The sequence below is a fragment of the Geospiza fortis genome, unplaced genomic scaffold, assembly GCF_000277835.1.
Source record: "Geospiza fortis unplaced genomic scaffold, GeoFor_1.0 scaffold16, whole genome shotgun sequence".
Taxonomy (NCBI): Eukaryota; Metazoa; Chordata; class Aves; order Passeriformes; family Thraupidae; genus Geospiza; species Geospiza fortis.
Genome location: NW_005054302.1, coordinates 4,185,527 through 4,244,858, shown reverse-complemented (window position 1 = coordinate 4,244,858; position 59,332 = coordinate 4,185,527). Strand labels below are relative to the sequence as shown.

General features: G+C 42.5%; 1 protein-coding gene across 2 annotated transcripts; it reads right to left on the bottom strand.

Moving 5' to 3' along the window:
- Positions 1 to 1,594: 1,594 nt before the first annotated feature.
- Positions 1,595 to 49,611, bottom strand: ARHGAP20 (Rho GTPase activating protein 20). Of its 2 annotated transcripts, XM_005431706.3 has the most exons (14): positions 49,519 to 49,605; positions 32,099 to 32,269; positions 26,873 to 27,022; positions 25,066 to 25,107; positions 24,095 to 24,179; positions 21,362 to 21,439; positions 17,813 to 17,879; positions 15,703 to 15,885; positions 11,310 to 11,488; positions 8,220 to 8,381; positions 7,113 to 7,222; positions 6,683 to 6,872; positions 6,129 to 6,240; positions 1,595 to 4,550 (listed from the first exon to the last, which is right to left on the bottom strand). In XM_005431706.3, exons 1-14 carry the CDS (start codon positions 49,599 to 49,601, stop codon positions 3,454 to 3,456), a joined length of 2,709 nt encoding a protein of 902 aa, XP_005431763.2. In that variant the 5' UTR covers positions 49,602 to 49,605; the 3' UTR covers positions 1,595 to 3,453. The 2 variants fall into 2 exon arrangements, with proteins under 2 accessions (XP_005431763.2, XP_030921949.1); XM_031066089.1 differs by lacking the exon at positions 26,873 to 27,022 and having other exon boundaries at positions 32,163 to 32,269; positions 49,519 to 49,611.
- Between the last annotated feature and the right edge of the window lie 9,721 nt (positions 49,612 to 59,332).

Here is a 59,332-nt window from a genome sequence, read left to right as displayed (position 1 = left end):
GGGAATGCTTCCAGAAACTTCCCTGTCTCCAACAGAGCCAAAGCCAGCCCACCCCAAGATGGTCCCACTGCTGGTCATGGCTGAGCCCAGCAGCTGGGATAACAGGGTAAAAGAAAGGCAAAAAAAATGCACAATGGCAGTTGGAGAGAGGAGTGAGAATATGTGAAAGGGATGGCTCTGCAGACACCCAGCTCAGTGCAGAGGAGGGGCAGGAGGTGCTCCAGGTACCAGAGCTGCAATTCCCCTGCAGCCCTTGGAGCAGACCATGGGGAGGCAGCTGTGCCCCTGTAGCCCATGGAGATCCATGGGGATGCACAGATCCCCCTGCAGCCCTTGGAGCAGGCCATGGGGATGCACAGATCCCCCTGCAGTCCTTGGAGCAGACCATGGGGAGGCAGCTGTACTCCTGCAGCCCACGGAGATCCATAGGGATGCACAGATCTCCCTGTAGCCCATGGAGGAGACCCACAGCAGAGCCAGGGGGATGCTTACTGCAGTGCTCAGAGCTGCATCTGACACTCTAAAAAGGTTCAGTATGATCCATTTTGGGTCTGAGCAGCATTTAATTCCTTCACTGTGTGCTCACATCCCAGAGGTGTTGCAGACAGTGATTTTCCCCATTAGTGCTTTTTGTGATTGTCACAGAACATGGCTCGTGCAGCAGCAGGGTGTATGTCTTGTAAGACAGAAGTGCATTTCAAATTGTGCTGGGTCTACATCCAGCTTGTCTGCCATACATTTAAAGCTGAAATCACTCCAGCATTAGCTACAGCTCAAAAGGAGACACATAACTCACTTTACATGGAAGCATACTTTGATATACTCTTTCTTCAGACAGCAGGGATAAATGACTTGTAGGAAGACACCATTTGCAGGACAGAAAATTTATGTTGCAGAGACTAGAGATTTTCTAAAGCTTTATTATTGATACAACGAATCAGTATTTGCTACTCGATGTAATCTTGGCAGCACAACAATATGGTTTTTACTGTTTTGAAAAGAAATGGAAATGCAAAGTAGCTGTTTTATTTCAAAATAGCATCACATCAATCAGTCTTTGTTTGTTTTGAAGGAGGTGTATGTGTAGGGCTGTTAGATGACAGGTCTCAAAATGCAAAATGCAAAATACTTGGTAAAGTATTTTACCTTTGTAAAGTGACTGTTATAGATCAGATTCCGCATACCACTGTTTTCATTAAAACAGCTGAATATGAAAAGAAGAACCCGCTAATATTAAAGAATAAATCTTGCTCTCATTCATTGGTTTACTCACCTCCTTTTCTTGCTCCCAATCCCAATAGGTATTATCTCATGAGATCTCTCTTCACCTCTATATTGTTGACTGGGTCCCATTAGCTGAAAACATCCTCCTAGATGTTTTCAGAAAAAGAGTAGGAATTCTTGCTTGAGAATTACTAGAATTTACAAAAATCAACAGGATGATGACATGCAGTAGGAATGATGCCACCCAAAGCGGAAGAAAAATGCTTCAGTCCTTTCTCACACAAGATTTGCAGTGCTATCATTGGGAATTCTGCTTCAGCAATAGCTTGTAGAACTGACATTAAAAAAATTCCACAGAATATAAACGGAATTTATGACATAACAAATAATATTTAATATATAGCATTGAATGCATACACATCAATACCAGTGCCGTAACAACAAAACAGAACTTGTAAAATTAGCAGCAGTTTTTTGCAAGTACAAAAATACACATTTTTTTCAGAACATATATAATAGCAAAATTTAACAGGATATATTATACAAACTCAAAGCATTTAGATAATGCATTACTCCAATATATTATATGATGTAGGACACAGACAGTGAGATTGAGTGCACCCTCAGCAGGTTGGTAGGTGACAGGATGCCGAGAGGTGCAGCTGACACAACAGAAGGACGAGATGCCACCCAGAGGGACCTGGACAAACTTGAGAAGTGGGCCCATGAGAACTTCAGGAGGTTCAACAAGTCTAAGTGCAAGGTGCTGCACCTTGCCCTGGGTCAGGGCAAGCCCAGATACAGCTACAGACTGGGAGAGGAACTCACTGAGAGCAGCCCTGCTGAGAAGGACTTCGGAATGCTGGAGGATGAGAGGCTGGCCATGAGCTGTCAGTGTGCTCCCACAGCCCAGAGAGCCAAACGTGTCCTGGGCTGCATCCCATGGCGGGCAGCAGGGCCAGGGAGGGGATTCTGCCCCTCTGCTCTGCTCAGAGCCCACCTGCAGGGCTGCATCAGCTCTGGGGCCCCAGCACAGGGAGGACAGGGACCTGCTGGAGTTGGTACAGAGAAGGACCATAAAGAACATTAGAGGAATGGAAAATCTCCTCTGTGAGGAAATGTTGAGAGTTGGGATTGTTAAGCCTGGAGAAGAGGAGGCTTCAGGAAGATCCCACTTAGGCCTTCCATTACCTTAAGGGGGCTTATAAAAAGAAGGGAGGTGGCTTTTTATACAGGCAGATAGCAGCAGGACAAGGGGCAAAGTTTTAAACTAAAAGAGAGCAGGATTAGATTAGGAAGAAATTCTACTCAGAGAGTGGTGAAGCACTAGAACAGGTTGCCCCAAAAAGTTATGGATGCCCCATCCCTGGAAGTATTCAAGGCTAGGTTGAATGCGGTTCTGAGCAACCCGGTCTAGTGGGAGGTATCCCTGTCTCTATGGCAGGAGGTTGGAACTGGATGATCTTTAAGGTCCTTTCCAACCCAATCCATTCTGTGGTTTTATGTTTTAGATGTTGCATAATAAAATTACCTGTGTTCTGCTTGCAATAATACATAATGCCATTTACAGCAATGTTAAGAAACTATTCACAACTTAAACATGAACAGAACAACCAACAAAGCACAGTAAATGAAACGTAGAGTTGCAAGGTGTTAGTTACAAGATTCAGCATTTCCCTTTACATATTTTTGGGCTTACTTTTTTCTTTCTTTTGCAGCATGAAAGAAATAACTACACCTATTGAACATACTGTATAAACATACAGAAAACAACACACTTACTCCTTGGAGGACAATGAAGGTAATATTTATCAGTTACAGAACAGTAGTATAGTACCACAGTTATGGAAGCTATGCTGACTTTGCACGCTACATCAAAAGCACAAAGGACTGGGACTCACATCTGCAAGGCTCAACACTCGAGTGCTCAAGGACAGAGGCCCAGCAGGCAGCCTGCTGCCCTCGCAGGGTCAGGGAACAGGACACTGGCCTTAGTTACCTCCTGGGTCCCTTCCAGATTTTCAGGAGATTTCTGTTTGCTTGCTTTTCAGCAATTTTTATTATTCCTGCAATGTTCCTGCAAAGCTTCATATTGGAACATTACTCAGTTTCCTAAAAAAAGAAAACCTGTGAGTCTGGGGACTGCTCAATTAAATTTGAACAATCTGGATGTTAAACTTAAAATGAACACACATCAACACCAAAGGCATTTTCTTTATGGTGTTTATTTTAAGCATTAAAATTCCTCTGCAAAAAGCTTTGGTCAGTCTCTTCAAACTTTGGATTGCTGTAATGCTTTTCTAGACCTCCTCTTTGCTCATGAAGTCCGTCTCTCCCAGTGACTTTCAGAGGCAATGGCTGAAGGTCAGGCTTAATGCAACAGCCATCGACTCCATCAGTAGGTTTCAGGGGTGCTGACCTGCGGCTGGGCCCCACCAAGCCCCTCTCAGCCCCAGTGTCAGTAGGTTGTGGAGATGGTGGCACTGTGGTGGGTGGAAGGAAACAGTCATCAGCCACAGCAGCAGCAGCAGTGTCCTCGTGTTTCTTTAGCAACTGGAAAGTGCCATCAAAAGGGGAGGAGGTTTCACTGAAGGTAAACAGAGCCTGGTCTGAGAACTGGGAGAAAGCACTGTCCAGGGAGCAAAGTGACGACACAGATGGAGATGTCCCAGAAGAAGACTGGCTAAAAGAGCTAAATCCTGAGCAAGTATTTAATCCCTCTGGCGTTGGAGGCAGGAGACTATGAGACAGGTCTTTCCTTTCAACATTTTTGTTTGTGTTGTCACTTCTACCAACACCAATCCCTACAAGCAAGCTCTGATTGCTGAGCTTTTGCCTCTCCACCTGCAGCGACCGGCGCTGGCAGAGACATTCCTCATCTTGGTGAGGCAGGACCACGTCACAGCTGGCTTTGCGTGTGGCCTTCTCGCGTGGCCCGGCATCCTCGGCACGGCCGGAACCGCAGCCCTGTAGGCCAACCGCGGGCTCGGAGGAGCGCCGGTGCCTCCGCACAGCCTTGGGAGCACCCGAGGCAGCTGCTGATGTGACACCACTGGAGTAGGGAGACTTGCTTGAGTTTTCTTGCAAGGAAAACTTCGGGTGCGCGTTGTCAGAAATTTCCAACTGCTTCAGTTTGGTTTGGCTTTGGATTTCGTCCACTTCTGTCTGCTCCGAATCGCCATCGCTCAGAGTGAAGACAGACTCCCTGCTTCTGTAATCCTGATCACATGTTTTAATCCAGTCACTGGAGGAAGAGTCAGCTTCATCATTCGCCTCATTTTCCAGGCTGTCATAGGAAGAGTCGTTCTGATGGAGAGAAGCAACATCTGCAAGGACAAACCAAGCATTAACACATCAGTGACTGAACCGCCCTCTTGACAAGCAGCTTCTTTTTATTGTTGTGGGTTTTTTTTTCTGGCAAGTGTCCTTTACTTTCAGGAGCATTTGCCTTTTAAAGATTCTTCAAGCAAAAGTACTAATAATTTCATAAAAAATTACTCAGTGAATTTTGAACTGGAGAAGCTAAAGTGAGTACTAAGCTACTGGTCAGTCAAGAAATACAGGATAATGGCACAAATAAGGGTTGGGGGGATTTTGTTGTGATTTTGCTTTGGTTTGTTTTTTTAAGTGGATAGTAGCTCATCCAGCTGTAAACGATAATTTACATACATACATACATATATGGCAATTTATTTATTTTTTCTTTTCATTATTGGACATTGAAAGCAACATTTAACCTTTCTTTCATTCTTTTAGACAAATGAAGAGAACAGGGTATACTTCTTACCTCTATTTCTTCCAGAAAATACAATATTTTTAAGAGCAACACTGTGAAGTTTTAGGCTCAGCTTAAACAGCCACCTCATTTGCACTGAGCAGTGCACCTGGACCCTATCCTGCACCTGCAATAATTGGAATTACATTAAATTTCTTTTGCTCTGGGTTAGGCTAAGCTGTCTTATCTCACATTTGCAGCAGACACAGTTCATGCACGGGCAGTCACCATGCCTCAGTGCCTGCCTGAAAGCTCATTCAGTTGCTGTGACCCTGCTGTCATGGGTCTGAGCTCTCACTGCCAGCACATCCCAGCACAGCAGATCCCACGTGCTTCACTCCTGGGGAGGGGACATGCCAAATTTCACCCAATCTCTCTGGAGGCAGAGCATTAGGAGTTTGAAACAGCCACACACGGTCAGTCAGACATGCTGACACAAGTGTCATTACCACTTTCAGGACAGGCCACCTGTGACAAAATCCATTTTACAAAAATGCTGCTTTAGAAATACTTTAGGGAGAGACACAAAACTCCAGTCAAAATCAGAGGGTTGGAGAGAAAAAAAGCATTAATGATAATCTGGAAAGCTCTGTCAACTAGTCTGCCAAACACCTTCAGTCACCAGTTCCATGATTCTTCTGTGCTAGCAACAAAATCTGGATGTCCCATTGAAACTCTGGAGATATCTCTCTTTTGATAGTTAACAGACACTCTCAACCCTAATATAATGGTGTGACAGCTGTATTATGACCATTGTTGATTACTGACCTCCTGATATTTTGGGAAGACACAGGCTGAGGCAAAAATTATAGATTTGAGAGGAAACCTTCACTAATTTTTTTCTTTTTTTTATTTTCTTTGTTTCCCCTCCCTCCTTTTTTAACCGGAGAGGTTCAGATGACCGGTGTAAGAGCAAGTCTTTGTGAAAGCATTTTGTGATATGATCCAGGTCTATGGTAAATTGAATCAGTAATTATGACCAATTCTTTGGGGAATTGAATGGAAAGAGAACAGCAGTATCTGGGAACACCCCATGAAGAAGGAACGGCATTTTCCCATGGAATATACCAATCTTTTGCCTGGCTGAGTTTATCTGTCTTAATGGGATCAAAACATCAATCTGCATTACCTGAGCTGTTCTCTCTCTTGCACGTCATCAGTATTTCTCCAAAGAGGGAAGTAACTTCATCTCCAAAAATCCTGCAACAATTCTCAATGAGGAACTGTACCAGACTAGAAATCTGCAACAAAGCAATGGGAGAGAGATGTCAGATCTTCTATTACTCAACTCAGGACAAGCTCACCATATATATGAGGAACAGGAGCAAACTGTCATCCATGAAGGCAGCCAGGAGCTACTCTCTCGGTCTCCTGGGCTGAATAAACTGTCCTGGTACACATCCTTGTAAACATCTTTTCCATTCTACTCTGTCCTGTTCCGAGGTCACCACAACCAGAGATCTTCTTGATGAGGGAAGCATTTTGCTGGGCATTGCTTTATGACCTCTCTCCCCTTCTACCAGGAAGGTTATGAGAATGGATTGATGAATGTTTCTGGAGCCCTGATAAGAGGACAAGTCCTGATTTGAAGAGGTACTGAGCGTTCTCATGTTTGCAACCAACAGCGTGGTTGAATGGGATGAAGGTTGGTTGGGTTTTCTGCTACACCAAAGTGTTTCCCACCTTTTTAATAAATTCACTTTCTATATCAGGAGTGGAGGATACAGGAGGCCAGAGTAGGCTAGGTGCAATGCAGACTGCTAGATTAAAGGCATTCATCTGGTTCTCTTCAGATCGCACTTCTATCCCATGCAGCACTCCAAAGATGTAACGCAGGAGAACAACATTAGCTCTGGGGAGATGCTCTAGTAACCTGAAAACATATAAAAACAGAATTCTTCACATTAATGACCACTTTCCATAGAGATACACAAGTCAAGATAATGGAAATGCAGAAACAGGGTAACATGGTCCACTAATTAAACCAGGGAGGGCGTCAAAGAGACGTTTTTGTTCCTGTTTTAAAAAAAATAACTGCAAGTTGAATATTTGTGATTCTGCATTCTGGGATATACATTTGTAGGAAAAGAATGTAGAGAATATAAATAACTACCTTTGGATGCTTTTTATCTTCTCTTCATTATTTCCTTGATCCAGCACAGAGACCCACTTATCACATAGCTGGGATGATAAAATACTGCCTGGGATGTTGCGAAGAAAATCCTTATCAAGGGAAAAGAAGAACAAAACACGTGAGCAGCTGTTCTGGGGCATGTGAGGGAGTAGGAATAAGATACACAGATAAAAGAGGATGTATCAATAGGACAGCACTTGCTGGTAAGTATATTGTTACACACAACTACCAAAACCACAAGAAAATCATCTGAGATAGAGGCATTTTAGATTAGGCTTAAAGTGATTATTTTCCAGCCTTTCTCTACCTTTTCCTGTCAAAATACAGGTATTTGAATGCTTCATCAGATATTGCTGAACTAAAAAATCTGCAGTGAGACCAGTTATTCTGATGTTTAATAATATCTGTCTTTACTTATCACTTCACTTCATCTGTAGTCCCTGTTTCTTCTCCTCAGCTGACAAGCTCAAATACCTCCTGACCATAAGCACTCCAAGGCATCACTACCTTCCTTCCCCTAATCAGTGGAGTACTTAAACTAATCATTGATTGTCCTGCTATTCCTCTTTCCTAACACTTCAACCGTGAGCATGGAAATTGTTGCAGTTTAGGAAGAAGGCCAAATCCTAACTTCCCAAAATAGATAGGGTGAGGGAAGCTATGATGCTTTTTTTGCACAGGGAACGTTTGTTTTGACATACAAGACTGTACAATGCATGGAGAAAATAATCAAAATACTTATGGCAACACTATAAACTCACTAGGATTTGCAGTGTAGGGTAGTACTGATGTGTAAGGAGACAGGTCTGCAAACATGCCTTTTAGAATTTCATATGCAGAGGGTAACAGGACCAGGCCATAGCACAGACCTCAGGAAAGCTGTCAGCAAAACAAGCTGGCTACTCCTCTTCCTCATCCTAATTCAGTGGTAGCCTCCTGTGGAGATCCTCACAAGGTTAATGCGCCACCCATTCTTGTTAATTCATTCCTCTTTGGGCCTGTCCCTGGAGAAAAGCCCTCCCTGGTTGAGCACAGGATCTGTGCTGCTCTCACCCAAAAAGAGAGACAGGAACAGTCTTCACATACCTTAAACAAAGATGCTGTCACAAATATGGATTCACGGGCCAGGTCCACTTCAGTGCCTGAATCAAGCTTCTCCTTTAGCTCTTTGAATGTTTTTGCACTTCCAGAGCGTCTGAAAATACCCTTGGTGGAAGGCCCCTCTTGGTAAAGGAGGGAAAGCATGTCCTAAAAAAATTAAAAAGGCAAAGAGGATTTCCCATAAATATGTTTTATTGTCCAGCGCCACTAAAATGTAGTTTTGCCATTTTGGCCACAGCTGAAAACCTTTTTGTCCTAAAAAATATCAGAAATCAAACACAATCTAAGCTCAAATCTTGCCAAACAGCACAGCAAAGCTGTGATTTGGGGCTCTCATTTTGGAAAACATCCCCTCAGAAATACTGTGCTGCCACTGCTGAGCACTAACTTTTTTCATGACCTTCCAGGACCTGTGCAAGTTTCAGCCAAGTCATTTAAACATATAAATGCTGTGGTGTGGGAAAAGGAGAATGGTCTATCTAACTCAAAGCTTGCATTTGACAGTGGCCTCAGCCATACATTGCTTTGCAGAAAGATATCAGACCCTCACTGCTCATCACTGTAGTTAATATTATCACCAGCCACAGATAGAATTCTGTTTCACTGTTGATATCTGAAAAAAAGAGATTTTTATCTAAACTAGAAAGTGCTTTGTTTGCTAATATATATCTGCACTTCTACACCAGATCAGAGTCAGGTTTTTACCCCTTTGCTGCTTCTGAGCAGTATCAGACTCTGCAAGCAGCTCAGGGCTGTCAGCAGAACCAGCTCTGAGGCAAGGTGCTCCTGCTTGGGAGGTCACTCCAAGGGGGATAAAGCTCAGCTTGTGGCTTCCCTGAAGCCAGTGAGGCTGCAGAGGATTAAACAAGTAGACAGCTTATTACAGAGAAGGGAAAACAAGCAGATTCCTGCCTAGTTTTTAAAATAACAGAAGGGACTGATATTTTCTGTTAAATAATAAGAGGAAAACAAGGAGAAAAAGAAATGCAGAAACTTCTCCTGAGATACTGTGCTCAGGATGTTTGCCAGATGCTTAGTTTGATGCTTAGTTCTCTGCAGTCTCCTGAGGGCCATCTCTCAGACATGCAGGTGAACTCTTGCAGGCCTGCTCCTTGCCATGGAGAATCTGTCATGGTTATCCCTTTGAAAGGGGAAACATGTGCAGACAGTCTCTGGGATTATCTGTGTGCATGCAGTGGCCTGAGAACCAAGTTATCAAAAATGACGGCAAGAAAAGAGACAAGGAGGAGGGGTCCTGGGATACTGCTCCATCATCATTAAACTGAATTAGTGAACAGTAATGGATAAGGAATGGAGTCTGGGGACTTTCCTAGTCTGAGCTGTAAGGTAGGTCCTCCTGCCAGACAGCACAGCAATTAGGTCTAATGGAAGCTAGTACTTTTGATTTTATTCTTTCATGTTTCTTTCTCACTCTTGCAGAAGTCCAAGATCAAGAATTAATGGAAGTGCAGATGCTTTGGAGGAGTACCTTCATGGCAGCAGGACTCATGTCAGCATTTTCATTCTCTTTGCAGGAATTTAGAGCTCTCCCATTAAAACAGGCCGAGCCCCACAGCACAGGAAGTTAGCACATAAACAAACCCTTTCAAAATACATTTTGAACAAAATATTCACAAGATAAAAACGGGAAGCCCCTATTAAACTAACAAACCTAGATGAAATTGCATGAAGGAAGCTATGGTGCAAGACAATTCAGTGTGGCAATGGCTAAAAGAGAGTCCTTCAGCTATGAAAGCAAGTTGCAAGCTCTGAAGCAGTTATCCAGCATGCCTGCAGCATTCATCCCTGCTATTTTTTCTCTTGCAAGTAAATCCCATTCAGTTCCCCAGTATTCTATTTTCCAGAGATGATGCATGAATTCAGAAGTTCTATTTTGTGGTATAAACACAATGTTTAAAATTCAAAGCATGAAGTCTACCAAGCTGTGATTCTATGCTTAGCAATTTTGGGGATTTTTTCAAAATAAAAATTTACTATTATTTATGTGTTGGAGAAATTTCTGAAGTGCAGCATTGGCTCATCTCTTAAACAGAGAGAAGGAGAGATCAGGTGATCATAGCCACACAGAATCCATCTCTGGAGAGCTTATTTAAATAACCTAAATAATAAAAATGCACACTTCTCCTTCAAAAGAAAACACTATTAAAAGACCTGGAACATCCTGGTATGATTCACTATTCAGGCAGCAATAAAGCAGCACACCAAGCACCAGCTTAGGAGACAGAACACCTCCTCTTGTAAACTGGTGTGACCCCGCTGATTTCAGCGGGGTTCTGGCAATTTCTTCCAGCCAGAAGTCAGGATGAAGGGCCCAATCCTGCAGGGCTCATTCCCACTTTGTAAATACTTCATCTGCTGTACTGACAACAGGGCCTTCTAACGACCAAAATTGTCACATACACGCCTTAATTATGACTAGGAATGGGCTCTAGGACAACCTTTTTCATGCTCCTAGTTGGTTTTGAGAGCGCCCATAGCACCACAGCTCCCTCAAGACAGGATGAAAAGATGCTACTGTAGTCTCTACACTGCCACCTATTTTTTGCAGTGCTGCTGTCAGACCAAAAATGAGGACTCAGGATGCTTGCCTGCCCTGGAATGACTTCAAGGCTCTGAAATTGCCTGGTTATGGGCAGGTGGCATTTTATGCATGCGTGGGCTGCCTATATGGGACAGTGGATGAGACATTTATGGATGTGGGGATTTTACAGAGATCTTGGGAGTAGTTTAAAAAATATGTGTGAATGTGGCATTTATTTACACTGTGTGAGCGAGGATTAGAGAACCAGCCTTATAGCATGGGCTATAAAGGAGAAATAGCCCAGAGCAGCAGACTGATCACATGCATTTCTCAAGCTGTTATTAACTGGGCCTGACCACAGAATATGCTCAAAACCAAAGTTCTTGCTGGGAATCACAAATGAGGTTTCCCTATGGAAACCTTTCTGGCTTCTTTGCTTGGGTAATTTCAATGTCCCATTTACAAACATATCCTCATTTACCCCACGGAGAAATTCCACCACTGTAAGACCCAACCCTGAGCCTGGGACTCACCAAGAGGGGTTTGGGCAGGTTGTCATCCTCACAGATGGTTGTTAGTAAGAGGCCAAAGAGCTTCCCAGGAACAGCAGATGTTGAGGAGAGGGGTGCATTGTCCAAGTGAGTGCCTGGGCCACGCCAAAAAGCCCAATTTATGATAGATCTTTTCCTTTTAAACGATTTTTGGCTTAAGTCTGGGGAAAGAGAAGGGTGTTTATTACGAGAAATGCATTTCAATTCTAGTTCCAGTATTTGGGTTTTGGTGGTTGCTATGGTTTCAAAGGAAAAAATGTCATGAACTCAACCAACTCCTTGCATCCAGCTAAGCCTAATCCACCATGCACATAGCTCTGTGGGTGTGAGTGTGAGTGTGTGTGTGTGTGTGTGTGTGTGTGTGTAGAATGTGTTGCCTCACTCATGCCCTGAAGGGGATCACCAGGATCTGTCCTGCACTGCTGGAGCAATGTCAGCACTCTCCACCAAGTGCAGGATGGCAAACCTCAGCCTGCTGACTTCACACAGCTGCACTCTGCTAAATAACTCATTTTCCACCCATGGCGGCAAATCCACTGCCCTCACCTCAGCAGGTTGTCCAGGGTGATCCTAGCTCTCCTGACAATGTGGGAGACTCTCCCCACAAATACCACCAGAGAATCAACTAATGGGATGGGGCATTTTCAGACCAGGAAAGGCCACTGCCTTGGCTCTCTTCTCCACAAAGCAGGAGTATCATCAGTGTCCTCACTCCAGGCATTTGCTGACTGTGGCCCAGGGATGGTGCCTGCCCTTTAATCACTGCCTTCCAGATGGCATTGCAGCACGCTGCCAGCACACTGATGGGCTCTGCTTGTCCCCACTGTAACACACCTCATCAGACATCAACTAACTGAAACTCCTGTCTGGAGGGTGGAGAGAAGGAAGTACTGGTATTGGGACACAAAAATGGGGTTTTTATATGACTTTTCTCAACATCAGCCACGGTCTTCTTAACAGCATGGGTTACTGCTAAAGGGAAAAGGAGGGCAGACTGTTTATGACAGAAGCACTGACTGGGAAAAACTTAATCTGATATATTTTTCCTTTCTGAGATGTTTTCAAAGCCAATCAGCATTGATTTAGTTGCTTGCCTACCCCATACACATTTTAATTAGCTGGTTCTCCCAAACATTTTACTTTCTGCTGTTGTGGAGGCCAGAACCAAGTCTTGAAGAATTAAGGATTGTGGTACAATACCAGATTTTTCTCTCCAATACTTTATTCTCTCCTATACTTTATTAGAATTTGGTTTTTAGCTCAAAGAGTGATTTTCATTATAGATCATTCCATTCCAGATCATGCTCCCTTTGGGAATGGGTGGAAGTCTTTTCATTAGATGCTAACAGGATGAAAAGTTACAGTTTAACTAAAAATGTGAACATATGAATGTGAAAGCCTGAAGAAAAATGCTTTTCATAAAAAATAATGAGGATATACATTTTAAGCAGTCCAAAGCTTCAAGAAATGTAAGTCTGGCAGGATCTAACATTATGTTTTGGGAGACCATAACTGATCTGTAACTTTCAAAACGATAATTTCTCCTTCAGATGAGCAAGATATTGACACCTGATAGATACTGACACCCGAATAAGGCTTGTTTCACAAACCAAGGTTTGCCAGCATTCTAGTGACACAACAGCAAATGCATACTGGTGTTTTTTCTGTAAACCCTGTAGATCTCAGTGGAAGCAAAAATTAAGATGTTATTTTGGAGAACAAGGAATAGCAGAAGTGAAGAAAAAAAAGAGTTTTAAAATTAGGAACTCTTCTCAGTCTCTTACTGATTGTTCCCCCCCTAACAGCCATGTCTCAAACTGAGAATGTGAAGAAGGGGTCATTGCAACAAACTGCAGCTGTCCCCTGGGACAGGAAGGAAATCTTAGCCAGTTCTTCAGCACACCAGGGCAGAAACCAACAACTGATGTGTGGCAATGAAATGCCCTGTCCCTTAAAAACTAACATTCACTGAAAACCGGGAAAACTCATCCTTTTCATACCCCCTTTTTTAAGGGTATTCACAAGTCTTAAGCTGAAGAGGAGATGAAAAGGGGTGAGTGTTCACTTTCTTTCCTTGAACCTGCGCGAAGTTATAATACTAGGACAAAGCCAGACTCCTCTCAGCCAAGACAGCTGCCAATTATTGCTCTGCAGAAGTACTTCCACACAAAGACCTCATGGCCTCGCTCTGGTGGATTATTCTAAGCCAGAATCAGAAAAAAGTAATACCAGTTTGTTGGAAAATATTGGTCAGAGCTCACAGCAGCCACCTCTTCTTGCTCATATTTTACATGAAGGGAATATCTAGTCATAGTTAATGCCCTAGCCATGGAAATGGCATTTCCTCTCCTTGGAACTAATCAGAAACTTCTAAATAGATCTTCAGCTCTATTTAACAATGTGCTCACGAGCATAATTTAATGGCTATGTTTAACTGGCAGGTGACCATTCCTGTTACATGCTGAAAGGCTACAGCAGAGGCAACAGAAACACCCCATTTCTTCCACACAGAAAACTCTCCTGTACTGCTTTAACCATCCTGCCAGGACAGTTGATGCAATTACACCACCACTTTTGGTGTCCACACAGCCACTTACATGATGTGAGGGCCAGCTGTCAGTCACACCTGCCTGTCAGCACCTGCACTTCTGTCCCACCCTGGTGCACACTGCTGGAGCTGGCAGCTGCTCCTTGCTGCCTCCAGCAGGGACAGCATGTCCTGCACTTGGTGTCCCACTGCAGGGAAGTGATGGCAGGGAGGACAGCACAGCATGTGGCAGTGGAGTGTGGGGTTACAGATACTGCGTTGACTCTGTAAATTCACCCTGTATGTGGCCGTGTGCCCAGTGGGTACCCAACACAGTTGGCTTGCTGATTTGAAGCTCAAAAGCCAGATCATAGCCTTGGCTTGCATGCAGGTAATTTTTGCCATTTTCCAAACCCACAACAGTCAGGAAAAGCACAAGGAACAGCACTGTAGGGTGAGATAACCTGCTTTGCAAGCAGTTACACCTATACATCACTTTAACAGGTTTTGTCTGATGAAAGAAGGAAAGGTAAATGTGCTAAAAGCCTCTTTCTCCCATTTAGCACAGTCCCTGTGCATGACCTGCAGATTGCCCCAGGCTTCTGCTGCCCCAAGCCAGGCTCACTCCACTCCTGCAGCTTGCACAGCACTGATGATAACACATCTGCATTAGAACTCTACAGGCCTGATTTGCATTTCTATTTTCTTTTGCCAGTCAACATCAGCTGCCAAAGCAGGGCCTGTAAACCTAATTACACCCCTTTGCTAGACTGCCTCATTCTTAAAATATGCCATGAAGTAATATATGATACAAATTACTGGGAGGGGGATGGATGAATGCATGTGGAAAGGAAATTAATTTATATAAAATATAATCAATTTCCAGAATAATTTGTAATGGACTCTGGTATAGCTTCACTGTATTTAATTTCTAAAACCATTACAAATGGATTCTATTAATATTCATATATTGTGGGAGATCTTAAGTATTGGGGAGTGCCCAAGATAACAGTGTGGATGTTATTTTTTCTATGATACGGTTATTAATGGTGAAGTAGGGCAGAGTTCCTAGTTGAGCTGAGAATGCTAGTGTGTTAAGAACAACAAAAACACACTATGGGATGTATCCTTGCCCTAAGTCTAACCTCCCAATCCTGTCACTATCTCCTTATTTGTTTTATCATGAGCAGAGCGCAGTCATTGTGTCATTGACAATAGAGTGCAAAACGGAGTGCAGATGCTCTTATTTTTGCAGCATCAAGGCCAAAGGCAGAAGAAAATATTATCTTCTTTATTTTACTCAAAGAGCACTGAAATAAAGTCCTATTCACTCAGTTCTATTCGCTCTACCTCATCTAGGTACCCAGGTAGCTGCCTAGACTTTGCCACTTGAGGGTCCCAGTGAGGCAGTGCTGTCCTAAGTACTTTATGAGATGAAGGACCTCCCAAATGTCGCATGGGAATTCTGTGCCAAAGCCTTGACTCTTGAACTGTGAAACCACCCTGTCTAGTTACAGAGCACAGCAAGGGCTGCAGAGAGAAGCTCAGCTAACAAGACTCACAAAAATTGCAGGGGAGAGAGAGATTCTGCCTTTCTTTTGCTGACTTTAGAACAATCACTTGACAGGCAGCTTGTCAAAATGTAACTTCCAAAGATGACGCATATACAACGGCACACTCAGATCAGTGAAAGCTACACTGCAGAACCCCCCAAGCAGCTGGAAGATACACCTGCACACTCCTCTGCGCTTCCCACTGCGCCCCCAGCCCGGCACATGTGCCTTCTGCAGCAGAGCCAGGTGGCCAGGCTGTGTGTGGGGACAGATCTGGGCTGAGGGGACAACGTACCGTTCAGCTGCTGGCACACGGCCACCTGGCTGGGCTTCAGCACAAACTGGCACTGCAGCTCCTGGGGCAGCTGCTCCGGCAAGAAAGGGCCCTGGAGCTGCCTGGGGCAGGCACAGGGCTTTGATCCGTGGGGCATGGCGTCACGAATGTGGCTCATTGTAATTCCAAAGGGATACTCGTGGCCTGTTCAAAGAGAAATCGAAATAATCTCTGTTGGATTGACTGGAGACTTGCAAAACTCCATCTGCCCTGGAGGAAAAGCAGATTTTGCTTGCTGGCCTGCAGCACTGTCTCAGTAATCTAAGAATTGTTGCTTTTCTCCATATTTGCACGGGCATAAATCATACACTGGCAGATAGGGAGTTACCATGTCTGGTGTAGTTAAACAGATGTAAAAGTAGAATCGGATCTATTACAGCTGTATCACATAAAAGCCCCTCAGAAAAACATAAAAGTGACTATTTCTGAAATCAGGGTTTACTCTTTCTCCCGCTTTTATTGTGGCACTGAAAGTTTAGGTACTGCTTGCTCACATAATTCTGGAGAGAAATGAGATTATGGGATCAGAGACGTCAAATTTCTGCTGAGCATGCAAAACCAAAAAAATTCCAGTATGGAAGTGATCTTCCCTCCCTTAGCATGTTAAGTCCAACAGCCATCAACTCAGTCAAATGAGACACAATTATGGTTCCTGTCTGAGGCTGAAACAGGAAGGAAACATCAATCGCAGGGCTGATGCAAATGAGCTATGCTTGGCTTTAACCAGCATCCTTGGGGACTACACAGAGGCAATTCATTTCTGGAGGAGCTTTCACAAATGCCACCGGAAAGATGCTTTTCCGACTTGTCTAAAGACCTGGTGGATTAAATATATGAAAAGTGGATGCAATGCTAAGATGTTTTAGTTAGCTTGCAGTTAGACTTGAACACTCAGAGAATGGAAGAGGTGTCATTTGTGATTATAGTATGAAGCTATGGCACAGGCAAACTCTCTGCTTCTGACGTGCACCTGTAAAAAAAGTTTGCCTTATCTAATAAACCTCTGCATAAGCATCAAGAACAGCATCACTTTCATGTCAGATTCTTCTTTTCCAAGGATTGCAACTTGAATTTGCAGTGAGAGTCAGTCAATTAGAAAGCCCTTCCCTATTTCTGAATTCTCTGGTTCTATGTTTAAAGCCATGGATGTGATTTGATCTGAGGAAAATACACAGTAATGGTCAGAAACCCAAAGTCTGGTATGTTTCAAAGGCAAAACAGTTCGCACTCTCTATAAGGTGCACAAGTTAGACATTTTATAAATATTAATGTTGTCTGACTCCAGTGAAGCATTTCTAGCTAAGGTTACTTTGAGAAGGAATGCTAAGATTTACCAGGATTAGATTTGCAGGAGAAAAAACCAGAAAATATACAAGTTTTTCTTGTTCTAATCATCTGCAAACTCATGCAGCACAAGTAATGCTGGGCTTCTACAGGGAAATGTTCTTACTAATGGAAAGGGATTTGTTCTTAGTGAATCATGGGCCAAAGTCAAATCACTCCATCCAATCACTTCTGAGATTTGTTGATTCCTGGTCCTGAAATGTTTTGAAAATCATTTTAGAAATTAATAAGCACTAATTTGCTCCTAATCAGAGGGGAGCTGTCAGCTAGAATGAGAAATATAGGATTGGAAAGGATTGAATCAGTTAACTTGAGTTGTGGAAGGAAAAATCATTTCTCAAAATTCTGCTGAGTTTTGCTGAGGAGGGGACAATGCTGTGGAGGTGTAGGAAGAAATATGGGAAAGCTGGACAACCTCCAGAAGAGGAGGTGACTGGAGAGGCCAACTCTGCAGAAACTCTGGGGCTCATGCAGCAAAACTGGGGCAGAAATAAATGAACTTCTTCAACCTCTTAGTGACACAAGCAGACAATTGCTCTTCAAAACAAAGGATCATCATTTCCCTAACTCTGCAGAGAGGCATACTCATGTGATAGGGAAGTAAGAGAAAAAATAGGAAAAACAAAACAAAAGAGGAAACTGAGCTTCAGTCTTCTCTCTATTTCTTGCGTCTACAGCAGTAGTAACTGAGTGAATATTGAAAAACAAAACAATGTCAACAACTTACCAATAAGAGGGTAAGGAGCATGTTCTCTTCCTGAAATCACCCATAGCTTGTAGTCTTTTTCAGAGCCCTTTAAAACCAAAATTAAGAATCAGTTTGTCAGCCATTAAGGACAGGTTCTCACATAAGTTTCTCACAATATAAGGATAATCTGCACCTTGCCAGCAGGGTCAAAGGAATCCCCTTTAGTTTTGTAGTGCCCAAGTCTGCCACCAGCAAAATTCCTGCGTGTCTGCCATGTGCAATGTGGTTTATGTGACCTGGGCTCAGCTCTGAGCAGTGAGAGGTGCTGGAGCCCATCATTTCTGAAGAAAAAGGGGGAGATTTGCCCCCAGTTTTTTCCCTCAGACTGGAGTGCCTCCTGGCAGCAGAGGGATGGATGTCAGAGCCCACTTCACTACTCTGCTCCACCCTCTCCACAGCTTCCCTACATCTCTAAGCAGGAGGAGCTCAGGCTGGTGAGCCAACAGCATCCTGTGACTGACACTGGAGCACAGGGCAGGAGCACCTCCACCTGAGCCCACCCTAATGATGTCAAGGCAAGGATGACAGCCCCAGGCTCCTGGCACTCAGTGCTGCCCCAAAATCTTGTTGCAGGGCTGCTGTCAGCCTTTTTGTGCAGCCCTTATGTGTGGAAGGGCTTGGGACTGCTGGATGGTGTTTTAAGACTACTGAGCCCTCTTTTAAAGTGTACAGCAGAGAGGATAAATTTACATCAAAAGAGACGATTTTCAAAAGACTGGGGAATGTGATCATTTTTGGGAAAAGCTGTGAAAACCTCTGATTTAAATAAAATAAAATTAAAGCGAATTCTAAATACTGCCTTTAGCATAAATGTACAAGAGAAAAAGTGGATAAATACACTGCATTAAAAGTGATCTATTTTACCTTAAATCCCTTTTTGGTGACACTATTAAATCAGGATAGTTTAAAATCTAAAAGTTTTCTGGCTATAAAAAGCAATAAATACCTCATGACAGCATTTACTTAGATCCAAAGTTAATTCCTACCTCCTTTTAAACAGACTTGCCCACTATTCTGCATTTTCTGGACCTTCACCCAGTGTTCCTAAGGCTTTTGAGACTCTTCCTACTTGCTGCATGCACCTGATGTAATGCTGATACACCCAACAAAGCCTCTGCAGCTTGCTCTCTGACTGACAGAGCTTTCTGGCCCATATTAGCACTGCTGTTAAGTCAGCTAGCAGGGGGCAGAAGGAAAATAAATAGGCTTTGGAAACATCTCTGATGCCTTGGGGCAAGCAGCCAGGAGCAAATAAATACAGCTGAAGAGCACAAGAAAGGGTATTTGCTTTTCCTTTCACAGACATATATGAAAGGGCTCGTTGCTGTGAAGGGGAAGCAGGGAAGGGAAGGGCCAGTTAAGCGTGGTTGCAGAAGGCAGACTGCTCATCTCTGACTGCAAATGCTGTCCTTTATGGCTTTATGAGGCCATTTGTCAGGATAAATGTGACTGTCCCAGAAAAGTCAGCAAGTGTACTTACAAAGCTGAGAAACCCAAGGCCCTTTCTTCTGCCCCACTTGATAATTTGGAACAGATGATCAATGCCATTTTGCACAAGCTAGCTGTCATTTTACCAGAGAAACCACAGAGGAACAAACCCTGATGCGTTAAACCAGAGTGAACTCAACCAAAGTAATAGCCCCATTAATCACACAATATGTGAAATGTAGTTTTTATAAGTGCCATTGAAAAGTCATGGAGCTCTTTTCAAGTGGTTCTCTGTGGACAGAAATAAAAAACCTTGATACAGCACGTAAGGCAGAGCTTCCTTACAGCCAGAACAATCCTACCAGGGGGCTGGGTGTTTGATTGATATGCAGGCTACAGCTTAATTTATTTAGCTTGTTTGATTTTATTGCTAATCTTATGATACGCCTCTAATGAAAAAAAAAAGCTTTCTGCTATAAAGAAGCAGTAAAAAATGTAGTATCTTAGCTGGGCAAATAATTCTGCAGGCAAGGTTTTACATCTTTCATATGACTTTCATTCTTTTTCTACTTGAAATAAAAACGTAAAGAGGAGGCAAAGGTTGATTGTGATACATACAAAAGAACACAATGCTGAAACCCAACCAGCTCCTTGTCTTGCTAATCTCCAAGTATTCTCTTTAAATATTACAATTTTCCTGGTTTTTCTGTACACAAAGTGAGGAAGTGCAAATGACACCCGTAAAATGGGTAAAAATGAAGCACATCACAATAAAGACTTGCAGCTGTAATAGCACTTAGTCTCCTGATTTTTGGTGCAGAGCAGGGGAGACGATCTGCAATTAAAATCCTAATTTTAATTCACCTTTTATCCTTTTCACCTTGCAATCCCTCTATCGACTCCAGAGATTCCTTAATTAAATGGACTACTGGATTCTGAGCCAGGACCCCAGCCCTGGTGTAAATGAGATGTCTGAGCAGTAACAAGATGGGCAGACACAAATTGCTGTGCCTGGGAAATGCCAAGCTATCAGAACAGACTCCTGCATTAAAAGCCTGTGTAAATTAGGGATAATGGATGCTGGGGAAGGCAAATTCTGAGGTTACTCCAACTTTTGCTGTGAGTCTCCAGAAGCCCCAGAGAAGCATAACAGTGGCATTTTGCTCATCATATTTGACTCTTCACACTCAGGGCTGTGGTAAGGAAAGACTTGTCAGATTCCATGAAATGAGATCAATGTATGCATCATGAGTAAAACATTTTAAAAAACCTTGTTACCCAAACAGCAAGCTGATAGACCAGTTAAAAAGCTGTCACCAGGAGCTTCTGTATGATGATCACTGGTACTGGTTGGAGCCATGCTGTGAAACACAGTGAGAGAAACAGAATTCTTGTCCCTGGCACTGATCCTCTACCACAACTGAGGCACTACCTAGTCTGGTTTAGGGCAAAGGAAGCCAGCTGAGGCAGGACTTGATCTAGCAGGGATCACTGCATCTATCTGGCACACTACCCTGCATTATCATAAGTTCTGTAAAAGCCTTTTTCCAAAACAGTTTCAGGACACTGTTTAAATTGGGTGCATTCAGATTCCATGCACTCAGTTACATTTGTGCATCACATAACTCCAAAGGTCCAAGGATATTTAGAGTACCTGACTGGGACACTTGGGAGCAGTGCAATCTGGGGACACAGCTGATCATGCACGTCTGCACACTTTGAAACCAGCTAACAGGCAGACCAGCAGGCTTCTTGTTCACACTGAAGCATGCAAAAGGAGCTCTATCTAACTCTCACTTCTTGTGTCACGATATCTCCTCTTAGGCATCAGCGAAAGCAACTTGATTTAAAAGCAACTTGAAACGTGACTGATCCCTTACAGGGATGAGAGGTTCACTCAAAACTTTTAAGGCACTTGATAATCTCTGGAGGTCTATATGTTAACAAGATACTTCTGCTGCATTTCAACAACTCTGAACTACTATGTTAAAGGATTTAATTAATGTTCATATCCTAAAACTTGGAAAAAGTGAAGGGGAAGATCTGATTGTTAAAAGTAGCTACAAAGAAAGACTCGTTAAAACTGGTGCAAGGACTTACATTAATTCCCAGCTGCTGCAAGGCCATCAGAATTACATCATTTGCTGTATCAACATTGGTTACATTTAGGGTTTTTGACTGTGAACAGAAAAAAAGAGAAGGGGAAAGTGGAATTAAAAGTTTGGATTTGCAAAGAGTATCGGAAGCACAGTAGCTTTGCATAATTCATTGTTAGAAAAAATGAGAATATCCTGTTAAAATTTTACTTGATAAATATACTACATAGATAAAGGTCTAGCTGTCTGAGACCAAGGTTTGATTCCTCTGCTTTGTCACACACTTTCCATATTTGCTTCCTGCTTCCCCAACAGCTCAATCAGAAGAGAGTATTACAATTACTGGGACATGACTTCCACATTAAAATATGCAAGAAGTCAGAACCACTAACTGCACTTTTATACACTGCATAAAGGAAACATAATGGTTTGATTAATTTAAAAGCATGGAAGTTTCCTTTGAAAAATGAAACATTTCAGGGAGTTTTTTTCAGTGATATATCAATTGTTAATTTCTGTCCTTTTCAACTGAAGATCTCTGTGGTAAGAAAGAATTGTACACAGGCTGTTCATCCCCATAACCTTTCCCACATTCTATATAGATTTCTCAAAGCTAGATTTGGCTTAGTACCAGAAGCACTTCCTCTTGGAAATGTTCCATCCAGTTAAAACAAGACCTTTCCAGCATCCTCCAGAATCTGCAGATAGGCAGTGTGGAAAAGCACAGAGCAGCAGAGACCCCACTTTCTAACCAGCTACAGTGACCGGCACAAAGTGCCAAGCTCTGTGTCGGCCAAAGTGCCACTTCCCACAGCTGTCTTTCCAGAGGGAGATTTCAGCACCTGCTGCCTGGCACCAGTGCTGCTCCTGCCCTGCTGGGCAGCGCCCTGTTCCTCACTCCATGGGCTGCTCCAATGCTTGCAGCACCACACCCACGCTGGCCGGGCCTCCCAGCCAGCTCCCACACACCCAGCACAGGTCACTGAGCCCCTGTTAGAGGCTGGCTTGGCTCTGCCACCAGGACTGCACAGCTTGTGGATTGCAGCTGCTTCATGGCCAGAATAAAGGCTTGGCAGAACCAAAGCAAGCCCACTGCAACAAACCACCCAGGCCCACCTTAAAGAACAGAAGGTGGAAGAGCTGGGATGCAGATGTTTACTGCCAGTCCCAAGAGAGTCTGCAATACCCTGTCGCACATCAGTTTTATGCTGGCCATAAGATGTTCAGGTGAAACAAACCCCTGACAGTTTGCATTTAAAAAAGATCTGAGCTGTACCTTTGTCTAAGACCCTGGCAGTAACAAGCTGCCACTGCAATGAAAGCAAAGTAGTGAGAATACTGTGTATCTTGCTTCAGGACAGATCTGAACGCTCATACCATAAAAAATTTAAATTTGCCTGAAGCAATGACATCTGGCTCTCAGGCGTAGGTCAGCACATTTGCATAAGTTTTGCTCTTGGCTAGAATACAGTTTGTGCCTTGTGTTCAGCCTTCTCTACTGTCCAAAAATGAAATAATTCTTGGGTGTCTCCAGCTGCTGTAGCACAGGAACCACAGCACCGTAAGAACTATGTGCATCACAAGATTTCCATCTGTTCCTCTACTGAATTATTACTGATAATATCTAGACTACAGAGTGTCATTCCTAGGACTGTCAGTATCAAGGGACCATATATGGCACATGAGCTAATTATAGCTAAGGAGAAAAGACACTGCAGAAAGCCCCAACAAACCCTGGCACAAGACTGCAACACCTGAGTGCATGTATGATTTATAGACTTTTACACCTGAGCAGACCTTCATCTGCTGTCCTGCATTTGAACTGTCACAATTATTAGTATTGCTTATTAACTTTTGTCTTAGCAACCTGGCAATTCTGTCATTGTTTACCTTAATAATGATTTTCTGGGAAAAAAAAAAAACAACAAAAAGGCAGATTCCTTTATGCTTACATCTATGCAAATATAGAATTCTAAGTGGAGAGTCATTATTGGGCAAAGACTTACAGTGAAATCTAACTTCTGTGAAAATTTCTTATGCCCTTGTCCGTGCTCCTTAGGATTCTGAGCTTGAAATACAGATGTCACAAGCACAGTTAGAAAGAAATGACATAAAGCAGAGGAAGAATGGTTTGATTATCACTGAATGCTAAGGTATCTCTATGGAACTGGCTACATACAAGAATTTAGCTTACATAGGTTAAAAATTATATACTCAAAAAGACCTTCCTTTACCATCTAGTCTTTGCCTATAAATTCACCAAAATAAATTATTTGATGATTAACATGCTTAGGGCAATTTCAGGGTGCTCTTATACACTGATTTACTGACTTAAGATTATTATAAACAATAAAACAACTGCAACTTTGAAGAATTTCATGAAGGCAGCTGTGGGATTAGATAAGTTTTATAAGCAAAAAAAAAAAAAAGCGAACATTTCTGGAGATGCTTATGCATAAATTCTACTAGAGGTGTTTCTTGGGACTTCACACTGTACAGTCTTTACTTCATGTGCCAGAACCAGTATTTCTTACCAAGCACACTGCCCTTAAAACAGAAATTGTGTATTAAAGACAGGGAACAGACTGGGCGGTCTATGCCAAGACTTTTCGAGGGGCTGAATCCTTAAAGGAGATTGCAAACCAAAGGAAACCGCTCAATATCCAAAGGATTTGCAGGTGACTAGCACTCCTAGGTGATGTGGATTTGGAGCCCAGTTTATCTGAAGAACACTTACGTATGCACAAGTCCCCACGTCCTTTGCAATTATCGTCAGGCGGATGCTTTTAGGATTGTCCTTTTCCTTCTCTTCTCTTATCCGACTGACAAAACAAGTACAAAACAAGTAAATTTTTAATACTGCACACATAAATAGCAAGACACAGATTTTTACAGCAATCAAGCAGTAACTTGGTAAGAAGGAGATGGTTTGCAGATGTACTGCGGTAGAAAGATCTTGAGGACAAGAGAGCACCCAGCAGTGTCTGGAAGGGAGGCTGACTGTGGCCCCTAGTAATGCCCTCTTGCACTAAAGTTCATTGCAGAAATCAGAGTAAGCAGCAGACAAAAAATGGAACAAAATCAAGCTAAAACTACCCATCATTGTGATGCCTGAGTCTGCACTACAGACTCCTCCTGGAATCAGTTCCATCAGTACAGACTAGTTTAAAGGACTGAACAGGAGAACAGTGAAGTGGAAATCATCTCAGCAGGATGATTAAAACAACCCAAGTACTCTGAAGAAGCAGGTAAAGACACAAGCCTCAACCAGAAGAACCGGGCAAACAGAAAACAGAACCCTACAGCACTGGGCATGTTTTTTCAGAACAAAATACAGCCAGCCTTGAGCAGCAGACAGGTTAGAGCAGAGGTTTCTGAGCTGGGCTTGCTTAAATGCCACCACCACGGAAAGAGCTCCAGGCTCAACTCAAGCCATGGTGGCAGAGGCTCCTGTTGCTGCGTTGGGAAGGAACAATGTGTGTCAGAAATTGCTCCAGTTTTCTGCTGAGCACAGAGAAGCAATTCCCTCCTTGCACAGGGATTGTTGCATAAAGCACACAACATCTTCTGAGGGAGAAGGCATGAGATTTTTTTTCTTAATATTCAAAAGAGCTTATCTATCATGATGGCATAAGCACCACAGCTTGGGAATCACTGGTCTAGACCAGGGCTCTTCTCAGTGTCTTTAAAGACCATATAATAAAGTACCTTTGCAAAACAGACAGCCATGTTTCCTTTTGTTCTGCAGACCTGAAAGAATTAAAGGAAAAACAGGACAAATCAGCCATCATTCTAATACCAAAACAGTCCTTCTACAAACCACAATGGAATGAACCTTCTCTTGATTGCAATTTCATAAATACCTACAAAAACTAAAAGGTTTATCCAGATTTGAACGAAAAGTCTGCTTCCCTGCAAAGTCAGCGGAAAACCCTGTCAGGGAGATCAAAATCGCCAGTTACCATTTTTGCCACAGAAGGTAAAGCTTCACCAGTGAATTTCGTAGGAAATGTGTTTAACTCTGAAAGTAATGTCCAAATAGAAGAGGAGGGCACTTAAAAAAAAAAGCTTAATTCAAAAGTTTAAAGGTATTTCCTCAGATACACAGATTTCTTTCCACTCTAATTCCTATTTATTACTTGTTTTATCAGCACATCACAAAGCACATAAAAGCCCACTGTACTTAGTAGGGCTTAACTTCGGACATTTCGAGGCTTATCTCATTTCTCTTTATCTCATGTGTATACTTGGAAGGATAAAAAGCAGCCCAGTAAAATATAGCTAATAATATGACAGTTCAAGGAATCTAACCTAATTTTGCTTCAACTTTCTTGATTTAAATCCTAGCCCAAATGTAACTGCTATTTCCACTGCTGCTTTTGCAAATCTAGTTTTTCAAATTCACACAGCAGGCATTTAGGGAACTACAAACCTACTCGATGCATTCACAAACACATCTATGCATTCACGCATGGCCCTTTAGATTTTTCTTTGTAACTCCAGACATCAAATAATTTCACTTCTGTAAATCTCTAGCTGTTTTTGACTGAAGCTATTGCTTTCTTATTCAACTACTTTCAGTTATCTATAAAGGATCACATACTGTCTTTAGAGCAGAGCTCCTGAAATTTTGGCAAGACTTCAATTGAAAATCAACAGAAAATTTCATCTCTGTTTCGAGACTATTATGTGTAAAAAACAAACAGCACAACCAGCTCAGGAGAGTGCAATTTGTAGACAACATTGTCCTTAGGTATGGACAATGGGACATAGAAATTAAGCCAGATACTCCAGCTTTTGCTCTGTGTTGATAAAGAAGAAAATGTGATTCCTGAGACTCAGGCAAAGCAGCTGGGATTTCAGGGGGACGGTGCCCTCCCCTCGTTCAAAGCAATGAAAGAGCCCTCCTGCTGAGACTAAAATTATCCTAATCACTGAAATTACCTCTACAGCTCTTATGTGTCTTACAGTCAATGCTGCAAAGACAGCCAAAATTTTTTTCTTGATATTAAAATTCAGAGATTCGGCTTTAAGAGGAATTTTGACATTTTCTCTGGCACAATTAAATCAAAAAAGAGAAATAGGACAAAGGTCATTATTTCACTGTAAGTTTTCTGCTACTTCCAATACATGGCCTTCTGTTTAAAATTGTCATACAAGAGTGTCTTTGATCCTTTCATTAGCTTGGCTGCTTAATATTTGTAGTTCATCTTATTAATTAGTCAAGGTATTTGCCAGTTATACCAAAAAAAGGTAATTTCCACTAAGCAAGTTTGCAGCACAGAAAGTGCTTTGCCAAATCATGTATTTTCTCAATTTTTAAAATGATAAGTGAGACGGAAGATGAGGTATGGAGGGCAGCTTCCTCAGAGCAGTAGAAGGAATTGGTTTGAGAATCAGCAAGTTCCTGCTCCCCACATTCACTGGTGCTGAAATGAATCTGTGATAGTCTCATGACTTGTCAGCCTAGAAACATTTACATAACTTGTTAAATAAAATCTCTCTCAATTCTTACCTGAAGTTTGCCACACAGTTTGTGGTGGGCCAGCCCAAAACAAAGGACCTGTCTGGGTCTGTGCTGCCTTCACACACTTCTTCTGTACAAAATGCTGTCCACATCTCACAGAGACGTGCTTGGCACTTCAGCTTGAAATGAGAGTGTGACCTGCAGGTGGAAATTCACAGGTGTGTCACACACATGAAAGCACAGACAGCAGATTTTCTTCCTTCAGGCACATGTGAGGTTTGCACTGGAGCTGACAGAAGAAGCACTTCTGCTTCAGTTGAAGAAAATGTTTTATTGGGTTGCATATAAAAACACACCAATTTTTCATTTAAATGGGATCAACCAGTCTCTTATTTCTGTGATAAACAGTTTACTTCTAGCATCCCTGGACATTCCCAGTCTTGGGGGAAAGCTGTCCATGTCTAGAGTTGCCCTCCAAATCTTGCTATGAGGCAAAGGTTACCACTTGTATTTGACTCTCATTTCAGTGACTTTAATGCCATTGAGGAGTTCACAATGCAGTTCTATTGCTTAGTCTCAGGGTCAAAAATGATGATGAGTTTAAGTAGTGACAACTAGGCCAGGGCAAATGAAGCAAACCTGAAGAAAAAAAGAGTAGAAAATTGCTATTTGTGTTAACTACACCACAGGTCACCACACAGCCTTCACAAACCTTCTACATGGTAGCTTTAGGAACACATCACTTGGAGAATGAGCCAAGACCTTGAGCAATCTCAAAACATTTACTCATCTACAAGGATAAGACATAATCTTCCCAATTTTTAAAAACGTAGCCCTTCCTATGTTTTATGCAACTAAACAATTGAGTAAAGGTCAAATGTACAGAATTTCACATTTTAACTTCAGCTCTTCCAGTAGATGTCTCTATATAAGTGTCCTTCCTTTGTAGGTTTAGCGAGTGCTTGTGCTATGTGAGAAACAAGTAAAAACTCCCAAAGTCAATCCAGCTCTGTAGCACTGCTAGAGCCACTCACTTCAAGCCCTGCAGAATTACCTGAGCTATGGTTCTCCTGGGCCAGCAGGGAAAGGCTGGAGGAGACACCTCCCTGAAACCAAGAGCACATCAGCTCACCACTGTGCTGCAAATGTGGATGGGGACAGTGCTGGGCACCATGGTGATTAGTGCTCTATAAATAAATATGCCAGGTGAGCAGTTTCTTAGGGCTTTGGGACACATGGACTACCTTCCCTGAGATTAGCCTTGTTTACAAGGTATTTGATTTGGGACAGACTGAACTAACACAGTCTGAAACATGAAAGCACTTGAACCTTGTGGCTTTAAAGAGGACATAGATGAACCTGGCTGGTCTGAGTTTTCCAGCTGACACTGTGCTAACAGGTGTGGTGGGATAGAGGAGCACATCCAGAGGAAGGTCAAGAAAGAACCATCAGTACTCATCAAACCTAAGTCTATGGTGTCTCCTGATCAGCTGAACATTTTACCTCTCTTTATTAAATTTTGCTACCCAATTAAAGAGAAACTTAAAGAACAGGAGCATATTTCAACATGCTTGTTAGCAAATGAGTTTATGATGCAACAAGTAAGGTCTGTCAAGAATACAAAAATAACTGTATTCTGACTGACCACTGAATTAATTGTGAAAATGTAGATTTACAAAAAAATACAGCTGTGAATTCTAATGTAGATGTTAATAAATGGATGTCTGGTCTGACTCCACCAAATCAATCTGCTGATCCTCCCTTTCTCCTCAACTTCTTTTTGCCATTACCCAGTACATTGAACACTCTACATGCTGTTTCATTTTTTAATATTTACAGTCTATAAAGCCAGATCCCTACAGTGCCAGTAGCAGGTGTCAGCAGGGTGTTGGCAGAAACACAAGGATGTTCTCCAGTCATGCTTGATGTATATTCTTCCCTGTTTGCCATGTCTAGTCACAGCTTTCAGCTACCATCAGTATTCAAGTGGCCTGGTTTCCAGAGGTGCTGAAACAGTAGCCTCCATTAACATCTAAAGAGCCTGAAGTGTAATTTTATCCCTATCTGCCATGTCCTTTATGCAATCCATGGCTTCTTAGCATTTGTGAAACATGGGTCTTCTATTTAAATGCCAAAGTATTACCTTTAGAAATGAATATATTGCTGACTAAGGAAGCAGCATGACAGAACATTTAAAAAATGGGTACAGTAACAATTTAATGAGTGTTGTATATTTTTAAGGAAGTCCCCTAGCAAATGTTACTGTGAATATCAGGCAGATTCCAAATCAACTGAAATCAACAGAAAAATCATGAAGATCAATGCTGTAGATACTGGCACACCCCAAGTTATGCCACCTCTGCAGAGTACACACAGTTCCCTTTGCTTACAATTGGATACCTTGCAACCGATAACAGATGGGAGATTAATTTCTCTCCAGATTTGCTAATCTTCTTAACTGAATTCTCTGACAAAAGCATTTATGGATCTACTGCTGCCATAATTCCATGTATGAACTCAGCCATTCATTTCTATGTCCAGCCACTTCAGGAAAATACCCTTAAAAGGCACGTATATGTATGCAGGTGTACATCACAAAGGAGAAAAAGGAAACAATTTCTCTGTGTCTCTCACACAAAAACATATGTGAGACACCTTCATCACTGAACTAACAGATCCTTGTAATATTTACTCTGCCAAATAAAGACATATGCTCTCTGTAAGAAATCTAATCAATACATAAAAAAGAGTGTAACATTTTATGTATTTGATTTTGGTTTCGTTAGAAAAACTCTTTCAATAAATTAATTTGTGACTTAACCCTGACATGAAGGTAGTGAAGGACAGGGCAGCAGAGAAGCACAGCATGTGAGTACCACTCTTATTTTTTAATAAACTAGTATAATGCATCATAGGAAACTGTAGCAGTTTGTATTTCAGATATTATTAGAAAGCAGCAAAAAAAATGAACCCACAGGCTCTTGTCCAAAGTCATACATGGACTAGTTATGGAGAGGACTCACCCCTCACAAATTCCTAAGGGAGCAATGCCAATTTGTTGCCTTTAAGCAGGAGCTCAGTCATGTACAAGCAGTTTACTCAGCAAGCTCAGAGGACAAAAGATACTTGTTCTCTTTACCAAAAACCTGTCCCCACTTGCTGTCCATCCAAAGCCTGATTGTACATGAGCTCCGTTTGTGCAGTGGCTGGTCACCTGCACCTGAGCTCCCACCCGAATGGGCCCAGCTGGACCAAAGGTACCTTAGGGGTTCATATGCCCTAAGCTGAAAAACTACTTAAGAGAGAATTATTCACAAGGAATAATTCTGAAGTTAAGTCAGATTCAACTGTATCACTAATTCTGTCCTAGTTTTACTGTTTTGACTTTGCACCAGCTATTAAAAAGTCAATGGCAGTCAACAGTCACGGCCACATAGCAAAACACACACTTGGGTTTTCCTTCTAGGAATCAGCATTGGCATTTTAGTGTGAGACAGCTTTAAAAATGCTGATTTTTAAGTAGTATTCATTAGTGACAGCTCTGATGCTTTAATTGCTGACAGGGCAGCTGTAGAGAGAACATCCCAATTAGTTCTTCAAAATACACGAAGTAAAATCACTCAAAATACTATTTTTGCCATTTCTAGCAAAGACTTGCTCCCCCACCTTTTTCACATGCAAAAGCACAAATTGTTCTCTTCCACCTTTTTTAACATTGTTTCTCTTCACCACATTAAATCACATGCTGTAGGAGCTGTTATTACTCCCTGGGGACCAGATTTTTGTGCGGTTACACCAACTAGTGCTTTCCTATGCAAATAGTCCCACTGGGACCCAGCCAAACCTGCAGTAAAGTGCAGCTCAGGGGCTGTAACACAGCTTGTGCTCAGCAGGCTGACCAGGGAAGGGGGCTTTATCCCTCCTGACCATACTCCTCTACAATTAAGGAACTAAGCTAGTGGACCATGCCCACTGAATAGCCAGTGGACAGAGAGAGAGACTCCCAAGAGCACTGCCCTCACCCATCAATGCTCTCTGAGCACAGGGGAGTTTGCCACAGTCAGGAGCTGGTTTTGCCTCAGTGCCTGTAAGAAGAACCCAGAAACGTATGCAAGTTGCAAGTATTTCACTTTACAGCTGAAATTAGGTGGGGTGAATTCCACCCTGAACCAGCAACAAACACAAATCAATACAGTAACAATGCTGTTACTGCTGGTGCTGGTAGAACACCAAGATTTCCCCTAAACATACTTATGTTCTCCGCCCACCCATAGCAGAACATGTTTTGTGTAAAATATCCTCTGTGTTGTCACACCACATCAAGTGAGGGAGTTCAGCTGGGGGGCTTATGTCTACTATGTGTGATTCAAACAGACACAGCTCGGATTTCTACAGAAAACACAGACTTCTTCTGGCTTTTCCCAGAAGCCCCTGAAACAATTGCTTAAGCAAAACGACACGTTGCAAAAGCCCAGGATTCACATTGAGACTGCCCACCCTGTGAAACCACAACACAGTGCCTAACAGAGAGTGAAGCTACATCAGGATTTTTTATTATTATTTCTCCATAACCCATAACAGCAAGTGAAAGCACCCTCTAAAACTGCCTTAAACCACAAATGCCGCATGAAGCTGGCACGCTCGACACAGCTTGTAAATGTGATTTAATTGTGAATGGTAGAGTGAATAATCAGAGCTCAACAGCAAGCCTGATTACACATGGACACTACCCAGACTGCTCAGCATGGCTTCCCCTTCCCCATGCCCCTTCCTTCTGGCACAGGACAAGCTACAGAGACAGACATCGCAGTGCTGCCTGCAATCTCTATTTTTATACAGCTGCTCATCCCTGGCGTGTATCAAAGCAGCTTCCAGGTAAGGGTTAAAACCTCTAATCCCTATACAACACAACCACTGGTGTTATCCAAACCCCAAAGGATGAAGATGACCTGTCTAAAACAAGAAGTTGAAGGTAGCACATTGGACATAGCAGAGTGCCAATGAGTCTTTTGTGACACTGCACTCCCAAAGTGGAGAAGATGACAGAAAACAAGAAATATATGAAAGAACATCTGATACTTCCATAAAATGTTGCATCTTGAAATTCCTCTATGGCTATGAGGCTTTCAAAGGTCCCTGGAGAGGTCAAAATAAAATGTTTCCTTATGATTTAGGGAAGATTTGCTACCATAAAAGCATTCTGGAAATCCATGCTATGTTCCACTGAAGAAAAGGTCTGCTCTGCAGGAGCAGTGCCTGAGGGGCCTTACTCACTTGGACTTGGCAACAACCAGAAGGTCTGTGAAGAGGAAAAGGTGTCGCTCCTGGGTTTGCAGACTCGTCTTCAGCTGCACGTGGCCGTCCAGGATGAGCACTCGGTTGTGGCATATGAAAGACTGCACAAGGGGCCATGACTCTGGGCTGATGGGGGACAAGCAGCCTTCCCTGCAAAAGGACATAAAATACACAAAATAAAGGAAAGCAAATCAGCTACTTGCCTGAGAGTGAGAACCAGGCAGTGACTTCCCATACCTGCTGACAAAAAGTAATTTATTTGACCACATTTCAGCGAAAGGTGAGAGGCACTTGCAGGATAATTCAGCAGATTCTGACACAACATCTGTTAGGGACTATCCTCACTGAACTTTTACAGCCCAAGCTGTAAAACCCATAGCATTTAGCAAAGGACAATAATATAGACACAGCCCACACCATTTGTGCTATTTGTATTTGTTTCCCTTTGTACTGAAGTCTTGGAGAAAATATTTCATCTCCTGTAGGCTCTCCAAATAGAGAGGGGACACATAATGCACGATAAACAGAGAACTACACATTCACCTTGATCAGAACAGGACTCATACTCAGGGTTAAAAGCCATTTACAGAAATTACTGAGAAACAATGACAAATATAAGGTGTTACTGAACCTTGCTAGAGACACACCACGTACTGATGCAACATGAGAAGGCTGCTCAGCCTTTCTCTCTCCCAGCACACAACCCACAAGCACTGAATAAGCTCCTGCTACAGGGTTTGGTTGTGTGGCTGGAGCACAGCTATGCTCATCTGAGGCTGCTGGGTAATCCAAACCCAAGCCTGTGGGGGAAATACTAGGCTAGAAGACACTGATCTTTTCAAAGGAGGTATTGAGTAAGTTGCAGCACAGGGTGGAGACATGATTCTCTCAAATTCTCTTGATCTAACTGTTCTACATAAAGCAGCTGAATAGTTATTGAAGCAGAAATAGATTTTCTCTAGCATGATGGTCAGTTTATTCACCCAGCCAGGATGTCCCTACTTTCTGAGCCTTGCTGTAACAAATGGCCATTTATATGGAGCTAAACAAAATGAATGTAAGGGTCTGAGAGGAGGACTCTCTTTCCCCAGGGTTCCCTGAAAGCTCGTAGCAAGCAGGCTGTCCCTTGGAAAGCCAGAGGCATGGCCTCAAGTTTTCACACTAAGCTGAGAGAACTGAACTTGGGTCTCCTATATCCCTGGTGTACCTTAAATAATGAAATTCTGGATTAAATCCAGGTACCATCAGTATCTTTACTCATGGTTTTAAAATCCGACTTTGCAATTATTTGCTTTCCCAAGAGATGCCTCCAAATGAACCATTTCCCTCTGGCAAAACAAATCAGTTCAATTTTTATCCACATATATTTACTTTTTTTTCTTGTTAAAAAACTAAGCTAACACTTGGCAGGATCAGCTTGGCAAGGGCAGGCTGAAGTCAACAATTTAGCAATTCCAGTTTATTCCTGGTCCCACTGGAATGGATGACAAACACCTAAAGACTTTACTGGGAGAAGAAATGGAGCTTATATGGTGAAAGTCACAAAACAAACGGGGAGGAAATTAAAGAAAACAAGAACAAGCACAGGAAACCTTCAAAGAAGGTCATAAACCTTGTACCAGGCTTGTTAGAGCCTGGATGACTCATGACCCTCCTCTTCTTGATACTTGTGGCTGGATTATGCAGAAAGTTATTTAGGAAATCCTGACAGCTGGGAGAGAAAGGATAAGCTCCAAGATTGGCCTACATTAGCAGGACACACTTTCACTGATTTATAAAGAGCTGGCAAGGATCCCTACCTGCTGGGAAGGGCCTTGGATTCCCCTTTATGGCTGGATGTCTTCAGTTTTTAAAAGAATTCCTCAACTTACTTTGTCTTAAACTGTGTCTTAACCTTGTCTTTCATTACCCACCCCTTCATGTAAGAGAGAAAGAAGAGGAATGACTTACACGATGAATAATGCAAACCTAAGTTATTTGGTCATTCCTACGCAGAAGGGGTGTCCAGGAGTGTGGAGGTTAAAGCAGAGGGAGGAATTTTGGTCCAGCATAACAGGGATACACACTGTGTGGCCAACAACAGGAGCCAGGGGAACAACAAGCTCCTCCCCTACCCTGCCACCCCCATGGGACTAGAAATTGCCACCTCACCAGTTCATCAATGAGAATTAGGTAACTGGACTCCAATTCATTAACTCCCTAGCAGCACTTGGCACGGAAACTCAAGCAGAATTCAGGAATGCTGATAAGTCCACCTGTGTGAAAGCCATGCATGGCTTCTACCTCAAAGATTAAATCAGGAATACACTCACCTGTACTTGAACCCAGCGACAACAAATGTGAGGAAAATCCTTTTCATGTTACACTGCTGTAAGCATTCTTACAATCATAAGGTCTGGCTTGTATGTCTCCATATAGGCAATTCTGTTTGATTATTCCTATTTGTACATTTTCTACATCATGATTCATAAGCCCAGGAGCCTCTCAAATTAAACTAAGCAAAATCTTTGCCATGTTGGTACACAAATGAAGGTGTAGTAGGTTTAGTACTGCCAGAAGGGTCAAGCAAATTGAACTGTCTTTTGAGCCAGTGCCTTTCAAGCACATCTGTCAGCTGAACTCTAACAAGCAGTCTTACATACACTAATATTACATCTTACCTGATAAGCCTTATTAAAAAAAAAGTGCCAGTATTTTCTTCAAAGTGGAAAAAAAATCAAAGCCATTAATTTAGCCAGAATATTCTAACACCCCAGGAACAAGGAACATGGAGGAAATTCATGTCAGCAGTGACAAAAATGTCTTTTGGAAAGCAGGCTTTTGATCCTCTCAATTAATGTTCCTTTGTTACAAGGCATGAATGAAACCCAAGTGTTGTTACATTGAAAATGCAGATCAGCAATATCCTCAGGCATAGGGATTTATATGAGAAAAGTATTTTTGCAGTTCAGTTTCTAATGGCTCAATGGTTTTTCTGGCCATTAGATGGGTCTAATTCTGAAAAAGTGCTAAGTATGTAAATACTGATTCTTTGAAAATTCCTTTCAATAAAATTAGACAAAAGCCAGGTCAACATGATTTCTGATATAAATAAAAAATGAAAATCAGTGATCAGAGTAGGGCTCTGTCTGCCTTGTGTTTCCCTTAAAATCAGTTTATTATTAGCACAAGTAAAAACCCACACAATAACATCTTTCCATTTTGGAAGGGAAAAAAAGCTGTCATCCAGGTTTGTTAAGAAAAAACTGTGAACTGATTCCTGAAAGATGGGGTTAGATGGGGATCCTGTAGAGCCAGCAATCAACCATGTTCCATTTTGTGAGGATGCAAGGCTGACACTGATGTTTCGATGGCATTGCCATTATAAAACTCCAGTCTTAAGTGGACATTTTTTTATAAGAGTGCTATTTTGGGAGGTCTGAAATTTCCATGTGCAATTTTAACTAAGGAGAAAACTTTGTAATTGGAGGATATATACAGAGATATTCTTGAGCTCTTCAGGAAAAGACTAAAATCACTGTGCTGGATGAAATTAGTAAAAAGATAATTGAAGACTTCTCTCTGGATGTTTCCAGAACATAAATTTTTATACTTCTTATTTTTCAAATTAATCAAAATAGTCATTTTGTGCCTATTCAAAAGATGCTATGATTTAAAAGACAACTGCAAATTTGTAGGTGAAGCATATGAGGGTGAAATCTACAGTAGTCAGCCAAATACTGAAAAACACATCCTGGCTGCATTCGGTGTGAAAGCAAACATCAGAGCTCACTTCATTGATCCTGTATTACCAGAAACCACAGAAACACAAAAAGTACTTCTTTCCCCTGAAGAGCTTCCTTGGGGTTTCCAATAAAGCTGACTGGCATTACCCACAAAATGTTTATTCTTGGTGTTAATGGAGATGTCAGCTTTATTCTCTGTTTATAGTGAAAACAATGAAAGAAAATATGTTTTGAAGGAGAGCTGAACAGTCCATGCTAAGTGGCTACTAAATCCATGATCCAAATGTCATTCCAATAGGAAGCTTTCCCCTGACTTCAGCTGATGATCACTTCAGCCTATCATTGGTTTAGATTAAGCTCTAAGAGGCCTCAGGGGAACAACCTGTTCCAAGGTAGCTAAGCTGGAATAAGCTGCTGCAGGTATCTCAGATATATGACATCCTTCTCACAGACTGCTCATGCTCCACCCTAAACCTCACTCCATTGTTTTGGTTATTGCTCTCTGCCAGAACTTTCCTCCACCGATAATCTCTCTGCAGCCACAGAAGTCGACGTCCTCTTATGATGCAACACCAGTGCTCTCTGCATGACTGATACCTATTGAAATAAAATGCCATTTCCCTTTTTAACCTCTGAAGGCCTTCTCAAGATGTAGGTTAGAAATTCACCTTTTCACCAGCAGACCAGTCGAATGATAGCTGTTCAAAAGGCTGAAACCTGAACTAGCCCGGCCATGTGTGAGGCTGCATTTGGTGTGTCTAACACATTATGCAATACCTTTCCAAATTCCTCTTAAAGTGAACAACTCGGCTTACACTCATTTCACAAATATGTACTGTAGATATAAATCCTGCATGCCTCCACTGGTGCTGAAGCTCAAGTAAGGACCAGAAGTTCTTTCCAGTTTTCATACTATCAATCACAGAATGTCCTGACATGGAAGGGACCCACAAGAATCATTCAATCACAGAATAACAGAATACCCGGGGTTGGAAGGGACATTTAAAGGTTATCTAGTCCAACACCCCTGCAAACAGCAGGGACAGCTTCCTCTACATCAGGTTGCTCAGAGCCCTGACTAACCTGACATTGAATCTTTCCAGGCATGGGGTATCTTAACACCCCTTAAGGAAACCTCCTTTACAGGCCACCTTTAGGTACTGGAAGGCTGCTCTAAGGTCTCCACAGAGCTTTTCTCCAGGCTGAAGAGTTCCAATTCTGTCAGCCTTTCCTCTTAGGAGAGGTGTTCCATCCTTCTAGTAATCTTTATGGCTTTCCTCTCCTGGCTCCAATAGGTTCATGTTCTTTCTGTGCTGAGGACCCCAGAACTGGACACAGAACTCCAGGTGGGATCTCACCAGAGTGGAGTAGAGGAGGAGAATCCCCTTCCTCAACCTGCTGCCCATGCTGCTTTTGATACACCCCAGAACATGCTTGGCCCTCCTGGCTGCCACGGCACTGCTGACTCATATTCAACTTGTCATTGACCAGGACTCCCAGATCCCTTTCTCCTGGAACTTTCCAGTGTCTCACTTCCCAGTCAATCCATACATCCACAGTTGCCCCACCCCAGGTGCAGAATCCAGCGCTTGCCCACGTTACACTTCATGCAGTTGGTGACTGCCTAAATCTCTAATTTGCCTACGTCTCTCTGCAGGGCCCCTCTGCCTTCCAGGGAGGCAACGGTTCCTCCCAGTTTGGTGTCATCAGCAAAATGATGTAAGTGTACCTTCAAGTCCTGTGCCCAAGTCATTTATGAAGACAGTGAAGAGGATCTGCCTACAGGTGTAAAGCTTGCAGCTTGCGGCATAAATCTAACCTTACTTTGCCTACAGGCTAGAGAAGCCACCAAGCAGAGCATCTGCTAAACTTCCTCACTGTGTTCAGAGACATCAGACTTACTTTGTATACCTCAAAGGCCAGTTTTGCATGGCTCTAAAGAATAAGCAATTTATCCTTTAGGAATAATAAAGCCAATGAATCAACTTCAGTGTCTCTCAGTAAAGTACTTTACCATCACTGAATCACAGCTTTGGGCTAGAGCAGTGCACTGAGAGAAGCAGGAGCTACCCACATCCTTTCAAGGCTAGTGAAAACAGCAGCTATTTGAACCCTAATGCCTACAGTTCAGCCCACATTATGTATTTTTGCCAAAATGGATTACCAGTCAGGGAAAACATGTCATTTGTGACCAGCAGAGATACCCCCAAAAGCAAGCAAGATCTAGAAGTGGAGGTAAGTTCCTCCACTTTCTTAATAGAGCTTATATTGGAAATGAGGTAACAGTATTTGCACTTTTTTTCTGTGCCTCCTACTCTGACCCTTAAGCTCCTAAACAGTCCTGTGAGAAGGAACTTCAACAGGAGCTCAATAGATGGTTTCCTTGGTTTTTTGCTAATGATTCAGGACCTGCTAACTGGTGCTTGGAAGCCAAGATGGTTTACTGCTGGAAATCAGTTAACACTCAGACATGTTATCTATCCTGTGGCTAGAGGGTGTTTTGCATTCAAGATAATTAACTTACTAAGATAGTTAGAACAATTATTTAATTAACTAAAAGCAAACAGGTCCAATTTGGTGTGCAAGAGCTCACCAAATAAGGTGAGATAAGGTGGAACAAAAAACGCAACCAAATCAGTAACTCAGCAGTGAATACTGACTCACACTGCAGCCCTCCTTATAGTGCACCAAAGGGCAATGTTAAGGTTTCAGAACTTCAATACACAATGAATTTCATCATAAATGGCAATCTGGATGTGACTTGAACTGCATTATAGCCAACTTGAAAAAATCACCCCAGACTTTGCCAAAATAATCACACAAAACAGATCGTTGTGTTCTGTATGCTAAAGGAGAAGAGTGAGAAACTAAATGAAAGAAGAGCTTTTCTTGTACACTGAAAACAACTGCCCATGCTTGGGCCTGAACACAGGACAATGGAGATAGTCCTGCTCATGCTCCTGATGAGTTTAGTTTCTGTCATGCTGGCAGCTTATTAAAGCACATGGCTTGAAGAATCACTCCTCAGGCTAGAATGGCCATGAAGAGAAAGGAGGCTACAACTGCACCACACCCATTCGCAGACCTACCTCCAAAATCTGTCAGCAAGGGGCTTTGCCTTTGAAAAACAGCTGAGGAACAAGCAAAGCCCTGTGTAAGTTCTTGATCATTCCCTCAAATGTTCTTGATCATTGAGCTGTAGATGGAAAGTTCTTGATCAAGTTCTTGATCATTCCCAGCTGTAGATGGAAAAGGCAAGAAACAGGGAGATATAGCACAGTTCTCCTCAATAATGCTATCTATCTGGAGATGTCCTTGTGACAGTTCTGGCTTGGCACAAACTATCTATAGATGGAAAAGGGTGCTGAAAACAGGGATGCCGACAGCCATGCCCATTTCCCATGACTTGCTCAGTCCAGCCTGCTCCATCTCCACTGCCTGTTCGGCACAACCACACAAAGCCCTGCCGGTCTCAGGGATGAGCATTCACAGCTCCCATTGCCACGAACGAGGTAACACAGACAAGGCTCACCCACACGGAGCAATCTGCAGCTCAGAGCCCTACTTAGGCAGATATATATAGCTATAGATATATATAGAGATAGAGATATAAAATCCTCTGCATTTTTAAAGGTGCTAACTGCTCCTTTCTGCCACTGCCTCTGAACCACAACCAGTGCCCTCAGCGAGTCACCCACGTGCTCAGGATCTGCCCACTTCAAATCTTTGTGATCCTGAATATGCACTTCATCTACATTTGTATGGCACTTTATTGTAATAAATAATAATTAGACTTGGAGGGCGAAAGAAAGCACAAAAAATATGGGCTTGGAGGGTAGGAGTGTTTTCCAGGAAGGTGGTAGGTAAGATGTGGGCCAGCACAAAGCTAGCATGCAGTTGTAAACTTACACGGACTATTTATAGAAGGGACTTTAATAAACAAGCATGAAACTCTCTTAATCACATGGGCTGCCAATCCATTTCTGAAAATCTGCTGTCAATTGATCCCTGCTATGCCAAGGGAGCTTCGTTCTGAGGATACTGGGCATGTTTGCATGCTGTTATCTTTGGTAAATTTCATGCAGTTGAAGCAGCACTTTGTGAAAACAGTGCAGCATTCCAGAAATAGCAAGTCTATTTTCTGCAGCACTCCTTTAAAGTCCCCTAGGCCATCACCATTGTGGGTACAGTAGCTTTTGTACCATGAAACAAGTGAGATCTGCTTGGTTTTTCAAAGAGCATTAGTTGCTAAGTTTTACAATGCCTTATTCTACTTTACAAGTGTTTTTACTGGTTGCAGCTCCTTTTTTACAAGTAATGTGTTTGAATGAATACAGGGCAGTCACCCCTCACGCCTGCATTTTCCCCTATGGACTGTGCCTCTGGATCTCATAGGGACTCCTCTGACCTGGAGCAAGTTATCAGCCTCAGTTCACAGCCTCCAGCACAGGGCTGTCCTCATTCTATGCAGGCAAGCAGCTGGACTCCAGAAAATTATACCCAAGATCAAGCAGTGAGTCCCAGCAGGGTCATAAAGACTTCCCACCAAAATGTGCTGCAAACCACTCTCAGCAATGGCAGGGCAAGCACAAGCCTGGACAATGGAAGGAAGATATAAGTTAATTGAGACTGGGAGCAAGCTTTACTCAGATAAATCAACTAATTTACATTTTAGGGCAGAAATCAAGGTTAAAACTTATATTTATGAAATTGGATATCATTCCCCTGTTTCTAAAACTCAGTGTGCACATTTTAATGCAATATTTATTGAGAAAAATATTCCAACTTAAATTATAATAGGATTCTAAAAATTGTCTTGTATCATCTCTGCATGATGTCAAAACCTTATGAAACATAATAAAAATTACTATAGAGAATAAGGTGGTGGTTTGCACTAAATGTTTCAGGTGCTGAGGCACATAACAGAGTAGTTTTCTGTAGTCTGGCAGTAAAATATCACATAGCTGTAGGGTAAAATGCATCATTAAAACAAAATCCTCACACTTTTCAGGATGGAAGCTTGGCAGCTTAACTGTAAACAAAGCTGCACTTAAGTAATTTTTACATAGCCAAAAGGACACAATTCTCTGCAGAGCAAGCATGCACCACAGCGTGGAGGCTGGAGACAGGAAACACGCTTGTGGTTTGGTTTGCTTCCAAGGCTTTTTGTTTTATTTTAATTAGCAGCTGCAAGGTGTTTACTCTGAAAATTTAACACAAGGGCAAAATTTTCTTTTGGTATAAATTAGCACCACACGTTTTGGTCATATTTTGCCTATTTCCACCAGAAAACAATTTAGGGCAAGTGACGTAAATCCTGTTGAAAAGCTCTTGCAGTGTGGGTGTTCTCCAGTCAGTCAGCAAGTTCAAGGGGTTTTGGTCTATGGCCCCCTGAGCAAGGGAGACGTTTGGGAGAGGACACATTCACATGCAGAAGTCAATAAAAGCTTTTTGGCCTTTGGAAGAATCAATCCTCTGTTCCCCACTGCAGTTCTCACTCACTTTTACTGACCGACATAGCAGCACCACCTTGAGTTACTCTCTCTTTGCAGTTGCACCAGGGAAATGCCATTCCAGGCACTGTCTACCCAAACAGAGATCTTATTGTTCAGACCAAAAAACAAAGTCACAAAAAAGTGACCTTTGTGGGGAAAAAATAAAGAAAACAAAGATAATAAAGAAAAAAAAAAGGAAAAATAGTAGGATGAACTGAGGCGCAAGCCCAAAGCCCAACACCCAGCTCTACAGCTCTGCACCATGGATGTCTGGGCTTTTGGAGCTTCTCATGGCCTACAAGAAGCCTGGATGCACAGGCTATCTTTGCTACTACCAACCAAGCTTCTTCCTACCCCTTCTGAGGAGATATACAGAGAAGCACTCTGGGACCTCAGTCCCAATAAGGAGATCCAGTATTGTTTTAGTTGGCTGAAGAGATACGGTTTTTGTCCTACCTTAACTTTTTTGAGAAGTAGTAATTTCAATTAGGAGAATTAATCCTACTTAATTACAACTGGAACATTTAAAAGCCTGGCTCAACTCCACTGACTTTGACTTACCTCATAGATGAAACTGATCTTTTATTCAAAAGGTGTTTTCATATATCTTCTTGTAAAGTGTATTACAAGAGTTCAGCACAGGTCATGTAACAGCCAGGAATTCTGGGTTACCAAAAATAGCTAGGACATTCTGCAAATCTCTACAGAAACAGGTAATTTAAAGCTGATGTGCACATGAGGTAACAAGACTGGTGTGGACATCTTTAGAAATCCCTTCTGGACCATCATGACTGGCTGTCAGTGAGCCCACATGTTTCTGCTGACTCTAATGTCTCCAGCTCTTTGTCACACAGGCTGCAGATGGGCAAGAGTAGGGCGCTGGTGTGACCATGTCCTCTCAACAGGGAAATGGCATTTTCTAGTTGACTGCCTGGGTTCACTGCCTGTCAGTCACCCCACTCAATCATTGGGTAATACTGGTGGGGCTGCTCATGGTCTCTCAGAGTTCCACTGCTCAATAGCCCTTCCCCTATAGAGTCTGATTTTCCCATTATTGAAGAAGCAATTCAGATAGGTAGGTTTGGATTAGATCTTAGGAAGAATTGTTACTGTGAATATGGGGTAGGCACTGGCACAGGCTGTCCAGAAAAGCTGCAGTTACACCATCCCTGGCAGTGTTCAAGGCCAGGCTGGATGGGGCCCTGAGCAACCTGGTCTAGCAGAAGGTGTCCCTGTCCATGGCAAAGAGCTTAAAAGTAAATGATTTCAAGGTGTCTTCCACCACAAGCCATCCTATGAGCCTATGAACTGTGGGACACAGTGGGGTGAACTCCACAAAGCCCCACCACAGACATGCAGAGAGGATCTGCTCAGCCCCTGTATTGGCTGCAGCTTGTAAGAACCATTCCTCTAAGAGAGATGACCAATATGGGTGCCAACATGGAAGACAGGACTGTCACTTCACCTGTCCAGTTGTAACAGGAACAAATCTGGCTTTGCTTTGCCTCCAGGGCTTTGAATTATACTTTGATACTTGTACTACAGCACAGGAATTATCCTATTACAGTGAAGAGATTACTTAATATGCCTGCTGCTGCCAGCTATGGCAAGTATAGTGACCCAGATTCCTTATGAACATGCATGGAGCCACATGCACCTGTTTGCTCTCCCATAACTCACTGCCCACCTATTTATTCAACAAGTTTTTCACAGAGCAACTCAGGCAGATTAGTCAGAGGTTCCTACTCGACAAGTGATCTGAGCTGGGGAGAAAAGCTGTTAGAGCATCGCCCACATCTCTGTGCCTTTTAATGATAATTACCTGTTCAGTGCTGCCAAAAGTTAGGCTATACTGGCATGTGCAAAAGCAAAACTCCAGGTGTTTGGTAAGCTGTCTGGTCAGCAGGACAGTGTCTAAACAACAGAGGCACTTGAGAGGTCAGGAAGCCTCTGAGATGATGTCTTTCTGTCATGGGTTTAGAGTCTTGCACCTGAGGCTTATCCTTTATTGGATCTAGCCCCCAGTACCCAAACACTAAAGAGTGGGCACAGAAGGTACCTAAATACAGACTGTTACTCCCAGGATGTGATTAAAAACTCCTCACCAGCAGCTTTGCGCACCTCAAGGATGCAGCTGGACCAGGAGAAACAACGCCATGGAGAGTCCAAAGGGTATTTAATGCTGGCCCTTGTCAGAGGTGGGAGCACCAGAGGCTGCACATCAGCCTCACATCATTAGAGCCTTTCTGCTTGTTTACACAAGATAAATGATCACAAAGCAGACTGAGCAAGTTGGTCTGTGATTTCCTCAGGTATGCTGCTGCCCAAACTGCTTGGCCAGACTGTCACTTGGCAGAGATTTTAGTGTCTAAAATCAGCAATACACAATGGCTGGACAACAGCTGCTTGCTGCCAGACCTCAAGGCCTAATGCAAAAAGTCCTCTAAATGGGCTGCAGCCAAAAGCACATGTGGACACTGAGACATCTGGACAAGTAGAGCCCTGCACTCATCCTGATGAGCACTGCCCCTCACTGTCTTCACACTGCCACAATTCTCTCCAGAAGGGAATTGGCTTAAGGCACTGGTGTTAAACTATTAGCCATTTATTGTAAAATTAATCCCCTATTTAAACTCCAATCCCTCCAAAACCTTGATTCCAAGCCTTCCTTCTTACCTCCAGTCCTTTCCTTTTAATAAAAAAGCAGCATATCTCCGAAAGCCGCAGCTCATTTCGATCTCCAGATGTACAAACATCACTAAAAGCCAGTTTGTAGGTCGTAAATGAAGAACTGAGGAGTTTTATCAAAAACAAACATATGCACACATACACTCACACAAAACAAAACAGAAAAAACACAGCAGAGGGGCAGGATTGCCAATCTCTGAGTTAAAAGGCATCTGAGGCCTCAGAAAGTTCACCTTGTTAACAGCTAATAAAATTTTATCCTCTGCTATTATTATGCAAAAGTAACTTTTGTGTTCAAACACATGGTTAAAGGAAGCAATACTCCAGTCTTATAATTAGTTTTAATCAAGCATGAATTAGATATACTAGAAACTGACAATTTGTAGAATATCATCACAAGCTGTTTTAACTATAATTCCATTAAAAAGGAAGAGCATTAAATACAAAATAGCAATTTTTAAAAAATTACCATTTTTCTACAAATTCATATATGTTTACCTTACATAGGGAAACATGACATATTGAGGGGAGAAATCCAGGGCAGTTCTCATATAGAGATTTCTGCCTAAAATGTTAAAACATCAAAACTTTTCATGAAATAAAAAACCTCAGAAAAAAAATCCCGGTCAGGTTTTTCAAGGCTGAATTAAATCTAAGAATTAAACCCAGAAGCAAAGGCACCTTCCTTTGCTTTGGTGACTGAGTCTCTAGGAATAGGAGACTCAGTTTAGACAACTGGCTGGAGCCAGCCGGGATCGTACCTGTCCATGCCATCTCCAGCTCTGCTTCTGAGCCCAGCTCTCCCCGCTGGCGGCGTGCAGCTGCTCCAGAGGTAAATCCCCACTGACCACACATGGAAGGCACGCCTGGAAACTGGCAGGCACACATAGCACGGCCCTTGCCCCTCTCAGCTCTGCAAACTCTCTGGCAAGGCACTGCCTGGCCCAAGCAGTGCCCCCGGCAGCAGCGGCACCATCGGCCGGCCAGGCCATGGCAGCCCAGGGCCGGCTGGCACGGGCGGCCTCTGCCAGGGAGGTGCCATCCACAGCCCAGGCTCCAGCAAATGCTGCCATGGTGCCTGGGGGCTGTGCAAGAGCAACACCCACCTGGGCAGGGGCAGACAGGAGAGTGGACAGGAGAGTTCCTGCATCAGGGCCTCATCCTGTGCCAGCAGGTGAAAACGGCCATGGCCCACGGCCCGGGGGCCTGCGCTCCCCCTCCATTGCCTCACCAGCCAAACCTGCCTCACAGAGATTACACTGCCAGGCAAAGTTATTCACCAGCATGGAAATGACTGAAGAATGAGCAAAATTATAGCAGCTGGAATATCTATACAACAAGCTGGTTACTCCCAATGAACTTTCATCCCCTTTGTCCCTGCCGTCAGTTTTGCCTGAAACACCAGCTACTCATCTTCCCTGTGAAAAAGAGACAGTTAAGGCCTTCTGGCAATTTACATTTATTAAAAGTCTCTATTTTTTTTTGTCTTCTTCTAGTCCCATAGCTTGGATCATCCACATTTCTTCTGACTAAAACCCTGAAAACACAATGTCCAAGGCTCCGGGAACACTCTGTATTTGCCTCGCGCCAAGTGGAATGTATTACTAGATTACACATATGATCTTCGTTATCTGGGATATTTAGCCTTTGGCACAGGACGCCTAGAAGATGACATGCCAGAATCACTTACTGTGCACTGGAAGAAGGAAGAACAGCCTCTCTGTGAATGGCATAACATTACTTCTATGTAAACAAGGGGAGGAAACACCTTGGAAACTTGTCGAATCTCCAGTTTTTACCTTCCCCTTCTCCAACCATAAAAGCCACATAACAAAATTGAGTAGAAGTAACATTTTAGGAACTTCCTTTTCAGGTTCTTTAGGGATTTATTCATAAAACTTTCTAAAAAATATCCTTTGGGATTTTTTTTAAAACAGCCTGTGCTTCCAGCTTACACCAAAATAATATCATAAATACTCTTCATACTGTAAAAAAGAGTTGTTACATTTTCAGTATTTTAACACCTTTAATGTGTGGAGACACAGATCTATAAATGGTCTTCCAGACTTAGAAATTGTGAGATTATATTACTTGGTTTCAGCATGTAAAAATATCACCTTCAAAGATCCATTGAGGTGTGCAATAGAAAAGGGGAAGCTGCTGGCAGCTGAGGCACAGACTTTGGCTGTCCCTGTGAAATATTAGAGATGCAAGCAGAAGACCACCAATGCAGAGCAAAAACTTGGGTTTTGTCATGTGTGAAAATTGTTTTGAGCAACAGCAGAACAAAAGCTGAAAATTTTACTTCAAACAAGTCTTTATTATTCTGTGTCAATTATTTGAGATGACAATACCCAATGCTTTAAATCCAGGCCTCAGACATTTCTGTTTCAAGCATGTAATTTGTATTGCACTGAACTGTATCATTAAGTTGTGCAGGTTTCACTAAAAGACACCAAGAAAAAGTAAGAGGAAGATTACAACTGTGGAACAAGTCTGTGGACAAATTTAACTAACCCAAATCCTTTGTTGAGTTCATACACATTAACAGAGTTAACAATCAAATTTATTTTTTCTGCACCTGAATACGAGCCAAGAAAAATACCAAAAGCTTACTTTTCCAATGTATTTCAACAATCACCTTGCTCAAAATACTTCTGAAGAGTACATCTGATGATGTGAAGAGTCTTTACATGGCTATTCATCACAATTTTGTGATGAAAAAGAAACTGTAGAGGGAAAAAAGGAAAAGAAACAGGAACAATGTGGCAATGGTGGCCTGTACATCTTCATCTCTTGGATGTAAGGGCCAAAATTCCACTGTAATATCTGCACTATTTACTATGTTTCTCTTCTGCCTGCAGGTACAAGTCGTGAGGCATGGATTATAGCAAGGTTTCCCTTCTGTGCACCACCATGCCATACAACCATCCCAGAAGTCTTCTATAGGCCGAGTATCATGTGACTCCTTCTATATGATTGACAAGGCAAGGCAAGATTTGTAATGAAAGCTGAATGTTCATTAAGCCCAATGATACAGCTGGAGAAAAAGATGACAAGCTTTTAAGCACACAAGACTTTCAGACTTGCTTCTCTTTCAGGACTGATAAGAGGACAATGGCACAAACAAGCACTGGTTTTTCCAGCTAGATATCTTGTCTTGCTCACATCCTTGGGTCATCACAGCTACCATAACACTACCATCGAAAACCTTAGTCCTCTGAATGCTAAATAGCCATCTCCAGATGTCACAATGGTCTCTTTGAATAAATAGCATTAATAAACTTTAAAATGCCCCAGAGTAAGTCTGTCCAAAGTGCCACTACATTTTATGAAAGTGCCCTGTATATAAACCAGGGACACCTGACATATAAAGTGGTATAAAAATACAAACTGACTTTGCTTCTAAGTATTTCCTGCCCTTTTAAACTTTGCACTTGTTCATTAATTTCAACAAATATTGAGGTGAGCCAGCTGCTGAGGTGAGAGTATTCAAATAAATCTCTCACAGATGTTTGTTAACTTCAGATAGGAGCTTTATTATCTACAAATCATTAATCAACCATTAACAAGTAAGTGTTATGGAGTCCCAGTATTAAGGTTCACGGCCAGAGAAGAATGATAGATTTTGCAGGCTGGCTGTGTCTATAAGAAGTAAGAGCAGAGACAGGTCTGAGGTAAAACATTTGGAGGAGATTAGAAAACATGAGAAGTCAGTTTGTTGCTCTTCAGCTCTCCTTCAGAGAAAGCACTTCACCAGAGTCAAGCATTTACACAACAAACCGAGTGGAAAGATCAAACTCATCCATCAGTTTGGTGATGAAGAGGAATGTACTTTGCACAGCCAAACAAGGAAGTCAGGCACAGGTGAGAATTGCTGCTCCTGAGAACAATAATAAACACTATCCAAAGTATCACACTCTAAACTGAAAGACTCTGAAGCTACAAAATCGCCTGCTCTGACTTCAGAGTCCTCAGACTTCACCCAATACCTCTCACAAAGGCCACAGACTTTGTTGGAAACAACAGAAGCAGCTAAATTGTTCCATGCCACAGGCAGAGGACAGACATGACTGAGGCAGCATCCATCAGTTGTTGTGCAGGATAAGCATGGCTTACTGCAGAACAAGGAAATGCATTCCCCTCTTCGGTCTTCTCCACCACACAGCTTCTGCCAACTGGCCTTACAAGAGAATCCTTTCACACACTAGATTTGGAAATAATTCTGATCTGGACTATACAAGCAAGACACTTCAGAAAGCACAAAATTCTTAGATGAAAATGTGGTGTGTATTACACTCGGTGTCTCTCCAGCTATTTCTGATTTCTGATACTTATGGAGCAGGCAAAAAAGTAAATTTAAAAAGCAGAATTGAAGAAAAATATTGCCTGAATACCAGCAGGTAAATGAATTTTGACCTTCCTATTTTGCAACTCTGATTTTTTCACAGAATACTTTCACAGGTTTCTGAAATACCGTGGAATTCTAAATTATGCAAACCAGATATTAATTAGATCAAAGACAGAAAACTTTCCAAAGCTCACATACTGATTACTTAACGCACCACAGAGTAGGAAAAACTATTCCTTACAAAGCCATACTTTTATTTCCCTCCATAACATTTCTTCATAAAGAGCAATACACAGCTGGAAGCATTAACAGCCGACCAGATGGTTCACTTCTCGATAAACACGTTTTGTAAGTTTAAAGTCTAATGAACTGTAGTGCAGGGAGAAAAAAGTTATGTATGCAGAGTGGTTCAAATGGCAGGTCAGGGCTGGGGCTGGACAGGGGACTAGCTCCACAGAAACTTCCACTTCTATAGCAGCTTTACATGGGAGGAGGGAGGGAGGAAGGATGGCCAATTCTGGCAGAAGACAAGGACAAAAAAGGTTGAATGCTTAACACTCACAAATTCAGCCCCACAAGCGCTAATACTGGACAGGGGAAGGTTGTGATCACCAGATCCTGGCCCACAGCATTGTCCTGAATCAGCAGGTGCTTCCAGAGCCCTGGAGAGCCTGTACCATGCAACACGCAATGACAGAAAAAACTTAGCTCAAATTAAATTGTGCAATTCTACAGTGAACAATCCTGAGTTACACCTGACACTGTGGAAGTGTCCAAGGCAGCAAGCACTCATCTGCTTCTGCCCATGCCATCTCCACAGGATGCAATCAAAGCCAGTCACAAACTGTTCACAGCCGAGCAGCCCAAATGTCACATGCCTGGTTACAAACTGCAGAGCAGCCCTGCCCACCCAGCAGGTATAAACAACTCAGTGGGGCAGCACTGGGGAAATCCCTTCTAGGAGACCACCAGGTGCCTGGGCTGGTTCTGTCACATCTTTCAGCAGCCTTTATAGCTGTGCAGCTACCGAGGAGCCTGAATTGTGTTCAACAACCTGATGTGGACAATAGCTCAAAAACATTTCAAGTTTTGGGCTGAGAAACTGCAAAACAGCACAGCCAGCAGAAGTCACTGACTCACCTGGAGGCCGATCTAGATCTGCTGAGTGCTTTGACAAAGATCAAAGATGGTGCAGACTGACGTCTTTGGGCCAAACTCTTCATCTTCTGATTGGAAAGAGAAACAAAATGAAATCACAGGTGAGATTTGGAACAGTAACTGCACGCATACAAACTGGGCACAGCCAGACTCCAATTTCAGGCCATGGGAAAAAGGCTGTTATTGCCCTCAGCAACCCTTGAGGGGTAAAATATCATAGGGGAGGAAAATATTATAAGAAAAGCAGGAGCATTACCAGAAAGCCAGTGTATAGAAAAGCTAAAAATTAATGTCTATACACAGATACTTGAGGTACACTGCACATGTGAAATAAACACCTAGACCTGGTTCCTCAACCACTTTTTGTCCCTTAGTAATTTATTGTACTTTAAATTTATCAAATATCCAGGTGGTGGTTTAAATTTCAAGTGCTTCATACATTTCTGTGTCACATCTGACATCTACCATAATTTAAGGTTTGGATTCTACCCACCTGATCGTAGTACACATTATATTAGGCTACACTTTTTAAACAAATCTTTAGAGATGAGAGCATTTTCCTTCCCTACTACTCAATCTGGAGCATATCTTGCCCCTCAGTAGCCAACAATGACATTTTTTTCGTTGTTGATTGTGTATGAGAAAAATAAAATGGGGAGAGGCAGGACAGTTGTTAGCACAGAAGTAGAAAGAGGATGGGAAAAAGGAGACACTCAAAGACAGAGAACACCACAGGGAAAAAAAAAAAAAAGCACAAGGAAGAGATGAAAATGTCAGTAGCTAACAAGAGAGCATGGATTTCCAGTCAGTGAAGTTAAACACTACAATAAAAATACCGAGCAAATAAATGCCAGTTTTCCTCAGAGGTAGAAATTTTCAAAAGCACCCACAGGAGACAAAAACACACATTTTCCTGAATGCACATGTATTCACCACAATGCATTCAGTCTCCCTCCTGCAGCCAGAAGCAGGACTAGCAGAGTAGTCCTGGCCCTAACCCTGGAGGGCTGTCTTGAACCGGTTGTGCAGCCTGCTGCCAAGGTGCATGACCTCTCCTCTCACTGACCCTCCACCAGAAGGGTGACTGTTACCTTATTTAGCTCAAATGCTTTTCAGAATAAACTGGGGAACAAAAGAACCAGGGTCAAACTCCTCCTGAGACCCTGACAGGAGAATACCCAATGATGCAGGGGTACCTTACAGCACCACTGAGAGCCCACAAACAGGTGAACCTTTGACAGCCATGAAATCCCTGCTCTCAGCTAATCACAAAGCATGACTCTCTTCCTTCATACCAGAAATAACCTCTGACTACCAGGACAAATATGTCAGGACAGTGGGAACAACCGATTCCTCTGCCAATGTATGTGCTGGACATGGCATTCGTTCTGTTTGGGCAGGTGCTCGCCTCGGAGAAACTCTGCATATTTTACTTGCTTGTGACAAGTGCATTTATTTTACTCACTGCAGTCCATCTGTTATTGTGTCTTTTTTTGGTTCTCTGTTGATGTAGAACACACTTGTTTGTTTTGTCACTCAGTTACATCTATTTTGCAGCAATTGTTATAAATTCAACTGTGTAATTGCAATTCGCCTTTAAAAATTATCCCCTCCTCCCTATTTTATCAAAAAATAACCTTCTCAAGACTAATAAATTAAGTCTTGGAACATTTAGCTGTCTCCAACTGGACTATAACTGGATAATAACAGATTACTAATAAAAGAGATGCCCATTTTTAATAGGTTTTTTTTAAATAAATAAATAAGATAAATTGTTCTGGTGAATTAAATCTGTTTGTCTTACTGCTAGCAAATCTGAAAAGCTGTTAGAGGTTTTAAAAGTAGCACACCTGCAAATACAAAGACAAAAAGAGATCTGTGTCACAATGCAGTGTAACGTGCTACAGAAGACCAGCCACATATGTCACATAACAGGCAGATTTCAGAAGTTAATATAAAGCATCACCTCCCAGCGGGAAATTTACTGCAATTTACACATTACTGGGCAGGTGGCTTTTGGGGGGATAAGAACTGGAGCATCTCAGCTCCTGCAAATGCAGTGGAAGTTTGGTTACATTTTCAAGAGATCTTCAGGTCTGAAAAGAAAGCCACTGGGAAAAACCCTGCAGTATTTTAAAATCTATGGCAATTACAGCATTATTTTTCATGCTTGGGTTAGCAGTGCTGAATAGCACCTGTGGCAGCGAGATTCTAGTCTTGACTCAAATGTCTGAAGACCAAAGTAAAGTCTAGACTACAGCAAATTTAGGAAGAGCTCAAGTAACTGGCAGAGATTATCTTGGTTAGGGGGATCCCAGAGGTCTGTGACCCAGCCTCTCTGAACCTGCTGACAGCAAGACCCCTTCAAGCAGGCCACTCTGGGCCACCTCCAGTGCAGGTCTGTGCTACCTCCAAGGATGAGATTCCACAGCCTCTCTGGGCAAACTCTTAGCACAGCTACTAAGCATATCTTAACAGAAAAAAAACAGCCTCAAAACATAAAAAGATCACTGATGAGAAAAGGAAAATTTTCACAGCACTCAAGTGAGTCAGGTCAGCTGTATGCAAATAAACACATTACACAGAGACATTGATTACAGACAGAAAGGGGTGCTTTATTTCTGTTTTGCTACGTACAGAGTTTGGGAAGAGAAAATAAGTGACTGTCATGTCAATTTGAATTGATTCACTTTGAGAAGGGAGAGGATAACTTTTCCTTAAGCTGGATCGGGTTGCCTGCTATCCTCATTTTTATTGCTTTTATTATGTGCAAGGATGGCAATGTGGAGAAGAGGAGATATATCCTGAACAGCTGTTGTGAGAGCAGATGTTTGGGAGGAAAAGGAGATGCACTGACCAATTATCTAAGCATGGGACACAGAGAAGCATTTCTCAACATGTGTCCCACATCATTACCTCCCATTTTTTCATGTAAATATTAGAAAGGTCAACACAGACAGAAATTCTCATACTTGCTGGCTGAGTCACACCCATGTGAAATGTATCATACAATCAGTATCTATAATGAATGTTTACAGTGTGCCAGATGCAAAGATGATAATCTTGTGTCAGTCAGGACAAACTAGAGTTACTTCTGTCTTCCTCACATCCAAAAGCTGGAGTTGCTGCCCCTTCCCCTCCGATTCAGGTTTAACTTCATACTTTCTGCATTTCTGGTTGCGGTTGTCTTGACTTAACAGAAACGAAAAGGTTTTGCAATTTCAGTTGTTGGACTGGTGGTAGTACTTGGCCAGTTTCTCATCTGGTATAAAAAAGTCATAGGCCTGTAGACTGGAGAAGAATGAATTTACACCAGATATCGATCAGACCTACAATCTGACACACTGTTTTGTAAACTGTGATGGTAGGCGGTTTATGAGCAGACCAGCCCACCATGCTGAGGACAGAAAGCTTGCAAAACATCACTGAAAATATGCTGTCTCTCCTCAGGAACCAGAACCCCTGTGGATTACAGTAAAACTTGCACAAGTATCTCCCAAGTCATCAGCTGGAGGAAAAATCTATTCCTGGACGCCAGTATTCAACAGATTTTGCCTCGCAGTTGAAGTGGATGATGGCACTATTTGAAATTTACATAAATTAATATATTGCCAAGTTACAATATTGATTTCTACTGTGGAAAAGGTAACACATGGTAAGATCAAAAAACCTGGAACCGTTCCTGCACTTTACGTGTATCAGTTTACTATATCACGCTTCTAAAGATAATGGCAGAGTGTGAATTAAATAAAGAATGTATGAAAAAAAAAATAATGGTACTTTCTATTTATTTTGTGATGACAAGTAACTTAAGTAATGCATATAGAGTGTTTATAATATTTTCAAGTGTCTAGAGAAGTTAAAAATCTATGCACTAAGTGGATACCCTGCTGCAGCTCCTGGTCAGAGCAGGCAGGCTAAGCCAGGGACAGTGTGCAGTGACTCCCCAGGAACACGCTGCCCACATTGCCAGGTTGTGCTGCCTGACCCATGCCATGGTCAGAAACACGCAGGAAGATTCCTCTCCCCAGCCTCTGACTCACACACCTGAGCTGTCTGCCCCATGCTCCTTTTAGAGCTGACAGAGAGAAAAGGACAATTTAGGGCACGGCTCATCTTGTCTGAAGAAGTTTTTCTCCACTGACTGTAAAAGAAAAGTAAGGTGACCAAGAAAATAGACTTAATCATCATCAATCCTCTCCTTGCTATCTGAGCAAAGGACAGGGAACAGAAAAACGTATACTCAGTAACACAGGGAAAAACTGTCTTCTTGCAGTGGTTTGAGCTTAGGATGAGAAAATGTTACTTGATGCCTGTTTAAGAACGGACACACAAAATAGTTGAAAAATTTACTCAGTTCCTGAGTGACAGGTAAACACAGCAGAAATGTTTCCTCAGCAATGTGCAGATAACCTTGTTAAAGCCTCCCCAGACACTGAAGGATTTCAGGCTCCTGATTTACAGGCTCACTCCAGAAATGGGTCAAGGCTGGGACATCTGCCTGGGTCATTTAACTGGGTGACAGGGACAACCCTCAGATGTGCCAATGCCCCAAGCTGAGGATTGCTTCCAAGTGGCTAAGCTCTCCCTTTCACTGCTTTATTTTTCTAATGAAAGGAAGTCTGATTTTAACAAATCCTACTCTCTAAATGTATTTAAGTTAATTACTGCAAAGGATTTCACCCATGCAAACTCTGCTCTTGTTGTCTGAGCAACAAAACATGTCTGTGGCATACAATCCTGGTTTAGCTAGATATGAACCAAAGCACTGACAACAAATCCTTACCAGAAACTGTGAGGCAAAGTTCAGCTAAATGCCTGAAAATCAGAAAAATCACAACAACCCTCAGCATATAGCAGTTAATTTTGCAGAAGAACTGGTTATCACTCTTACCCCTGTATCACTGGCCACTTATGAGAGGCAATAGATTATATTTTCCTACATTCTATAATCCAGTATTTGTTAGACTTACAGACTAGAGTTGTCAAAAAGTACCAAAAATAACAAGAATTCTTATACTTTGTCAAAGCAATAAATGAACCTCTGCTGACCTATAACATTCTTGAGCCCTCAAAAACAGGGTGAGAAGATGACTGCATTTGAACTGCTGGCTCAAGCAGCAGAGATGTAGATCCCACAGAGAGACCATTTACCATAAAGGCAGAGCAGGTGACAAAACTATGTGCTTTTGTTTATGCTGGCAGAATACTTTTACTTACAAGGACCTTCCTAGAAAGAAAGCCATTTTTGGATGGATAATTGTGGAGAAAACAATTGCAGGGGCACAAGAGAAAAGAGCTACCAACACAGTGGAACCAAAAGCACATCCTCATGGAACAGCAGCTGCTAGAGAGCACAGCAAAGACTGAAGGCCATCTCAAAGTAGAAAGAAAAATGGATAAAAGAAGCTAGGAACAAAACATGTTTCACCATACTTCCCGAAGGATACAAATCTTTGGAAGCACTTATACGGATGTCTTCAAAAGATTCCACTCATCCACATCACAAGATGAAGATGTGAAAGATCAGTAAACACATCACAGAGGAGGGGAACATTGAGTGTGTTGCTTGTGGGTCCTACAGTGAGTCAGGGCACTGCTCAGAGCAGTGACTCTGTTTGTGATGGTCTGGCTGAAGCTGTTTCCTTTCAAGCTTGCCACAAAGCATGAAGGTTAACACATGGATAAAATTCTGCCCCAGTTTCTGCACGTACAGACTTTCTCAGGAGCAGTTTAGAGATGACAGAGAGAGGAGATTTCCCCCACTCCACATCTATACTTCAAACATTAAGTAAAGAGGCAATAATTTGTTATGTGTGGTTCTTGGGTGTTACATCCCACATGACCTATCGTGCTCCTCTCTTTCCTAGTGCCATCAGGAGAGGCAAACAAAAGACACAGGAGTAGGAAACTCAAGAACTAGCACACATTGTTTTCTGCATAATTTTCAGTTTCTCTCACGGACAGAGAAATGAAGGATTGCTAACACTAGTTCGTAATTAAATCAGCACCAGGAGGCACATCACCACAGGAAGTTAGCACAAGCCAGCACAACCTACCAAGGTGATTTTAACCTAATGACCCACTTTGCGGGTGATTTCATTAGAGTAGAGGCTTTTTCAGTCCTCATCAGAGACAAAATAGCTACAGGATCTATCTGCAGGATGATAGAAATTGTTCATCACTCCACTAAATAGTGCCAGAAGTGTTCCTATGTTCCAGCACTACCAGGTGTGATTTTAGAAACAACCCACCAGATCCTCAGCCAGGACAGAATCTTGCAGGAAGAAGAAATCCCTGATTAAGGAGATTTATCTTTAAAAAGATAAATCTTTTGGCATGAGATCAAGGTATCATACAATATAATGGCAAATACATACTTGATTCATCTTTTCAGAGTAAAACAAGGGATGAAGATTATGTATGATTACTCTTCCAATGCCATTAATTTGCTTGAATTTATCCATTTAATACACTGTTGAGGAACATTATAACTCCCTTTTCCCTGCCAGTAAACTATTGCTACATTTGTGATCAGAATCACAAAGAAACACATATTTAAGGTGATGGAATCGCTAGATTTCAAGTCTCAAACCATAAATGCTACTTTGATTAGTATTCAAAATGGTTAATTTTTTGCACACTTTGTAGGTGCAAATATTAATTGCTGAGCCTCCAAAACCTTTTAAGCATTTACTTGAAATCTTCAAGGATGCAACAAAAATCCTAGGACTGACTCCTTGTGCTACCAGATATTGTTTTGCATAAAATATTCAGGGTTGGTTGGAATCTAGCCCCTCTGAGAAGAGAGAAGTGAAACACCAGGAAATTATAAATATGGTTAAATGACCCAGCTGCTACTGCTGACACAGTTGCATTGACATAAAAGACATCTCTGCTGCATGGTTTGTTTTGACAAATTTGTAGAAATAAGCTCTATCAGTATAATCACTTTTACTCATGCTACTGCAATCCACTTCAGTTGCATCAATTTATTGGTATTGGTTTCTAAGCTAAATAGTCAATACAAAACTTCTCTGTCGGTCAATCACACATGGTGACTCCAGTTACTCCAGTAAGTCCAGTAAAGGAGGGAAACTAGCCCAGAATTTTCCAAAAGCATTAACTAAAACACTGCACTTCAATGTCACCTTTTAGCAGAGTGTTGTAAGCATTTAACAGAGAGAACCTCCCACAGACTGTGAGGTAGGTTAGCAGCGCAAATTATTTTGCATGCCAAGAATAGGCACAGAAACGTTTCCAGGATATTAGTTTAAATGGTCACATAAAATACATGAAAAAAGCCCTAGACATCTTCTGTCCCTGTTCTGGTTCTGTGGTGTGATCAAGCATGTGATCCTTCAGCTTGGTTTTGACAGCCAAGTGGAAGATGAAGTAGGAGTTCAGAAAACCACAGAACAATGCAGCAAATCTCAGCTAATTTGAGAAAACGCAGTCACGATAATAAAAAGGGAGAAAGGTTCAGTGGTCGCCTAGCATCACATATTTAGGGGTAGCTTTTGCCAGAAAGCAAAACAGTTGATGTTGAATACATATTTGCAACAAAATTGTTTAACTTGACATGCTGCGTCACCAGCATCAAAACTGATTTCTTGCCAACACATTCTTCCATTTCACTGTATGCAACCAATACAAACAAGGTAAGCTCCCTGTTACCAAAAAAGACTTTCTGTGTTGTGAAAAAATGATGCTTTGGCACTGCGTAGAAGACAACACAGAGGTAAATATAGAAAAGGACCCAAATAGTAAAAGAAATATTTGAACTGTCACTGAGATCCAGCTTCAGGCAAAATTAGCAATATACCTTTCCTGTACATGGATAAAGGTAGGAGTCTTCTTCCCCAGAGAGACATAAAGAGGTGACATGCTAGCAGTCTCAAGGAAGCACCACAACTGTGGACAAGCAGCTGAGCTGCTGGCTGGATGTTGGTGGCTGCCTGTGTTGGTTGTGCATGGTGTACAAAGCTGCCATATGCTGCAGGGCCCAGCCAGGGTCTCAAGCTGCTTCTCCACAGGAGGATCTCCATCTGTACCCCCACTGCATGTGCCTCCATGCTGAGGAATTCCAAAAGGGCTGCCAAGATCCATAAAAAGTAATATCCCTGCTCTCTTGTCAGCGTTGGCAAAAACAAGGTCTGCATTCCTTCGACTGTGGGCTCTTTGGAGCAAGAATGGGAAACACAAGTGCTACCATTAATGTTTGTCCTCAGAATGCTGAATAATGAAGTGGAACTTGCACGATAAAAACGTTCACCTTCGCAATACTCGAATATAACTTCTCATTTCAGGTGGGTGCCTAGCATCAGGGCTCTGCCAGGTTGCAAGGCACATGGTGTTCTGTCTTTAGCAAAAATGAAATAAATGTTTGATAAAAATCAAAGCTGCACATGTAGCCATCTGAAATTAGATCACAGCACTTGGAAAGGGTGAGTATCTACTCCATCATTTTGCCCAGTTGGGCAGCAGAAGGTACTCCACCACCTTGTGTAGGTGTATCACATGCCCAGTTCAGAAACCAATCAGGTATTAACTGCAGTACTTTAAGTGTAGTAGAAATCTTGGCAAAACTCTCTCCAGGCAACCATTCCACCACTGACAGCAGCTGCCATAAGAAGAAGTCCCCAGGGCTGCAGTCAGGCTGGAGCACTATGTGGCTTGGTGGGATACAACCCATGGAAACACACAGCATCACCTCCCAGCCCAAAGAGACCCATCAACACTGCTGTGCCACGGCCAGCAAAATCCCAGGGACTGCTTAGCCACAGCATTGGACACAAGCTCAGACTTTACTACCATCCTAAATTGTCACCAGGTGGACAGATTTACTAAGGGACACTGAAACCTGGCCAGTCATTCTAATCCTGCCAGCCTATCTGGCAGTCGTCTGAAGTGCACCTCTAAAGTACAAGGCAGTGAATAGATTTAAATGTCATTGTGAAGCAAAATCTGCAAGGCAGCAAGGTACCAGCTCTACTTTGGATAGAAAAACACTTCAGCACTTGCTAAACCCAAGGGAAAAAAAGAATTCCTGTTTTATACAGCAGGAAGAATCTGGTTATCACAGCTTGCTTGTTACAGCTAAGTAAAAGGCAGAAACAAGTGCTTGGCTGTATGCAGAAGAGAGCATTTTGCACTTGATTGTGTCAAATGCTGAAAAGCAATCTGAGACATGAAACAGATTTTACAGCCAGTTTTGAAGATGTGATGAGGTTCCTCTCCTATCAATTGTATACACCGTGCAAAAGGTGCTTCTTCAGGGAGCTTCTTATATTCCTCTTGCACAAAGCACGTGCAAGAGCAGCCACCAAACACCCTCATCTCTACCAAACCCTTCCCTCGCTCTCTCCAGGCACACATGCAGCAGATCCCTCCTCGATCCCCTGGATAACCGCTCTGCAAACCATTCCCCATCTCTCTCTGATACCCACCGAGCAAAACCTCCAGAAATACATTCAGCAAAACGTCCTTTATGTTTCCCCACGAAATCCGTGTAGCAAACACTCTCATCGGTCCAGCACATCCGTGCAGTAACACCCTCCGCGCCAGATCCCCGGGAGATGCATGCAGCCAAGCCCTGTGCCTGCACCGAACAGCACCCGGCAAACCCTTCCCGAGCTGCCCGGGACAGCTGTGCAGCGGCGCTCCGGACCTACCCCGGACACCGCGGAGCAGCCTCCCTGTGCTCCCGGGACATGCGTGCAGCCATCCCCCGAGTGCCCGGTTATCCAGCCATCGGCCGCACCGGGCACCGCGGCATTGCCGGCTCCCCGGGGAG

Coding starts and splice junctions, on each gene's coding strand:
- ARHGAP20 (XM_005431706.3), bottom strand. CDS start 49,601: ATGAAGAGTTTGGCCCAAAGACGTCAGTCTGCACCATCTTTGATCTTT. Junction 17,880..21,361: donor TGCAGCAGCTGGGAATTAAT/GTAAGTCCTTGC, acceptor TTGGTTTTAAAG/GGCTCTGAAAAAGACTACAA. Junction 11,489..15,702: donor CGTGTGCCAGCAGCTGAACG/GTACGTTGTCCC, acceptor CTCTTTCCCCAG/ACTTAAGCCAAAAATCGTTT.